Raw genomic sequence first — 70,801 nt, 5'->3', positions numbered from 1 at the left:
GCCTAAGGGCCAAAACAGACATCACTCTGAATATGTATCTAGCAGCTATGCCTCTTTTCTTCCTTAGTTTTACTGTAGAGTAGACACAGGGGGCCTGATCCAGATCAGGACCCTAGTGTGTGGGGTAGTTTTTGTTTTTTTTAAAGATCCTATTCAGGCCCCATGGCCATGTGTCCTCTTTTACAGAGGACCCTCCTCTGTTTGAAGGTGTCTTCTGTTTGAAGGGCTGCCCAGTTCAATTCCAATTTAAAGATAAAGACCCATGAGAACTGTTGTCCAGCCGCAGTCAGCATCTGAGCAGCAGACTGAACTGGAAGGCACACAGGTTACCTGGTCACAGGTTACCCGGCTGAACATCAGGAAAAACTTCCTGACTGTTAGAGCAATACGACAATGGAACCGATGACCTAGGGAGGCGGTGGGCTCCCTCACGCTGGAGGCGTTCAAGATGAGGCTGGACAGCCACCTGTCAGGGATGCTCTGACTTGGATTCCTGCATTGAGCAGGGGGTTGGACTTGATGGCCTTGTAGGCCCCTTCCAACCCTACTATTCTATGATTCTATGATCACAGGCATCCACACTACAGTAAGACGGACTGTATTTCTATTGAAATTATCATAATTGTTTCTAAATGTGCATCTATACATGTACATTAGCATATGCATGTGTCATGCAAATCAGTATCCTCTTTTTTGGTGATGCATTTCCTCTTTCTTGGAAATTAATAAGTGGCTACCCTAATGCCTACTCTAGAGTAAAAAGGAAGAAAAGACGCAGCTGCTAGATAGAGACTTACAGTAATGTCTGTTTTGGCTCTAAGGCTGGGCAGAGCTACATGTTATGTTAAATATGTCTTCATATTTGTGTGTGTGTGTTTAAAAGATAGTAGCTATGGAGAGGTAAATCAGGATTGGGAAATCAGCAAGCAGGGAGGGAGGGGTTTAACCCCCGCCCCCAGCAACAGTCCTGACAAAAATTGCCCTCCTCCCATGCCGAAGCTGCTATTTGCCCTGGGAGGGAAGCAGCTGCTGTTGCCAAAAACAGATTCCCTCCTCTGGCAATAGCAACTTTGAAGGTGTGTCTGATTTTTGTCAGGACTGCGGCACAGGGAGAAAGAGCTACATTCTACCTCCATGAGCACCAAGGTCCTAATGCAGATTCTCTCCGGTTGATACCTCAACACACACACACACACACACACACACACACACATGGATGCATTTGACGTAATGTTTTATGTGGGGCTCAGTCCTGTGGGATCTGCCCTGGGTACTCATATGCTTCCAGACTCAGAAGCTGATGAGTATCCTATACAGAGGGGGAGGTGCGTTGTGCCTCCCGCTCTGCATTTTAGCTAGATGGGCAATTTCACCCATCTAGCGGAGGCTTGCGGGAGGGAAGGAGGCTGGGGCAGCCATAGGATTCGTTGTATGGCTGACGCCCTGGTCTCCTCCTCTCCCCACCCTCAGGAACCCCTCCCCCTGTCTCCGCGCTCTGTTTTCCAGTGCAGAGAGGGAGCTGGCGCAGTTCTGTCCACACCAGCTACAAGGGGGAGGGAACGGGGAGTGCGGTTTACCTGGCTCTGAGCTTGGGGCCAGGAAACCAAAATATCCTATGTCCCCCAGTTGCTGTGCAGGGGACACAGGATTGCTCCCTCCATTAGTTAACTAGTTATTATTAAATTTATATCCCACCCAACTTGCAGATGCTCTCGGGGCAGTTTACAGTTGAAAAACCCAGAACGATGAAAATATCAAAATATTAACGAGCCAGCAGTAATGTTAATAATCATTGTAACAGATTAAAGATGAAATGCCTGCTGGAAGAGGAAGGTCTTAACCTGGCATCTAAATATATACAGTGAAGACAGCAGGTGGATCTCCCTGGGAAGGGCATTCCAAGACAGGGGGCCACGACAGAGAAGGCTCTTTCCCTGGTAGCTGCCCGTCACACTGCTGTGGGTGGTGGCACCTAGAGAACAGCCTCCAAAGACGATCTTAGCAATCGGACCAGAACATATAGGAGAAGGCGCACCTGCAGGGAGACTGGTCCGAAGCTGTTTAGGTCTTTGAAGGTCAGCACCAACGCTTTGAATCGGGCCTGGAAACTGACTGGCAACCAGTGCAATTGACACTGAGCTGGAGCACTATGTTTGAAATGGCCAGACCCAGTAAGCAGCCTTGCTGCTGTGTTCTGCACTAACTGAAGTTTCCATAATGTGTAGTTCAGCCCTTATATGTCAGCATGTGCCATTTAATGTTTTTTCCCATTGCCATGGGGCAAGTAAAGAAGCCAGTGTTGGGGCTGACCAAGGGCAGGGAAAGTTGGTGAGTGGGAGGCTGGTATTCCTGTCTGGAGACCAAGGTTTGGAGCACTAGTCTGCTTTGGGGTCGCTGCATACAACGTTATGATGATGGTACAGAAGGTGGGTGCCAGTCCGTGACCATGCTGCCCATCTCCCTCCACACAGCCACAGGGCACGTGGGTGACGGCCTCCACAAGAAGAAACACACGCGGCCAACCTTCACAGGCCACCAGATCTTTGCACTGGAGAAAACCTTTGAGCAGACCAAATACTTGGCCGGGCCTGAGCGGGCACGATTGGCATATTCCCTGGGCATGAGCGAATCCCAAGTGAAGGTGAGTTTCCCATACCCATGCACCCATACCCAGACTTGGGACTTGAGCATAGGAAAGTCAGGGAATCAGCAGCGGCACCCCTTGGCCCCAGGCTCCCTGATCGACAGGGTAGGGGGTCAGCAACTAGCACTCTTTGGTCACCAAGTTGCCAAAGTAGAGGCAGAAGATCCATCTGGAGAAGTGGCATCTGTGGCAAAGATCTAAGTGGCAGGACACTTTAAGGTAGGGGTAGGTAACATGTGGCCCACAGGCTGCACGCAGGCTCCCCGGCCTCTAGTGCGGCCCCCACCGCTGCTCTGCCGAAATTACGTACAATGGCGGTAAAAAAACCAGCAAAAAAATTGACCGTTTGATGCCAAATGACAGCAGCAGGCCACTATGAAGGCTTCCAAGTGACAATTTTAGCTTGATAACAAGCTACGTTTGTCACAGCTCAGCCTTCGTAGTGGTTCACTGCTGAATTTGAGCAGCAAACCACTGATTTTTGCATTATTTGTTTGTGTGTTTTGCCACCGCCACTGAATTTCTGTGGTGCAGCAGCATAAACAGGGGACCCAGGGGGAAAGTGGCCGCATGGACCCCCTGAATTTGCCCACCCCAGGCCCACTGGCTTCTTAAACCCATCTCAAAGCCCCCTGTCCCACCCGCTGCAAAAAACCACCAAACAACCCTAGCTTCTGCTCGAGATGAGAGATGTGATGGGGATTGTTGTCTGTATCTCTTTACTAACAGGGACAATGTAGGATACACCCACAGAACTGCTGAGAAATATACCACAAGGGTAGCTAACCTGTAGCATAGATGGTGCCATGCCGTCAGTGGCACGGGAAGGGACGTGGGTGGCACCTGAGACAGGAGCAGGGAGGGCCTCCTGGGAGGGCCCCCTGCTCCCCTGTACACCTGGCTCAAGGTAGAACCACTCCAAAGCACAAAGGGGGCTGGCCTGTACCCATGCATTAAAGGCACCCAAATCAAGGCACCTTTCATGTTTTTAGGGTTGCGCAATTACTAAGAAAAGAAACCTGGCCTGGCCGGTGCTCTTGACAGCTTTAATAGGAGCTGCATAGGTAGAAATCGTCAGCTGAAGCTTTTCACAGCCTGGAGAGAAACTCTCTTGCCTCCTAATGTTTGCATGTCAAGTTCCTGTTAAAAGCACAGGACATCAGAGCCAGAGCAACCAATAGACTTCCGACTTGACTTTGCAGCAGCACACTTGCCTAAAAGTTGCCCACCTCTGATCTAGCTGGTCTCAACTGCAAGTGACCTCCTGTTTTAAGTTTCCTGTCTGTTTCCAAAGCTCACTCTACATGTTCAGCATCATCCATTTCAAATTTATTAGCACACATCAGAATAAATGTAGTGGCAGGTTTACTTTGGTTTTGAATTATGATAATAATTGCCTGTCTAGAAGTTCAGCAATTAATAGCACTGTATCGATTTGTTATTACTTTTAGGACATTGTTCTTTTTTTAAAAATTGTGATTATGGATAGCATCTGAAGCATTTAAAAAAAAACAAGTGCAGATCTAAACAAACTAATGAAAGCTGCTACCCAATTAGAGAACTCTTACTCAATTAATCCTGTGACTTTTGGTCAATTGATTAATTACATGATCAAATCTGCATATTATTATAACAATAGTTCTGGGGGGTGGGGGGAAGAGCTATATGGTGCTTTTAGATAATGCCCAAACATATGACAGCAGGCACAGTCTTAGAAGAAGCACCCTTTTGTGTACGAGACAAAAGAAGGGGTGCCACTTCTAGGATGGGATCTGCAACCCATAGGTTTTGTATGAAAAATAATTAACTTTTTAAAAATAGTCTGCTGCCCAGTTAATTGTGGAGGGACACCATTTTAGCTATCAAAATGGTTTTGATTGATTGATCTAACCAATTAATAATTTAAATCAGGGGTGTAAAACCTCAGGCCCGGGGGACACATCTGGCCCTCCTGGAGTTTCAATCCAGCCCTCTGGGATGCCCTAGGTGGCTGTCCCCTTTACCCTAGTAGCTTCCTGGATTTTCTGCAGTTTCCTCCCGTTCTCAAAGGCTGAAATGCCTCTCCTAAGGCTCACTTACTGGCAGTAAGGGCTTTAAGCTAAAATCCGCTGGTATTTCGGCCCCACCCCTTTTCCTGTGGCCCCACCCACAACTGAAATGCACACGCACCTGAGCTTCTCTGAACTGCAATTCGGCACTTGGGCTGCAAAAGGTTCAACACCCCTGGTTTCAGTGTTGCAGCCATAACATCAATATGGACAAAAACTTGTCAGCATTTTCACCTCTGGGCTGCAGTGACATCCCCTAATCAGAAGTAAGGTTGCCAACTTTTTCCCCCTGCCAGGGCGCCTTTGCCTTAAACAACTGTGCATCACACAGACATTCAGCTGGTGAAGTTCTTCTGGAGTGCAGATACAGTGATGCAGACAAGCCTCCCCAGCTGAAACGTTTCTGCTCGTCTCGCAGCTGTTTAAGGCACAGGAGCCTTGTCAGGGAAAAAAAGTTGGTGACCTTAATTGGAAGGCACAGTTTTGCACGGGCATCCCTGACCAACTGCATCCTCCCCCGTCGTTCTCAGGTGTGGTTCCAGAACCGACGCACCAAATGGAGGAAGAAGAGCGCCCTGGAGCCTTCTTCATCCTCTCCCCGAGCAGGGACTGGACCGGGGGAGCGCTCCATCTCTGACGAGGATGATGAGTACAACAAACCCCTGGACCCGGACTCGGACGATGAGAAGATCCGCCTCCTTTTGCGCAAACATCGGGCAGCCTTCTCCGTTCTAGGCCTGGGATCTCACAGTGGCTGAGCGGGGTGGGGGTCCTTGCTAGTAGGGCAGATGCCTGCAGCCCAGAGTGGGTGGAGACTGGATCCAGCGAACCGGACTTGAGGGGTTCATGATGAGGGGGGGTGGGGAAAGGACTACGGCAGCAGTTGGGCCCCTCCCTAAAAGAGGAGGAGCTAAATGAAGAGGGATTAGAGTTGTCAACTCCAGACTCAAACCAGATTGTGTACAACAGTCTGGTTTGAGTCTGGAGTCGACAACTCTATAAAGGGCACCTTCATAGCTGCATGCAAATCTTAGGCTGGACCTGGAGACAGATGGAACATTTTATCTGTGGTCCTGGCTTTCAGCTGTCAGTATTCTTGTCTCACCTCTTAAGCTTGCAGCTGGGCCATAGCCTTATTTTCAATTGCCAAAAATACGTTTAAAACTATATGCTTTCTTTCACCCTTCACTGTATTTTTAAAACCCCAAACGCACATGTTTTAAAAGCACTTGTAAAATGGGTCCAGGAATTGCAAGAGAAGCATGTTCAAGGGGTCACAAGCACTAGCCAATAGGTACTGCCGCAGCCCCGCCTCCATGGTTCCAATGAAATCAAGGTGAAAATGTGCAAAACTGTTCTTTTCATCTCTTGCCCTGGAAGAGAAAAGATGCGCTTGTATTGATGGCACTAACCTGCTCTTAAAATGTCATGCCTGTTGAAGTTTGTCCTTAATTTGAGGCAAAGCTCATGAGGGCTGTGCCCCAGCAACCTGTCTTCAATTCTAGGATTCAGCTTGGGAAGCCGTGAAGCAATCATAAAGAAGAGTGCCTCTGAATATGTGCAGAGTACACTCCCTTGCCACTAAGTAATCACAGCCCACCCATCCCCAGTCTGGGATAAATGGATGGGAGATTAGAGCTCCAAGTTGTTGTTGTTTTTAAAGTGTGATTTCCCCTTGGTCTAGATCCTAACAACACTTTGGGTTTACCTACACTGAAGACTCATCCTTCTATTTCCCCATGGGAGGCAGAATGGATCTCCAATTCTAAGCAACTTCACCAAACTCAAATTCCCATGATTAGTTGGGGAAGTCATGACAGTTAAACTGATATAAAGTTGATATATGCTTATAGTTTAGATATACCTAAAAGTTAGCCATTGGCAGTCTAGCAGGGAGAAGTTTGGCACATGCAGCTTCTCCTATCTCAGGGCTGCAGTGACAGGAGAAGCTACACCTCAGGCAATGCTAAAATTAAACCTTGTTTTCTTTTTTAATACCAGGGCTCAGTCCTGGTGCATACAGAAAGGGGTATAAATGAAGCTCTCATAAGGGAAGGACAGATTCCAATTGTTGTTAGATGCCTCTCCAATATCAGCTGTGACTGTTTTCCTGCTCATATTAAAAAAAAGACCCAGAAAGAAAAGGGAAAAGAAGGAGGAGGATGCAATATATATAGTTAGAAAAGAAAAGAAAAGACCAGGGGTGCTTCCAAAAGAGGCTGTTATGGTTCAATCACCCAGCTCCATTCATGGAATTTTATGGAGGATCCAGATGTTGTCTTCAATTTGTAGCCCTCCCATGTTTTTCTTCCACTTCTGTCAATTTTCTTACCAGGAAAAAAAAATACGTCAAGGAAAAAAAGCCAGGATAGCTGCACAATGTCTTTTGCGATAGGAGACCTCTGTCTGGAAGCACACCAGCTTTTCCTTTTAATGATAATCGTTGCAGTTACGTGCTGCCAAAGTGGGCAAAATATATGGAACGCTTCAGGAATTTGCATGTCATTCTTGCGCAGGGGCCATGCTACTTTTCTCTGTATTGTTCCTTTCAATGATGCCATTAACACAAGTTTTAAAATGGTTCCAACAAAGAAAATGCTCCCCGTGGCCTTTTTTCTGTGTGTAACATTTATCAGTGCTTTCAGACGCAGGGTTGGATCCAGATTTTGTCAGAATAGACCCATTGAAATCATTGTTAGTCAATGGCTAACTAAATCTGGATCCAACCCAAGGCTTTTATTGTGCAATTGCTGTGCCCCATTCACAGAATTTTATGGGGGATCCAGACAAGTGTCTTCAATTTGTAACCCTCCCATGTTTTCCCACCGCTTCTTACATCTTTTTTCTTATCAGAAAAATAAACCAGTTAAGGAAGATGGAATAGGAACAGTGGCGGCTGGTGGCTCTGATGTCAGTGGGGTGGTGAATCCACCCTGAGTTTCATTCAGAACCAGTCAGAACTCTAAAGGAGCTATCCAAGGTTCTTTGCACCTTGGCTAGCTCCTTTAGAGTTCTGACTGGTTCTGACTGAAACCCAGAGTGGATTTACCTCCCCTTTGACATCAGAGCCACCAGCCGCCACTGAATAGGAACATAGGAACCTTCTGGTTACTGAAGGCCTAGGAGATCGTTCATAGCTAGGTGTTGGCATCCTTAAGGGGTGGTGGGGTGATGCCCGTGGGATGATGAGCGTCTTTGTTGCGTGTGCTGTACATACAGATCACAGACAATTTCCTCAATAAAGGTTGTTGTAACCTTGGTGTGCCTCAGGCCCAGTTCTTTCTCTTTCTCTGAGGCGGGATTGGATAGGTGATTCTCACCAAGTCAGGGGTGAGGTGTTTTTTGGCTGAAGAGGAGGACTGCAAACCAACAAGGGGTGGGTGGGAAATGCCTTCACCTTGGCCAGATTTTTCGGCATTCCAACCCATTTCCAGAAAACCAAACAGCAAGGGTGGGTTTTGTCCCCCCAGCCTTTTTAAAAAATAGCCTGCACACCAGAGGTGAAAGACAGCTTTTGTGTGAGGCTCTGCCTCTGGACACAGCAAAAACAGGTGGCGGGTCTCAGACCTGGGCCCACCAAAACAACAACTCTGAGCTCTTTCCCCCACCCTCAGCAGGCCCCAGAATTGTGGATGTCAAGAGTTGGCCATCGCCCTGCTGAAGAGGGGACCGGATTCTGTCAAGTTTTGAAGGGGGAGGAAGGAAGAAGGGAAGAGCTTTCCGAAGGTGGGGCGCGCTTCTCAGCAAAGTTCAGTGGCCTGCTCGAAATTAAATTGCAGAACTCGCACACGCAAAAGCAGCGTGTGTAATTTGTCGGGGGCCCTCTTGAGACCGCATAATAACCAAATGGAAGTATCAGTGCTCCTGAGGAATACTCACGCGTGGTATGAGAAACGGTCTGTGAGCTGAGCAGAGAGACATGACTACCATCCCTCTGCATTCTGTGAATGGCACGCGGATTCCTCCTGACGGTGGCTTGGCAACTCAAAGGGCATTTCAATCCGACCCAGCCAGCTGTCAGTGGAAAAGTGGCTGCTCCTATGGAAAGGTTCCCAGGTCGAAAGCACTTCCCTGAGCGGTCTCCTCTGGCAACAGTCAGAAGGGAGAGAGAGAAAAGGACACTCATTGTGCATGTTAGATTGCAATTGCATGCGCACTTACCTGGGAGTACGCCCCATTGAACTCTATGAGACTTGCCTCCCAGTAGACTAGTACTCTTCCATGTCTTTAAATACAAACAGTTTTTCAACTGTCTATATAGTAGCACAAAGAATCTTTAGGGCACAATCCTATGCATGTTTAGACAGAAAAAAGTCCTACAAGTAGGACTTTTTTTCTGTCCAAACATGCATAGAATTGTGCCCTTAAAGGATCAAAACAATAAAAATAAAATATAAATCCATTTCTAGCAAATTAAAAAAAAAAAACACTTGCTGTGAGGTCCGTCTGCAGACAATATTGTCATCTTTTCAGTGCCAGGTTAAGATTTTCCTCTACTTCCAGGCATTTGACAGCATATGATGGAACATTTTAATTTTTTTTTAACAGGCCCTAGTGGTTTTATTGTTGTTTTTAACTTACTTTAAACTGTTTTAAATTCTTGAATGTTAAAGGTTTTATGTTGTTTCATTGTGCTGTGAATCACCCAGAGAGCTTTGGCCACTGGGCGGTATAGAAACGTAATAAATGAATGAGTGACTGAATGAATTAATGAATGCATGAAACCCTTGACAAGTTTTCAGCTAGCCTGTTTTTTCTTCTTTTGTGCTTGCTTAGTGGTTTACTTTCTCCTTCCCCCCCTTTCCTTTTCTTTCTGTCACAAAGCAAAGCTGCTTTGTTTTGTTTAGAGCCCCCCCCCCCCCGCTTTATTCACTCCAGTGCCAAGGAAAATGTTGCATCTGGAAATATCCGACTTAAAATGAACATATGCAAAATTAAGGGTGGCCTGTGTTTTTTCCCTTCTCTCCTAAAAACCTCCACATTCAACCCCCTCCACACACACACACACACACACACACACACCCTGCTCTAGAAAGAGGGATTCTTTCTTTGAGGAAGAGGAGAAATTTGCACTTTTTGCTTTCAAACGAACAGAAAAACAAACAATAATTGAAAACAGAAGCGAAGGAAACTTCCAGGTGGGCACTGAGTTCTTCCATCCCTTGTTGTTGTTGTTGTTGTTCAGTCGTTAAGTCGTGTCCGACTCTTCATGACCCCATGGACCGCAGTATGCCAGGCCTTCCTGTCCTGCGCTCTCTCCTGGAGCGTGCTCAAGTCCATATTCATTGCATTGGTGATGCTATCTAGCCATCTCCTCCTCTGCCATCCCCTTCTCCTTTTGCCTTCAGTCTTTCCCAGCATCAGGGTCTTTTCCAGAGTGTTTTCTCTTCGCATTAGGTGGCCAAAATATTTGAGCTACAGCTTCAGTATCTGTCCTTCCAATGAGCACTCAGGGTTGATTTCCTTTAGGATTGACTGATTTGACCTCCTTGCAGTCCAGGGGACTCGTAAGAGTCTTCTCCAGCACCACAGTTCGAAAGCATCAATTCTTCGGCGCTCAGCCTTCCTTATAGTCCAGCTCTCACAGCCATACGTTGCTACTGGGAAAACCATAGCTTTGATTAGACGGACCTTTGTCGGCAAGGTGATGTCTCTGCTTCTTATTATGCTGTCTAGGTTTGCCATAGCTTTCCTCCCAAGGAGCAAGCGTCTTTTAATTTCAGGGCTACAGTCACCGTCTGCAGTGATCTTGGAGCACAAGAAAATAAAATCTGTCACTGCTTCCATTTCTTCCCCTTCTATATGCCAGGAAGTGATGGGGCCAGATGCCATGATCTTAGTTTTTTTAATGTTGAGTTTGGATTAAATTCAACCTTGTAGGGCAAAAGCAAAGAAAGGCATATCTCTGTGTGTCACAGGGCAGTTTGAGTGGGGGAATTTTCATACTTGTGAATGGCTAACTGTAAGCTGGTTCTGAAAAACAGCAGGTAACTTAAATGTGGTTTGGATATTAGGGGTGCTTCCAGATGAGGCTTTTCTCATGCCATAACCCAGCCATATTCACAGACTTTTACAGGGGTCCAGATGATGATGCCTTCCACTTGTAGTCCTCCCATGTTTTGCCACAGCAATTTCCGTCTTTTCTCTTACCTCAGAAACTCTGTTAAGAAACAAAAGATGGAATAGCTGTACAATGGCTTCTAAAGGTTAGCGCTAGGACCCCCCCCCCCCCCCGGAAGGTCGCAACAAAATTATAACTGGAGCTGCATCGCTTGAGGTTGAAAAGATGAAACTGGTGGTTTGTTGGGAGTGTTTTGTGAATTTGGAATGGGTGAGTTCTACTACCTTCATGCCTGAAGGCTGATTCCTATGTGCCTAAAATAACTCGATAATAACTCGCAGCTGCCTGTGTGAACTGACTCCATGGAGAAGCTGTGAAGCTGACTTTATGGGAGGTGACATGACCGTTCTGCCTGTGGTGTTCCTCAGATTTGCAATGCGCCGTTCACACACATGCAAGTCAGCAGCTGTTATTACAGCAATCTAGCGATTAAACATACATGTGTGAAAGTGAACCAGCCCTAGAATTCTACGATGCTCAGTATGACTCTGGGTATTTGTTAATGTACTTCTGCTAGCAAAATTCCTGCCCACCCCACTACAAACTGAATGCCACGTGTAACTACCTATAAAGTAAAATGGCACTTTTCTTGGCCTGCATGCTGTTTGCTGGGGGAATATTGAATTCATACCTAATTATCAGAGCTTTCTAGCCCGTTACACTAGTTTGGCTGGCACATTGTGGATTGGTATTGGCAATATTGCTGGCGTGAACTTGAATTCTGAAAGTTTTTTTTTTTTAAATATAATGTCGAGGGTTACACGGAAATCGGTATGCGTAAGGTTGTGCCACCTAAATGGGAAAACATGCTTACTAGCCGGTGACGAAATGCATATGTTAGAAATATCATAGGAAAGCTGTTGTTGTCATTGCAGGACTAGGGACATTTTAAATCTTGGACTTGGTGGCACATCCTAGTTGTTTTTATCTCAGTTTAACAGTTATGCTTTCCTCACCAAGGTACCCTGCAGTTTTATACAGTTGAGGAGACTTGTCTCTAAGATCTCAAGCCCCCTTGTAGAGAGCTACATTTTGCGGGTGACTTTGAAAGATGCCATGGAAGCTGAACGACCTTAAAGTTGTAGAGGATGCTGTGCCGGCTACTGGTTTTGAGGCCCTCGGGCCAGGCACCCTCAGTGAGTCTGCCTTGCTCCTCCTCCTCTTTCTCATCCTTGCCACCACTTGCTGGCTTGTCAGGCAGAGAGCCAGGGGGCAAGGAGGCTGTGGCCCCTCCGGCTCCTTCTCATCATCGCCGTTGCCTGGGCCAGAGCGAGAGGCAGGGGAACGAGCAGGGTGCAGTGGTGAAGAGGAGGAGCAACTCCAGGGGGCTCTTGTCAGGGCACCCCTGCTGGGGTGTGGGCCCTTGGTGGGTGCCCCACCTTGCCTGCCCTTGACACGTGCCCCGAATGGATGGGTTCAACCTTCGCCACCCCAGCCCACCCACACAGCCATGCCTGGAGTTACCATCCGGCATCCTCCGCCAGGCCCTAGCCAGTCCACCACCGCTAAGGCCTGCCCAGGCCCCCTTCCCCAGCAGCGGGCATACTTGGGAGTAGGAGCAGAGGGGCTGAGAAGCTGCCGTTTTAAATTTCCCACAATGCCCCAGGGTGCCCATGGCCTGGGAGCCCCACTGAGGTAGGAGGGAGCCCTCCAGAGGTCACTTTGCCAAGGCCCCCCGCAACCCTGGGCCTGGCTCTTCTCACAGCCTTAAGGCCAAGATTTTGGTCCGTCTACCACGCTCTTGCACAACTCCTGTTCGTTTTAATGGGGCCTCTTGCAGGAGAACATCCCAGGGGTTTGTGCCCCGTGATAATTAGGAGGAGGGGGCGCAACTGGTTTTTCACTGTGGGCACTAAAGTGGGCCAGTCCAAGCCTCCCTTTGTTTTGGCTCAGCCCTTTGGGATGGTTTGGTCTGCCCTTGTCCACGTAGCACGGGTGGAGCAGAGTGATTTAGGCTTCCGGAAAACAGCTGAAGATAGGATCCCTCCAGCTGGTAATGCTGCCCCCACCCTGCCCCCCATAGCCAGAAGAAAAGGGCTGTTGCTTTGTCCCTGGCAATGAACTCTTGTGATTTTTCCCGTGGAGGCTGGAGGCTCTGATTTCGGTGGGGCTGTAAATCCATTCTGGATTTCAGTCAGAACTAGCCAGGACTCTAAAAGAGCTAAGGTGCTGAACCCATTTTGGGGATAGGTTTTAGCATTTTGGATAGCTCCTGTAGAATTCTGGCTGGTTCTGACTGAAACCCAGAATGGATTCACAGCCCGACCGAAATCAGAGCCTCCAGCCTCCACCGGATTTTTCTTGGGCCTTGCAGGAGGCACCCAAGGTGTCAGTTCAAAAGTCGCTCATTAGGCCTCTTGCGGGAACATATTAGCACACAATCAATCTCAATTTATCTTGGGCCGAGGAGGAAAAGCCCATTCAGCTGTCAAGGCTGCAGGATTGATGCTGTGTCAATAGCAGTGGAGTGTTTGCTCACACATCTCCCCTGCCTGTGGAGCTGTGTGTGCATGTGCGGGTGTGCGTGTGCACAGACGGTCATGTACTTATGTCCAGATAGCCCTGCGCTGAGCCAGTTTGTGGTAGCATACGTGGGGCAGGGCAATTATGGACTCAACCTGGACATCAAAGATCATACAGCTCATTTACCCTGACTAACATAATGTTAGACGACATCACGTTCATTTCCTCAGAGGCTTAGTGAGGGCAGTGGGCCAGGCAGGGTAGCACTGTTGCGAGGAAGCACATTCACCCATTGAATGCTGCGGATGCTGGAAGAGAATATTAGAGACATCCAACACTGGGAAACAGTAGAGTTGTCGTTGTCTTGATGGTTTTTACAACAGCTTCAGTGGAATTTCAGCAGCAGTACATTTAAAAGTCCACAACCATTTTTAACTTGTTCTGGGGCCAGTCCCTGGGTGGAGGGGTGTAGAACTGAGTGCCTGATCCGCTCAGTACTTGAACGATAAGGGAAGAGGTAGAAGGGGCATTCATGAAATCCAAAGGTCCCACTGCCGCCGCCCCCCCCCCCAATTTTAGCAAAATCATGCCCTTCCTCATAGCCTGCTAAAAATAGCAACTGAAGGGGCTGACACAAAAGGTAAGGGGGCTGGGGGCGGGGGCACTGGCCGCCTGTCAGTCATGTACTGGCCTGATCTGGGCATAGAAATTCCACACATATAGGTGAACATAACACACCCTTCCAAATGTGTCTGTATTCTCACTACATGCGCAGGTTGTTGGCAGTTCAGGCCTCGTTCTCACGGAGACAGTAAACTTGGTTCTGGGTCATAGGGCTTAAAATGGAGGCTCACTGACTGCTTCCTCCTTACAAAATATTTCTCGGCACACTGAAAAGGGGGTAATGTCTGGGAGAATGCACTGCAAGAAGAACCCTCCTCACTGTACTGCTAGTTTTCTATGATGAAGGGAATTATTTTGTGGGGAGGAGCATTCTGACATGTACCCCCCCCCCCAAGCCTGAAATGGTACAGCCTAGGCTAGAGTGTCAGATTAGCACTAGGGAGAGCCAGGTTCAAATCCCCACACAGCAGTTAAGCTCACTGTGAGACCCACGGCCAGTCACGATCTCTCAACCTAACCTACCTCACAGGGTTGTTATGAGGAAGGATAAGAGAATCACGTACACCACTTTGAGCTTCCTGGAAGAAAGGCAGGATATAAATGTAGCAAAGTCATAAAAACTCAGTGAGGATGAACGGAGCGATCCTAAGCGGGAGCTGGGGTGGGGGACGGGCGAAGATGATTCAGGAATACTGCTGGATTGCACCAGATAGTGTGAAGGGTTGCAGAGGCAGGGATCTGCTTTTCCCTAGCACTCTCGGGGTTTCCCTAACCTGGCATGGGAATGATGGGAGTTGTAATCCAACACATCTGAGGCGCCAGTTTGGGTAAGGGTGTTCTATGGAAATGGACCTCCTATAAAGGGCTGTTCCCTGCCTCATTTGGGAACAAGAAAAACGCAAGAGGATCGTAGGAAGCTGCCTTATAATTAATCAGACTTCTGTTCCATCTGGCATATTGTTGATACTGACTGGCAGCTGCTTTCCAGGGTCTCAGGCAGGAGTTTTTCCTGCCGTACCTAGAGAGGCCGGAAATCGAACCTGGGACGCAAATGCACGCAAAGCATTTGCTCTACCCCTGAGCTGCAGCCCCTCCCTGCAAGAGGGCATGCAAATGAACACAAGCAATTAATATAATAAAATCTCTGTAAATATCATTCATTTGGGAACATAAGAGCAACTAGATTTGCCTGAGAAATATAGGCACTCATCAGTCATTTGTTCTTCTCCCAAATCCTTCCATGTGGCTTATCCGAAAAATCCCCTGAAAAGGAACAGTCCCCAATCGAAATCCTAAACCCTGTGGAAGTCATAGAGCTGGTCTGGTACAGAAGAAATGAAAAGTAGCTCCGTCTGAGGGACAATTCAATGGCAGCTGGCCGGAAGTAGACACAGCAGTGGAGTCATAGCCAGGAAAATCAATGGCAGATAAAGTGCATCATAGGACAATTAGTAAAGGGTCTGAGCACGGGGGTGCGGGTGTATTGGGCCAGTTGCCCACACCCAGCCTAACCAGACCTTTATAGCCTCCTCCTAATGTTGCCCCCCCCAGTCACATGCCCTTGTTTGTTTATTTGTTCAAAGTATTTTTTATCCTGCTCCTCAGTCAAAAAGGCTCCCGGAGGAGCTTACATGCAATCAGTAAAACGAACAACCAGTCCCTGCCCACAGGCTTACAATCTAAAAAGATACGACAGACAAGGAAAAGGCGATGGGGAGGGAAGAGGAAAAAATTAAGTCTTATGAAAACTGTCTTGGAGGAAATGGTAGAAATTCTAATAAATAAGCACAGCTTGCATCTTGCAAGTATAGACATATTCCTAGCTGCCCTCCCTCAGCCTGAAGTCAGTTTGGTAGTTTCTCCAGAACAGCTTCGTTTTGCTCACTCGCTTTTTACGGGGCAACTACATGATGTCATCATCCAATCATTGCTCCATGCTTTCTCCATGGTTCTTTCGTCTTTTCTTAGGGATGGAAAAAGAGATGGTAAACATGGGAGGGTTACGAGTGGAAGACAACGTCATCTGAACACCCTGTAAAATTCTGCAGCTGGGGCAGGGAAGTGCAATCCTATGGGATAGATGGCCAGAGGATGGAAGGCTTCGATCTCGGAGCCCTCCGTTCATCCTGAGCCTGGCAGGGAAAGAGGAACTATAGAGGATTTTAAGCCTCTCCATACGCCGAAAACACATTTTGCATTAGATGGGCCTCTGAGTCTGTCTAACTCATCTTGCTGGGGTGGGGACAGGAGGTGAGAGGCATTTGGATTCGGCAGATCCCCATCCTCTCCCCTCCCTGCCCACCGGACCACCTCCAGTACACCCATTTCCTCCCCTCCAGAGGTTGCAACGCCAACATTGGGAGAGGGAGCAACCACGGTGCTTTCCATGACAGCTCGGAGGTGTGTGTGTGTGAGATCCACAGTCAGATCTCCTCCTCCAAGGTGGGAGCTCTGTCTCTGGCCTTGGAGGAGGAGATCTGGCACATCCACATTATCTACGGCCAATAGAGGATTGCAAAAAATCTGACATTTGGGGAAAGAATAGTAAAGTAAATCATCTCCACAAGCTGAGGTTGCCTTAGTGCTGTCTTTTTTCAGAGGTGTGTTTCTGATGTGTGCCATGCTGTCTTCGCTGACTGATCCTATTGCCACACATTACTTCAGGGCACCTTCACTGCTATGTTTCCCACCAGTGGCCTTTTATCAGGAGTGTGTGTGTGTGTGTTTGTTTAAATCAGTCTTTTAATTTGCACTAAACATACCTTCTTACTAATTAATTTTTGAAAATATATTTGTGAAATAGCACTTAAAGGAAACTGTGCTAAGCTAGTACAAATTTAAAAATTGATTTAAAAAAACCAAAGAAAACCATGCTGCCTTTCCCGTCTGTGCCATTTTAGCGGCCATATTCTTTCCCCAAGCTTTGCTGTAAACTTCCGTTTTCATTGTGCAAACAGCGTTCCAGTAAATCCCCTCCTCTGGGCTGAGGGTTGTTAAAATAGTTGAAGTGAAAATTCCACATCTTTATCTTTTAAATACATTGTATTAATTATCCAAATGCAAAGGCGAACATGCATCCAATTTACGTCTAGTAATTGACAGAGAATACTAACATTTAACATATCTCCCCCTTTTACGTTACAGACAAGGATGGAGGTGGAATCCACTAGCTATTTGGAGATTTTCTTTATGGTTCTTCATAATAACAAATTATATTTAAGTCTCTTTTCCATCATCTGAGGAGAGGCTTTGACAAATATTGCTGTGTATGTGCCTGATTCACATATGAAATAAAATCACTTGTCCTTTTAGGCTTGTGTTCCTGGCCATCCTTGCAAATCCCCTTTCTTCCCAATCCAAGAGTGATTTAAAATGGTGAAAAGGGAATAGAACTTCCACAGCCATACATTCTGTTCTGTCTGTGGCTTGGCTTGCTCTGTGTTTACTCTGTTATCAGGTAAAATTCATGTGCCACCTTTTGGCCATTAGACATACACACGTCAGCCCTTTCAGAATTTGCTAGTAATCTGGGTGTCTTGGACAACGTGCATGGCAAAGGTCAGCTTTCTGGCTGGTGCAAAAGAACCGTTCACATGCTGGAGGTACATTTTAACACAGTCTAGCAAGAGTGAGAAGGAGAAGGGAATTCCAGTCTTTTACCTGCCTAGCTAGTCAAACTGCGCTCAGTTGTGTGGACAACAGAGAGGTTAAAAAACATGTTAGGGGGGAAGGAAGGAGCGGATCTATAAAAATCTATTTTAAGAGTGGAATGCAGATCAGAAATGGCTTTAAAGTAGAGTCCATGAGGTGCTAGTTTCTGAGGTCTAATATGGGGGAGAGAGAGATTTAAACTTTAATTGAGAGGGTTGTTAGAGATGGATAGGTTTCCAGTCTCACCTTTTCGCTTTTGCTGAAAGGGTCAGAATGCTTGTCGTTTCAGGTGACCAGGAAAACAGCTGGACACTCTGGAGGACTTTGATCCTGAATCTGCTTAACCTGCTCATTGTCAGGGGCAGGGAACCTGCTGCCTTCCAGGTGTTTCAAATGACAATGCCCAAGATTCCCAGCCAGCATAGCCCATGGTCAGGGGTTATGGGAGCCATAGTCCAAAACGTCTGGAGGGCACTGGGTTGCCTACCCCTGCTCACCGTAATGGATGCCTGGGCGAGGCCTGACCCCAGCCAAATCTTCCTCCTCCTCTTCCAGTTGCCACGGCTGAGCAGGCCTCTGCCCGGCTGTGGCTCCTTCTGCCTCTGGAATATGTTTTTGACATTTTCTAAGCTGTTCGGCGTAGCTGACAATTTTTAATGTACTAACTGCCTGGTCCAGTGAGCTGATTAATTGGTGCTGGAGAGATCAATACAAAACAGAAAATTAAAACAATTTTAAAGTGATTAAGTAGTTTAACACCTGTCTGCCATACCGTCAGCACAGGAAGAAAAATACAGCAGGTGGCAAAAGGGCCTCGCGCCGCTGGGGAGAATGACAAATGGCATGTAGAGGGCTGGCTGGCCCACTTTGGCCCCTGGGTTCCTGTGCCACAGGGAAAAAACTGGCTTTAGCCAAACTGCCCTCCCTAGTCGGTATACACCTCATCCCTGGGTCCTTATTGTGAGGGACCTCACAGGGCATGACCATCCCTGTGCTATTTGGTCTCCCTGCACCTTTTCCTCCTGCCTTGGAGGTCACAAACAGTCTGCAAAGAAGCTCCTTCATTGCCCCTCTTGCCACCAGATCAGGGCTCAAATTTGGGGGGCCGTGCATCCAGTTTTGCCGTCCTTTATTTGAAGGGATGTCCAAGGACAGCTGTCTATCCTGGACTCATCCTCTATTTGAAGGACAGTGTCCAATCCCAGTCCAGCTTAAAGATAAAGAACCGAAGGGAGAACAGCAGGGGCCTTGGAGTTGCCTGGTGGAGGCTGGTGCCTCTGATGTCAGTAGGGTGGTAAATCCGCTCCGGGTTTCAGTCAGAACTAGTCAGAATTCTAAAGGAGCTATCTGAGGTGCTTCTCAGGTGGGTGTTCCACACCTCCGACAGCTTCTTTAGAGTTCTGACTGGTTCTGACTGAAACCTGGAGCGGATTTACCACCCCACTGACATCGGAGCCACCAGCCTCCACTGGAGTTGCCCATCACATGTAGCACCTGGTCAGCAGGCCAAGAATCAAGCACACAGGTCACCTGGCCACCGCCTCCCCCACTAGGGTAAGACATATTGCATCTCTATTTGAAGCGATAGAGAAGTTTGCATCTCTATCAACCTTCCGCCTCTTGGCACGCCCCAGATGTGTTGTACTACAACTCCCATGTGCTGGACTACAACTGGGAGTGATAGGAGTTGTAGTCCAACAAATCTGGGGAGGTGCTGGGATGGCGCTCTACATCAATTAGCACGTGTGCATTTTATGCAAACCTGTGTCCTCTGTTTCTGGTGTTGCAATTCCTCTTTTTTGGCCGACACATTACGTGGCCACCCAATTCAAATCACAATGGCACACACCTAAAAATTTGACGGGAGAATGCATCGCGTTGGCAAGCACATGCATCATACAGGTGCATTTGTCAAACCGCCAGGTCCTGATTAATCATGGCCCCAGTCCAGGTTGCCTGCCACATAATGGGCAGGATCCAGTGTTAGTCCTACATAGAGTAGAATCGTTGAAATGAATGAGACAAGTTAGTCACAACTAAAGTCCAATTCATTTCAATGGGTCAATGGGTTAGTCTATGTAGGACTAACATTGGATACTACCCAATGTGTGAAATGGCCCTCAGAGCTATCTGTTCAAAACAACATTCCATACACTTCTATCTCACACATTTCAGGCCCAAAGCTGTTTCCACCAGAGTGTCTCACTAACAGAAAAAGTTAAAAATGTACAGCAAAACCATAGGTTCAATAAATAATAATCAAAGAGCAAAGCAGTAAAAAACAAAACAAGCAAAAAGAAAAAAACATAGCAAGACCGGAGTCAGACAAAATTAAAAACCACTTATTCAAAAAAGAATCTAAAAAGTCTGGGCAAAGAAATGAGTCTTCCTGACACCAAACGGATAACAAAGTCAGTGCCAGACAAACCTCGCTGGCTTTGTCATTCTGAAGAGCTATTTTATTTATTTCTATACCTATTTTCATTTGTTTGTTTTTAAGCATTTATAGCCCCCCTTTGAGGACACAAGTTCTCCCACAGTGGCTTGCAAGAGTATAAAAACACAAAATTACAAATCAAATAGTGTAATAGAACGTACAACTACAAATGACAATATCAAACAGTTAAAAAGCCAGCAACAGTTTAAAATACCATTCAAGCCCATAAAACTGATCATGCAGAAACTCAAAACACAGAAACCTACTAGCGGCATGTTAGATAAAATATTTCAATTTAAAGCCATTTGCAACAAATGATTTCTGTCCCACCTGCTTGGAGTAGGGTTGTCACTTTCCAAACAGAACCCTGTATCTATGCCATTAGCAATGGTTTAATTTGCGGAAATAAGTGGAGGAAGTCTTTTCATGGTAGGGAGAGGACGGAGACCACCAGCTAATGACTGCTGATCGAACTGCTCTTAAAGGGATGACCGGCATAGGCCTTTTTTGTTCATACTGGTTAGCGCATTTGTCAGTGGTTACATCCTGCTTTATATATTCTGCACTGAGCAGGAGGGGTTGGACTAGATGCCCTCTAAGGATACATCCAACTCTCTAATGCTATAACCTTTGCTTGGGGTGAAATCTTTTTTTCTCCAGCTCCAAGCTCAGTAGGGTAACTGGGATTACATCTCCCTCCCTCTGTCTCTGGACTTTAAAATGGGAAGCAGTTCTCAAAATCAGTAATGTCTTTGAAATAATGGCACAACAGGGGGCATGAAACTTCTGATAAAATTAAATGGACAAATTGTTGCAAAGTGTTGCGGTGGGTATTTGCACGTTTGCAAAAACCCATGGGTTTGTTGCCCTTTTCAGAACCAGGTTGGTAGCCATGACCAGGCTAATCCTGAATCCCAGCAACTAGGTTTTGCTGTGAAAAAGTGGGATTTGATGTTGGGACTCGGCATTGTGACTAGCCACACCTCCCGTGGCAACCATTCTGTGGTGATGCCCAGGACAGTTTCTCAAATTGCCAGAGGTGTCCCCAGGCCCAATAAGTTTGCCTAAACTTGATTCACAGTTACTTCTTGTTCCTGGGCTGGCAACAGGTTTGTTGGGCCCAAGGGCTACCAGGATCTGATCCCTAAAGGAGGGGTGGGCAACATTATTTTAACCCCGGGGGCTGCATTTCCCCATAGGCAAGCTCCTGACGCTTTCATTCCTGTGGTTGGTGGGGATTCCTGGGGGCAAAAGTCATTAACACATTCTCTTTCTCCCTCTCCCTCTCCCTCTCCCTCACACACACACACACACACACACACACACACACACGGATGCTGGAGAAATTCGAGACACACTAAAATGAGCTCAGATTTCTAAGAATCCAACCTGTGGAATGCACTGTGGAGTGACCCCACCCCACCCCACCCCAGGCCGCACAGAGTTTGTGGACTTCTGGATCTTTTTTTTTTTTTTTTTTACTTCCCCGAAAATTACACATATTCATTCATAGGAAAACATGGAAGTTTCTGCTGAGACTGGTATATGCAGGGAAAAGTTGAATAGAATGGGGGATAATAGGGGAAATGTTATGTACTGATGCAAATTGTTGCGAACCCTCTTACGGAGTAATTTTTGTATTTTTCCGCATAATGAAAAAAAATCAAATCCATTTGTGAATGGACAATGGAAGAAAAGATGCTGACAATCCGCAAAAGACAGATGGAACAGATTTCACATAGTCCGTACATCCCTACACACACACACACACACACACACACACAGCCCACTCCATCCGCTGAATAGCGAACGGGCAGAGGTGAAGATTGCTAGAAAACAGCTGAGCGGTACAGAAAAGCAAGTTGCAGGGTCAGTTCCAGGTTTTGGGGGCCCTCGGGCAAGAGACCCTCCATGCCCCTCCCCCGTGAGTCCGCCTTCTCACCTCCACGGTCACCAGCTGCTCTTCCTCCTCATCCTCTTTCTCATCTCTCGCTTGCTGACGGACAGAGAGCCAGGGAGCAAGTCAGCAATGGCATCCCCCGCTCCTCCTCCTCACCACCAGCACTGTTGTCTGGGCCAGAGCGAGAGGCAAGTAAACAAGCAGATTGGTGAAGGGGGGGAGCGACTCCAGGGGCTCTTCTCAGTGGGCCCCCGCTGGGGTGTGGGCCCTTAGCAGGTGCTGGACTACGCCTACCCTTGACACTCACCCTGCCAAGTAAACAAATCTGGAAATCTTTAAATTTCAACCAGAGGGGGTACGGTGAAATGTGCATGCTCGGTGGGTGGTAGTCATATCATATTTTCAGTCTTTTGCATCTGATTTTATTATTTACTCTTCTGCTACACATTCTGGGCCTATGGGCTGGATTTGTTTTCACACATAAAGAGACAAAAGCAAAGCGTGAGCAACTGTTTCATGGCATCTGCTGAAGACCTCTGTGGGACTCAAAAGCTCGCATCCTCCTATTTCATCCCAATTTTTTGTATTCAAGCTTTCGAGTGATACAAAACTCTTCACACAGTGTATTAAGTATTACCTACTTCGCCTACGGTGTCGTAACTTGAGGCAAAAGTCCAGCCAGGCCTTGACTCCACTAGACTCCGCGTTCGGATCACGTTGCGGGTGGCGAGAGCTGAGCGGATGGCAAAAGGGGAGGTGAGGGGGGGAAGGAAGGTGGCAGCCGGATGGATGGTGGCTCCACTTCAATTCCGCATCCCTTTTCTCCCAGACAAACCCCGTCGGATTTTCATAAATCAAAGCACCACACTCTTTAATAAAAATTTATTGACTTACAAGTGATTATTTATCAAAAGGCCATTAATAGCGGATCCTGGAATGATGTGCTATTGGGTGGTGCAGGGAGACTAATAGGAAATCAATGCCTGCAGCAGGGCAGAATGCAGATGAGGGCCCCCCCTTCCCCCCGCCAGCCCTGTGGCAGCTCCAGCCGGCCCTTGCCTCACTTGCCGCCCATGGAGCCCCCTATTTATATATCATTTACAAATGAAATGATCGATACTTTTAATCTAGAGCTAAATTTATTAACTTTCCCATTGGAGAGAGAGATGTATTGACTGTGGGCGGGGGGGGGGGAGAACGGTGGGCAGGAGAAGAGGACAACGTCCAGGCGGAGATGGATGCTTCTGCAGTCACCTGTGTGGCCTTGCAGGGCGGATGCCTCTTCCCAAGACTTGCCGGCCTTCTGCTTGTTTATTCAGCGGGGGCCCTGCAGAGATCACGCAATGCCAAAGCTAGGCAGGCGTGGGGAGGAATGTCCAACAGAGCAGCCTTCCCCAACCTCAGGCCCTCCAGATGCACTGGACTACACTTCCTGTGCTGGACTACACTTCCTAGCAGCCCCAGCCAACCACTGGGATGATGATGGGAGCTCTAGATGTGTTCAGCTACAAGGCACCAGGTTGGAGAAGGCCGCAGTAGAGTGAGCCGGCCAGGGTGGCCACTTCTGCGTGGCTAAAAAAGAGGCCACTAATCTCCATACCCTTTGCATGTGCCAATTGATACGTACAGGCGGTGGAGGCTGGTGGCTCCGGTTTCCTTTAGCGTTCTGACTGAAACCCAGAATGGATTCACACACACACCCGAAATTGGAGCCAGCAGCCTCCACAGTGTACAGATACAAATGTAGAGATATGTAATTTAAATGCAAAGACAATACATCCCACCCTGGTGGGGAACATGGTGACCCGGTGACCTCCGGTGTGCTTGGCTGTGCAGTTGCCTGTCTGGGTGGTGCATGTGGACGGGTAACTTCACAGCCCCTGCTGCTCTCGGTCCTGGTGGTCCTGTACCTTTTAATTGGATCTGGACTTCACAGCACCTGCTGCTCTCTGTCCTGGTGGTCCTGTACCTTTTAACTGGATCTGGACTTCACAGCACCTGCTGCTCTCCGTCCTGGTGGTCCTGTACCTTTTAACTGGATCTGGACTTCACAGCCCCTGCTGCTCTCCGTCCTGGTGGTCCTGTACCTTTTAACTGGATCTGGACTTCACAGCCCCTGGTGCTCTCCGTCCTGGTGGTCCTGTACCTTTTAACTGGATCTGGACTTCACAGCACCTGGTGCTCTCCGTCCTGGTGGTCCTGTACTTTTTAATCGGATTTGGACTGGCCAGCCTTTCAAACAGAGGACACCCTCAAATAGAACATTCTCCTCCAGGAGCCCTTCAAATGGAGGACCATCCCCTGTAAAGTAGGAGACATGGCCACCCTCGAGGGCTGGTCTCTTATCAGGGGAGGTGGCGGAAGGAGTGGTGTGCTGGGCTGCCCAACCCCCAAACAACGGCTGGAAAAAATGCAGGATAGGTTACGGGCCTTTAAGGGCTGCAACATTTATGCCACCGTAGTAATTGTTGGGTGGCAAAGGACAGAAAGGGGGTGTGAATCTCCACAGGGTTGTTCACAGGGAGGGCAGGGCAGGGCAGGGCAGTGAGGCTCTGCTTTTCACACCGACCGGGTGGGTGAGTGAAGGGAGCTGAGCCCTGTCCCTCCTCCACCTCCTCTCCCCACATGCTGTCACTTCTGGTGCTTTTCACCTAGCTCCCTTCCAGTCATGGAGTCAGGCTAGGAGAAAAAGGCCCAAGGGAGAAGCAGACCACAGCCAGGATGGGAAAGAGGGGGAAGGGCCCCACTCCCTCCACCCAGATGGAATTCCTCAAGGAAAAGGAATCTTGGGCATCGGCTGGGCGCTAAAAGACGGCCTTACTAGGCACCACTTGTGCTCACATGAGCATTCGAGTGGGACAGACAAGGAAGAGTTCTGTGTATCTGTCAAGATTAAGAATGCAAGAAGCGCCCTGTGGATCAGGCCAAGTGCCCAGCTAGTCCAGTGTTCTGTTCACATTCTGTTCAAGGTTAAAAGTGTGGAGAGAGACGCTTTGGAGTGAAGGCTCTTTGCCAAGGCGTGCCAGGAAAAGTCCTTTTCAACAACGCAAAGCAAAACAAGAGAAGAGCATCACGGGCTAAATGGGAGGGGAGGGGAGGGGAGCGGAGGGGAGGGCCTCTCTGTGTGCTGCACCCCCAAGCACTTTCCCCCCCAGCCTGGTTCTCAGAGCAGAAGTGAGGTGGGAGAAAAATGCCAGGCCTGACGGAGCATGGGTGGCCGAGGGGGAGGGTCCAGCACCCCTCACCCACACGCTCCTGCTGATGTTACATGCAGAGCCTCCCACTCCCTGCTTCCTACCTGAGCAGAGACGTGAAGAACAAACCTGGCGGTCCTGGCCACGTCCGCGTTTAGGCTCTGCTGTCAGGGCCCTCTAAGAACGGACCGAGGAATCAAGCCAGGAGTCGGCAACCTGCAGTCTGTCGGCTACATGGGGCTCTTGGCCCTCCGCCATTCCCTGTGCGGCCTGCCGAGCCCTGGGAAGCGCCACCCACTTTCCCCCACAGCCAGGGTGCTCAGTGAATGATGGCAGGGAAAGTGGTCCTGAGCAGGGTCACGGGGGGTGGGGGGTGGGGGAGGCTTTAATCTCTCCCCCCGCCCCCAAGAGTGATCCCAGCATTGCTGAAATCATTGGTTCCCTAATAGCATAGGGTGGCCATGTGTCCTCTTTTACAGCGAACAGGCTGTATTGGGAACCTACCAGAAGATGAATTGTACTTCGAGGAGTCAGGTGTGACCTGTCACAGCGTCCCTTCATGCCTTTAAAGCTTGGATACAGCAGCTCCTAGAAGCTGCCAAGCGGTAGGGCTGCTTGCTATGAGCAACCATGGGAATATCCCGTTAAGCAGAGACTGTTAGGACTGGGTGGTGAGGCTGCCATTTCCCACAATCAGCACAGGTGGGATGGATTCAGCCTACGGGGCAGACTGCTGCAAGGCCCTGCTCGTGGACTAGGAAAGACAGCTGGAGAACCAGGAAGGGAGGTTGCCAGCGGAGGCCTGGTGCGAGAGTCCACCACCAAAAGCTGCTGGCTTCACTGCTGCCTCTCTCCTTCTTGCCTCTGGGATTCCAGACCACTGAAGCCGGAGAGGTGCTGTGACTACAACCTGGAAAGAGACCCAGTCCACCAAGGGAAAGAAGGTGTCATGCCTTTGCCCGAGGGACACACCATAATTTGGGACCAGTTGAATGATTTGCTGGTGTTCATATATGCCATGGATAAAACCCAATGGGTCTATTTCGTAATATTTATGTTGGCCAATAAAGCTTTAGGACAGCTGCCTGCCTTGATCTGCCTTATGTTAGGTAAAATCAAGACCCAAATCACTTTGGCAATACACAGGCCTCTTCTTTTTTGAAGGCATCCTCTGTTTGATGGGCTGACCACTCATTCTGTGGCAAGTTCAGGGTAAACAGAAGAATGAACTTGCTACGATTGACTTGCAGACTCCAGCTGCGGTGACGGCCGCTAGCACAGATGGCTTGAAAGAAGAGTTAGCCAAATTCATGGAGGGGTCTCCCAAGGGCGATGACCAAAGGTTGCGCAGTGAAGCCGCCATGTGCAGAGGTCACGTATCTCGGAGTACCTTGCGACCCAGCAGCTGGCAGGAGCAAAATGGAGGACTGGACAGGCCCCTGGCCTGAGTTAGGAAGGGCTTGTCACATTTGCAAACAATCCTGAGTGACGTGCCTACCGCTGTTGCCCTTTGTTCACGCGAACACAGCACCGGGGCTCGTCTCCTTCCCCAAGGGCCCAGAAGAAGAGGCTTACCTGGTCATGGGCACCCATGGCTAGAGCTGTGTGCAAAGGGCCGCTCAAAATTCTCCAGCCTATTTGTGGGCAGAGAAATTGGGGAGTGGGGGGGGGGGAGACGGACAATTTCACTGAATTTCTCCTAGGGGAAATTCTCACAGAGAACGTGAGAATTCCCACGTTTCTCACAGAGAGGGCTCACTATTGGCAGGGTTTCTTTCTTGGCAGGGTTTCTTTCCGTTTTCCTAAGGGGTTTTGGTTTATTGCACTGCTTCTGCAGGTGGCAATAGCATCGATTGTGTTGAGGCTTCCACTTTGAGGCAGAATGTTGCATTTCTTTGGGCAGTGTCAAGGATAACGCCTGCTTTCCTGACTGGGTCAGGCTGTCACGGCGGATGTGACCACCTGGAATTGTCTGTGATCTGGAGGCTCCTCAGCCCTTTGCCCCATGCCAGGGGCAGCCCCTGCCACCTAGAAAGTGCCAACAGCTGGAGGTGGGGGGGGCTCCCAGCCTCTGGGACACCAGGCTCAGCCACCCAGGGGCTGAGCCAGTGATTGGCTGAAGCAAAGTCTGCCCTGGGTTGCCAGGGCTGGGCTTTAAAAGTGGGCTGAGGTCAAGGCGTGGGGTCTCCCTTCATCCTGGTGGACCTGCACCTGCAGACGGCTGGTTGCTATCCAGGGAGATCCATGCTTAGGTACGCAAGGATAGGCCAGGTAGATGTATTATTTTGGCTTGGGTGTGCGTTCATGAAGCTCTGTTTATAGTTAAGTGATTTAGCTTTGTGCCCTCTGTGTAACTTGCTACTTCCATTCTTCCCTTTCCCTCTACCCCTTAATTTTGATCTTAATAAACCTTTATCCAACCTTTAGTTGGTGTGATCTCTCTGCATAACCTCAGTGCTAATTTCAGTGCCTCTCGGCTTAGAAGGGTGGCTACTGGGTATTTTGGGGGACTGAAAGGCCGGGTTTGGCCAGTCCTGTTTTTGGGAAAGGGACTCTGCGATCAGGTCATGGGCGGTTCTCCCTCACAGGGAGGTTGGGCCTGGTCCCAGCGGCTGGGATCCTCCTTCCCTCTCCTTCCTTGACAGGTGGTCTTTGTGAGCTCACCTAATCCCTGCAAGGTGGCTGAGGGTGTTGTGTGTGTTTTCTCTCTCTATTCCACATCTTTCCATTGCTCTGCAGCCTCTCAGCCCACCTGCACTTCCTGAACTGAAAAAGCCCCATGGGAGGAATTGCCTCAGAATGCCTGCCACAGAGATTATCATACAATGAGAAGACAGGATGCTCATGCACACTCCTCAGCCACCCCATAAGTAAGGTAAGCCCAAGGACCCCCAACCCAACCCAACCCATGGGGATTGCTCTAAAATTTCTCCTCCACTGAATTTCTTTTCCAAAGCCATTTGTTTTGTATCCAATTGAATGAGAATGGTTAAAAAAAAATGGAAGAAATTCCCGGCACAGCATTACCTGCGGCTGTACAACCTTGGCCTCTTGATCCCAAAAGTCAGCAGTAGATTGGGCAAGTACCTCCACCCCCCCTCCACCCCAAGCCATGGGGTGTTTCCATTTGTGGCCCAACGGGGAGACTGTGAGCAAAGCATCCACTAAGCTGCCCATTTGCAGGATCAGGACCCTCATCACACCTGGGCAAAGTTCAGGGTTGAACACACACAAGGAAGAATGGGCCGTTCCTCGGGGGAGGTTTCTTGCACGCTGTTCTCTGCCTCCGTCCAGGGAGTGGAAAGCAAGCGTTGGAGGGCCAGAGGCTGGCAGAGGCATGGGTGACATCTGCTACATCACTTTTTAGGGGCAGCATCTCTATAAGGCCCAGACCAATCCTCATGGAGATGAAACGGTGGCCGGTGTTAGGCCCTGAACCAGGATAGTGGGAGGAACAGGGGCTCACTGTCGTCCTTGAAGAAGAAAGCAGAGCCCTGTTCACTGTCATGGCTGGTGCCCCTGCAGAAAGGGGAAATAGGTGTGGCTGCAGCACCAGCTTCAGGATTTGGGAAGGTCAGGCCAGCCTCATAAAGCATCCTCCTTGGAAAAGGTAAGGCATGCGAAAATGGAGGATTCTCTCAACCTGCTTCTGACCTCCTTCGGTACTCCATGCAAAGCGAGGAGTATTGTTGGGGTACTGGTGGGGCCTTCGCCAGTTTTGGGGGCCTGGAGAAGGCTTGCCCCTTCACCAGCTGGCCCTCCACGGTTGAAGCATGATTCTTTTGCCACAGAAACGAACTGAAACCTGGCTGGCTGGAAGCCCAGAGACGCTGCTGGAATGGAGTATGAAGCTCGGCGCACCAAACAACTGGCCATGGAGTGAGGTAAGGCAAAGCTATTCCTTGTTTCTCAGTCGTTCAGTCGTGTCCGACTCTTCGTGACCCCACGGACCACAGCACGCCAGGCCTTCCTGTCCTGCGCTCTCTCCCGGAGCGTGCTCAAGTCCATATTCATTGCATCGGTGATGCTATCTAGCCATCTCATCCTCTGCCATCCCCTTCTTCTTTTGCCTTCAGTCTTTCCCAGCATCAGCGTCTTTTCCAGGGAGTTTTCTCTTTGCATTAGGTGGCCAAAATATTTGAGCTTCAGCTATTCCTTCCTGACCCCCAAAGCCTAGGGAGTCACCGGGCATCTGGGGGATTTTGGCTGCAGTGCTCCCGCTCCAGCTCTGCACTGGCACATGAAACCGTTCCCTAAGCAGAAAGGCAACTGAATCTGCCAGCAAACATTCAGCACAAGATCTTAGAACCGCAACTAGTCAACAGTAAAACTAGGCAAGACTTGATCCAAAAATCCGCCTGTCAGCAACCACAGAATCTAGCAGCTACCGCAGATTTTTGCTTCCAGTACATTGGGGGTGGGGCTTCTGTATGGGGGGGGACACTGTCACCATTGCCTTTGCTTAAGATCAGCGCTGGTCTGTGGCAAAATGTTCTGAACAATAAAATTCAGTACAGAATTTGGGTCCCTGCTATTGCAGGGTTGATACTTGGTGCCGTTGCAATTTTGCCAGCTAGTAGGGAAGCCGTCCCAGGTGGCACAAGGGACCCTGCAAAGCTCTTTGCAGAGGGCAGGCCAGGCGTAGAGATGAGCCTTGGTGCTCCTAGAGACAGCAGGTCCTGTCACATAGCAATACAGTGGCGAGCCTGGGTGTGATCACATACGAGAGCTGCTGTTCAAGAAACACAAAATGGATCACTCTTTCCAAGGGCGGGCTTGTTTCTGGCAGGAGCTGTGGATATGCTTATGCAATTGGACACGCTACAGCTCAGTGGCAGAGCCCCTGCTTTGCATGCAGAAAGTCCAAGGTTCAATCCCTGATATCTCCAGGTAGACTCCTGTGAAAGACTCCTGTCTGAAAACCTGGAGAGCCACTGCCAGTCAATATAGACAATGCGAAGCTAGATGGACCAATGGTTTGAGTTGGCACAGGGCAGCTTCCATGTTCTTAATGCAGGCAACTTGTGGCCCTCCAGATGTTTTGGCCTACATCAGCCCTAGCCAGCATAACCAATGGTGAGGCATGACGGGAGTTGTAGGCTGAAACGTCTGGAGGGCCACAAGTTGTCCACCCTTATCACAGTGGACATGTGATAAGTCCCCCATGTGGACATGTGATCACAGTGGACATGTGATAAGACCCCCACCCCCCAACCTTATGTATGTGCAGGAGAAAGTTATGGTGAAATACTGCGGGGTCAGGGGGCAATATAGCAGGGAGGGAGTGGAAGACCAGCCTACTGCAATCAGCAAGCCGCGCTTTCAAAATACAGCCCAATGAGATGTGGCATATGTATGTGGCTGGAGAAAGGGCAGGGCACATGGCTTTACTTTTAACATCAAGTGTCCCTGGAGTGCCTTAGAAGCGCTCTCAGTGATGGGGGGGGGAGTGTGTGTATGGGGCAGGGAAGCAACTTCTGTTGCAACAGAGAATACTGCTCAAAACAGCAGGTTTAAAAAAACAGTTTGTGCCGCATCTCACACTTCCTGTGCTCTTCTGATTCAGGGCCACCGACTTCAGCAATGGAGATGCCCGCCTGCATCAGCAGATGCTAAAAACCTCTTTTGAGCCAAAATTAGCAGGGATCAGTCTGGAAGCTAGGTGTGTGTGTGTGTGTGTGTGTGTGCGCGCGCATGCGCGCGCGCATAATTCGGGCCACGGTTATTTATGGCCTTTCCCTGTAATAGGCAAAGTGGAGTTCCCAAGCCACAGAGGCCCACATATGTCACATCTGTCACTCCTATGGCGGTGGCACTGACTGTACCCCAAAGCCACTGTGTCCGCACCTGGCGTCATGGTCAGGCCAGCTCTGTACCCAACCATTTGTGGCAAACTATGCTCCGCCCTCCCCCCAAAAGAAAAATGGGACCAGGAAGAGGAGGGGAAAGCGCTTGCACCCTCCCTATCCTGGTACCTATTTTTAGCCAGCCCCTTACCAATTTTAAGAGCCAAAATTGCACACCATTTTTGAGCCGTGTGGTTCCATTTCAAAGGTAGTGAGGGAATACCCAACACAAGACCTCCATCTATATCATTTAATTATAAAATGCAAAGTGAACCCATGCAGCTGCAGTCAGTTCTTTTTTTGTGGGGGAGAAGGAGAGAGAGAAGAAAGGTCTGTGCCTGTCCCCTGGGATTGCAACAGGGCTTAAGCTGCAGGAGGCACCTGTCACTGGCAGGATAGGCTTGAGATGCCCAGTTCTGCTCAAACCGTGCTAGAGCATCCTACACAGGCACACATTCATGCGCACTTGCATGCACACACTCACACGTGCATGCACACACACAGGCATCCTCCTGCACACTCACGCAGACACACAACCAGGGGCGGGCCCATACCACCACCCCTACCATGGCAAGAGTCTTCAGCTACTGCTGTTCGGGCAATGGGCTGAGCCAGAAAGATTAAGACAAGGCCTCCTTCTTGTTAGCCCCTTGGCCACTCCATTGAGGGGCTGCTGAATGAGGAACATCCAGAGGCTGAAAAAAAGCTGCCGCTCCAGGTGGACCTGCAGCCAGAAGGCTGGAAGGAGTTCTGAGGAGGTCAGTTCTGTAGCAGGCCCCGGCACAGGAAGCTCAGGAACGGCTTCGGTCTTTGTGGTTGCCCATAATCGTCTTGCTGTAGAGCTTCTGCTGCTCCTCTTTGAAGGTGTCCTTCACCTTTTCCCTCTTGAGGCCTCCGTCCCTAGGGAAAGAGAAAGAGAAAGTTGGCAGCCAGTACAGAAATAACTAAGAGCAGGGGCACGTGGGGGAAAGCACAGGCCTGGCAAGCAGGGAACAATGAGGACTGAATAAATGCTACACTGTGCAAATTCCACCCACACTTAGTCTACTTGTACGTAACCCCAACATGTGGGTTTTCCATGTGGCACGAGCCTTGGGCTTGTGTGACTTTCCCACAGCACACAGAACCTCAAGGTGTATGTCACTGGGCCCTCTGCTGTGGGAAAGGAACAAACTGATCATGCTGACGTTTGCGTGTGTGCATGCGGGGGGAGCGGGGGGGGCTCAGGGCTTGCCTGCACACTGCAGCAAGCGTACGCCCTACACACCGGAGGCATGCTGGAGGCTCTTCCCGACTGCACCCTCTGGGGAGACGGGGGACAGAGAGAGCTGCCTTACACAAGAGTCAGGCCGTTAGTCCATCTACCTCAGTACTGTCTACAGTGACGGACAGCTGCTCTCCAGGGTCTCAGGCGGGGGTCTCTTCCAGCCCTACCTAGAGATGCCTGCATGCAAAGCATGTGCTCCAACTCTGACCTACGGCCCTTTCACAAGGGGGCTGGGAATGGGAGGCTTTGGTTCTTGGGTTTGGAATGAACGTGGTGCCCGCTTGCCACCTCCAGTTTGTGGTCCCTGCCTATGTTTTGATAACAGTCTGCCTAACGTTTGCACATTTCATGGTGGTGGGTTAGTCAGCTAGTATCACGGACTTGGGGTATCATTTTCTCATCATCAGGCAGTAACAAGGAGACAATTCATCCTTCCTACTCCTTTGTTTGGGTTGTCCGCCCAGGGACTCGGACAGGGATCTTCCGTGCCAAGGGCTGAACTTCAGGCCTTCTGCATGCGAAGCAGTTGCTCTCTAGGGCTGAGCAACGCCTTCGTCCCCAAATTCTAGTTTGTAGAACTAGAAGTTATTAGGGAACAACTGTGAACTGGGGGAGGGGGCACCTGTGATGATCATGCACACAGGATTTTTTGTGCCATGTACATGAGCTAGGAAGCTGCAACCAGAGAAAGCATAAATGATTGTGGAGTTGGGATGGGGAAGCCTGCCCATGCAACAGTGTGCAGGTTTTATTTAGCAAATTAATTAAAATCATTTATATCTCACTCTTCCTCCCTAAGGCGATCAGAGCCGTGAACACTAAAACCAGGACTATAAACAAGCAATAGCAAACAACAGAACTCACGGCAGCCTAGATGTCTAGGAGGGCTCAAAAAACTGATTAAAATGAAAAGCTTAAACAGCCCTCTTAAATGCCAGCTGTGAGGGGAATTCTAGAGGCCAGCAAAGGGGGTGGGGGTGGGACAGAAAAGGCCCTCTCATGCACAGCAAGAAGAGCTACTGTGGAAGATCTCCATACTCGGCCAGGTTTATATGGAGGAAGGTAACCCGGTCCAACGTTTATGGCTTTATTGGTTAAAACCAGCACTAGCTTTCTTGTTTTCACCCACCCAAAGTGCTTTCGGTGTAGGGAAGGTGCTAACATATGAAGCAGCCCTCAGCCTGTGGCAGATCCTGCCCATTTTCAAGCTCCAAAGGTATAAATGATGAAGCTGAGAAACCTCCCACAGAGCTTTTGCTCCCATTCATGTGAGAGCCGAGTTCCAGCTACCAGGAGCCACAGACTTAGCCATGGCTGACCTCCACAAAGATCTTCAGACTCAGGGAAGGTTGCTGCAAGCTACAGGCGGCTCTCATGCCTTTCTGAGGCTCAAACTGCATCTCAGCTGGGATTCCATGGCTTTTTTTTTAATTGAGGAGCCCTTCGCTTACTGAGATGCAGCTCAAGAGTTTTTTTTAAAAAGGCAGAGGACAGAATCACAGAACATGTAATTTGAAGCTGAGGAAGCCAGCTGAAGAGTTCAAAATGATTCCCTCCACCCAAGATATGGGGAGGGGCCACTGCCCTGAGCATGTGTTTCCCAAGCAGAAGCTGTCGTGCTCCACAGGCTGGATGGACCTATCACCTGACTCAGGCAAGTTGCTTTCTCTTCACGCTGTTCAGCCCGCAGCTGACCTTTCCCCTGCTGAGTGGTGGCAAAAAAGTATCTGCTCCAGGACTCACCACAGGAGATCCACAAGGCCCCCCTGTCTAGCAATGGCAGACTTCACCCGATTGGCAAACTGCACGGCCCCCTCCTCGGGCTAGAAGGGAGAACAGAGACGGTCACTGCAGAAAGGGCCTGGCAGGGATGTCAGCCGCTCACCTGGCATCAGTTGGGTTCAGGCCCAGCTCACTCACCTTTCTGGTCATTGGAGGCAGGTACCAGACACTGCAGACAATTGCCCAGCTGGTCATCATCCTGAGCAGATAGGTCACCATGCCGTGTTTGCTGCTGTTAAAAAAGGCATCTCCAAACTGGGGGTCATACTGAATGACAAAGAGAGGTGGGGCGGGAGGGAAGGGTAAGATCATGAGAGGGTGCTACACTGAGCACACTACAAGCAAGAGCATCCCAAAAGTCAGAAGTTTTCAACACCTCCACTTCTCTGTGGCCAAGATTCAATAGGTGCCAACTGCATTAAAGGATGCATTTCAAATCAGCGTATTCTAACTATGATATATGTATCCAGTTCTGCCTTCAAGGAGCTTACATGGGGTTATCCCTTCTATCCTCACAGTAACCCTATGAGGTGGGTAAGTTAGGCAGAATGACTTGTTCAATGACTCTCTACCGACAAGACCATTGTGGCATAGACCAATGCAGCTGAAACTGCCTCATCTGTGCCATCATTCAAAGACACAAGGGACTGGCCAGCATGGAATCTGGCCAGCATGGAATCTGGCAACCACCGTGGTCCAGGCTTTTCATGCATTCCAGCCTTCCCCCAACTCCAAATCCTGCACCCAAGGCAAATTAAGTCCATTAACATTCCCATATATTTGTTCACTTTGCATAAAGCCACAGGGTTCACTCTGTACCACATGTGAAAACTACACATTTTTCAAGCATCCACATATCCAGAAAGGGGTAGCAATGTGCTTGGCTTTTAAAATGGAAGCTAAGAATCCAGACAAAAACACAATCAGATCATAACCCTGCCCTCTAGGAATCTGTACAGCCACCATCACAGGAGACAGACTGGATAGAGTCACATGGTACAGAATACAGGGGTGGTGGTGATGTGTAGGATTGTGGGACTTGCATTGTCTTCCAGAACCTCTCGGCATAAAACGCCGAGACTTCTAAACTCATCACTGCCCTTGGCCCGCATGGGCATCATCTTCCAGTCCCTGAGGCCTACCCAACCATCTTTACTGCGCTTTGCCGAAAATGCAACGGCTCTCACCTTGATGGCAACAGGATAAACCGTGGCACCGATCTCAAAGCTCCCTTTCTTGAACATCATCACAGAAGTGTTGTTGATGCAAGTGCCTGTCAAAAGAATGGCAGCTTCTGAAGGAGCAGTTATTGCTATCGATGAGAGTGAGGGGTGTTTAACTCCAAGAGCCTAATTCCTGATGTGGCCTGACTGGCAGAACTGGGTTAAAACAGAATGCAGTCATTTGCTTCACCATAGAGATACAGAGGTAGGGTGACCTCCCCTTCCTGTATCACAGTCCTCTCACCCAAGTGGCCGCTGTCTATTAAGTACTGGAAACTTGGGGCTGTGGGTCCCGCTCTATTTTCCGAGCTCTATGGTTTGACGCCTCTCCTTCCATTTCCATCCAGAGACTGGGACACCACGGTCCTATGGAGCCATGGGACGTGCTTTGTTCCCTTCATTCTTGCTTACCTTCAGGGAAAATTAGGATAGGCAGTTTATTTTTATCTTGAGCATGCTCCGATAGCCTGAGAGAGAAAGAGAGAGAATGCACACGTCACCGACAGGCCCATCCTTGCTGCCCCTGAAGCAAAATCCAGCAACCCCAAACAGCACCAGCCCACGTGGCTCAGTTTTATTCAGAAGACTGGCACCAACCAGGGCTGCACCTCCCCTGTCCGTTCCCTGACACATATGTACAGCAAACCTTTGCGAACGCTTCCCTCTGACTACAGAGCACGGTATGGACTGCGTACCAACCTTCTAGCCACTAGATGGCGATCCTTAACCTCAGAGCGTTCAAACCAGACATGGGGACAAGCCTTCACCATGGCCCTCTGGATGACCCCCATGAGGCCACCCTGGATCTGGCCCACCTGAGCAAGAGAGAGGGTGAAGGGGTGAAAGGTTACTCTCCTGGGAGAGCTTTGGCTTAGCAGCCCCCAAGTGAGACAGCTATGCCCAAACATCATAGAATCATAGAATAGTAGGGTTGGAAGGGGCCTACAAGGCCATCGAGTCCAACCCCCTGCTCAATGCAGGAATCCAAGTCAGAGCATCCCTGACAGATGGCTGTCCAGCCTCGTCTTGAACGCTCCAGTGTGGGGGAGCCCACCACCTCCCTAGGTAATGGGTTCCATTGTCGTATTGCTCTAACAGTCAGGAAGTTGTTCAGCTGGAATCTGGCTTCCTGTCACTTGAGCCCATTATTCCATGTCCTGCACTCTGGGATGATCAAGAAGAGATCCTGGCCTTCCTCTCTGTGACACCCTTTCAAGTACTTGAAGAGCGCTATCATATCTCCCCTCAGTCTTCTCTTCTCAAGGCTAAACATGCCCAGTTCTTTGAGTCTCTCTTCATAGGGCTTTGTTTCCAGTCCCCTGATCATCTTTGTTGCCCTCCTCTGAACCCTCTCCAGTTTGTCTGCATCCTTCTTAAAGTGTGGTGCCCAGAGCTGGACACAGTACTCCAGATGAGGCCTTACCAGTGCTGAGTAGAGGGGAACTACTACTTCCTGGGATTTGGAAGCTATGCTTCTATTAATGCAGCCCAAAAGAGCATTGGCCTTTTTTTTACAGCCACATCACATTGTTGGCTCATATTCTGCTTGTGATCGACAACAATTCCAAGACCCTTCTCACTTGTAGTGTTGTTGAGCCACGTATCCCCCATCTTGTAACTGTGCATTTGGTTTCTTTTTCCTAGGTGCAGAACTTGGCATTTATCCCTATTAAATGTCATTGTGCTGTTTTCTGCCCAGCGCTTGTGTCTATCCAGATCACTTTGAATTTTGTTTGTCTTCCAAAGTATTAGCTATTCCACCCAATTTTGTGTCATCTGCAAATTTGATCAGCATTCCCTGCACCTCCTCCTCCAAGTCATTCATAAAAATGTTGAAGAGCACTGGGCCCAGGACTGAGCCCTGCGGTACCCCACTCGTTACCTCTCCCCAGTTTGAGAAGGTCCCATTGATAAGCACTCTTTGAGTCCAATTCTATAGCCAAGCAGCTACAAGAAGCCAAGATAGCTACAAGCTATCAAGCAGCTCAACTTGTAGAGGACGATGCCTTTGGCTGCATAAAACTCTCCGGCCTACAGGAACTCCACATGGTGGGGAGCTTGAGAAGGTCATAATGTGCCGTTACTTCCTGAGTGGTTGGGGGCATCTCTCCCATGTCACCATGGAAAGAAGGAGGGACTTGTCCCTTCTTCATCCGGAGGTGCAGGGATCTCAGGCAGTGCGGTGAAGGAAGGGAGTCTTACTTTGGCCATGGTGTCAAGGACAGGCATCAGAAGCACTTACAAGTGGCCACAGCAAACTACCCAAGCACAGGTCATTCTTGAGGGGCAGAAAGGGGACTGCAGAGCTGCTCCTCAACCATCCCAAGCTTCAGGGGATGGGAGTAGCAGCAAGGACACCCAACGGCCACTTCAATCTTATGTCCACCACCCAAATGAACAGGTGGTACTCCAGTGGATGGGCCGCATCTGCTTCCTCTCCATGGAGGCCAGGAGGGGCATGTTTAGAGTCTAAGAAACAACAAACAAATACCACCAATGCTATCTGATGGAACTGAACAATAGCATGTATTTTGGAATTTTGAAGGAAGGACGTGCTGGAGAATTTTCCGCTGATATACATGGACCCCCAACACACATGCGCATCCTGAGCTGGTGGGGTTCACCATCCTCACCATAGCATAGTAGCCATCGCTGGCCAGAATTATGACATCGATTGGGGATGTGTGGTTAGCCACACAGATTCCTCCGCTGCGGGGCCTGTTTTCCCTGAAGTTGGGAAAGGAAAAGAGATTAGCACGAACAGCTGAAGCACAAACTCAGTCTGCCCAAGAAGAGCATTTGGCACTGGCTGACTTGTGCACGGCACTCCTCCCCCAACATACAGCTTTCAGGACAAGGAATTTCAGTGCTCTGCTCCACAGATGATGGCACTTCTAACTTTCCACGCTCAAGCTTTGCATACCCTCAACTTAAAAACAACCACCACCACCCTGAAATTCAAGCTTAGTTTAATTAGCATTTTCCGCTTCATTCTGCCTTTCTAAACATGGGAGAGAGCAAGGAACTATGCATAGCACTGACTTCCCACCCTCTGACCACCAGGAATCTCACTCAGCCATCTTCCTGTTTTCTGAGATTTCACCGGGCTTTGCCCACACTTTCAAGCATACCTTGGCCGTCATAAGACCTAGAAACTTGCTCTTTAAAAAATAGAGAAGTCAAGATGCTCAAGAAGTTGAAATCTGTGTTCAACAGCACATTCTGCAAATCTTCTGTGCTCCCACAAGATTGCAACATACACACAAGCTCAGAGCCAACTTTCCCTTCCCTGGGCAAATGTACCACGGGCTCCCATCCAGTCTCCTCCATACCGGTGGTGGTAGGTGATGATCGCGGTGAGAGCTCGCACACAGATCCGATAGCACATCAGGTGTACATGCCTGCTCAAGAAGTCCTTGCACCTAAAGAGGCAGAGTAAACACCTTATTAAACTTCAATTTATAGCCATGCTGACATTTTATTATCATGGTGCCCCTCCTCCCCACAAGTAACGCTTATAAACCTGAAGAGGGAAAAAACACTCCAAATGGCCACACAGCAGACAATCTTTAGTGCCACCCACTGGCAGTAGTCTGCATGGCAGCTGGCCTCTAAAATCACTGTTGGGAGTCCCTGAATAACAAGCTGCCCCATATGGAGTCAGACCATGAGTCCATCCCGCCCAGTAATGTCGACGCTGACTGGCAGCAGCTCTCTAGGGTTTCAGGGAAGAGTTTTTCCGGTCCTACCTGGAGATGCCACGGATCAACCTGGGGCCTTCTGCATGCAGAACAGGGGCTGTACCACTGAGCTACAGCCCTTCCCTGGCAAGGCCACATTAGAGAACAGGTGGCAGCATGGCTTTTAAACAGAAAGCAGCAGCTGCTGTTTTCTTCAGATGACACACAGATGGGGAACGGCTCCAGGTCTTTCCTCCTCGCAGGGGAGGGCAACTTGCGGCTCTCCAGCTGTTTTGGCCTACAGCTTCAGTCATCCCTCACCATTGGCTTTTCTGGCTAGGGCTGATGGGAATTGTAGACATAAACACCTGGAGGGTCACAAGTTGCCCAGCCCTGTGATAAGGGCAGGCAGGAGCATTCTGCCCAATGCTGAACTGGAGGCTTCTGCCAGTGGATCCATTGCTGTCTGCAGCCCTTTCTCAACAGCAGGTCTGTATCGGAGTAAGCTGTGCAGTGGGGTGCTTCCCCACAAGTTGTTCCTTGCACCTTGGAACTGCACATGTGCAAAAAGCAGGAGAAGAACTTACAAGCACAAGGAGGAGCAAGTTCAAGGGACCCCCTTTCCAGGCAAGCAGTTGGCTGATGGGCACGGCACTTCAAGGCACCATGCTAAAGCCTCGGATGGCCTGCTCCCTGTCCCATCAGCCAGGACAGCTAGACTGGTGGGGACGAGGGAGAGGGCCTTTTCTGTGGTGGCCCCCACTCTGTGGAACTCCCTCCCTAGGGAACTCCACCATGCCCCCTCTTTAACGAGCTTCCGCTGTGCATTAAAAACGTGGTTGTTCAGGCAGGCATTTGGGGTGGGTTAGGGTATTTTAGAAAACGTTTTTATTGTAGAATGTTATTTTTTTTAACTGTTTTATTATATACTTCGTACATCGCCCAGAGTGGCTGGGTGACCAGCCAGATGGCCGATTAATAAATTTAATAATAATAAAAAAAGGCAGGAACGCCAGTTTCCAGAGTATACACTGATAGCTCTGACCTTTTAGCTAGGGTTCTATTTCCTTTTTGCATGATTCTCTTTTTCAACTGCCGCTCTATTGTTTAGGATTCTTATTTGGTTGCCCAGGTTTTCTTGAGAAGCTGAAGACAACTCCCCAATGAACAGGAGGAATACTAAAGAAAGTGTCCAGTTGCCTTTAGTTCCTTGCTTAATTGCCAGAAAGCACTACCATGGAGATAAAGGCTGAAATAAAGGAACAGTAGGGCCTGAGCACAGACATGAGAGCAGAAACAGGGACCCACAGGAGGCCATCTACCATTTCTTCCCTCCAACGCTGGCTTCTTTAAACCCAACTACCGAAGCTACTTTAAGTCTTTTCAGTGCCTGTTCTCAGGTGGTGATTTTGCAGTAGTCAATTGATGAGAACTCACCTTCCATTTGGCAAATAGCCCACCAACGTTGTGCCAGTCACCAAGAGGCTAATGCCAGTGAAAGCCAGGGCTACCCTGCACAAGGAAGGGAGAGAGAGAGAGATGAAGCATAACCTCATACTGGTTATTAAGATCCATTCCAATCAACTTTCAGACCTGGTTATGGGACAGAAACAGCCTTGGTCGCCCTGGCTGACTTATGCTGGGGAATGGATAGTGAGAGGGCAATCCTGCTGGTCTTTCTGGACCCCTCAGTGGCTTCTGATACCATCCATCATGGTATCCTTCTGGATTATTTATGTGGACTGGGCTTGGGAGGCACTGTTTTAAAGTGGTTCCGGTCTTTCCTGGAGGAGTGGTCTCAGAAGGTGGTGCTGTGGGACTTTTGTTCCACCACATGGCTGTTATGTCTGTGCCAGGCCACAATGTTCCATCGTGTCCCCTGTGCTTTTTTAACAATTACATGAAACCACTGGGAAGTCATCAGGAGGTTTGGGCTGAAGTGTCATAAGTATGAAGATGATATTCAGCTCTCCCTCTCATTTCCATCTACACATCCCAGGGAGCCTGTTGAACTCATGAACCAGCGTTGGGAGGCTGTTTTGGGGTGGATGAGGGTAGAATCATAGAATAGTAGGGTTGGAAGGGGCCCACAAGGCCATCGAGTCCAACCCCCTGCTCAATGCAGGAATCCAAGTCAGAGCATCCCTGACAGGTGGCTGTCCAGCCTCCTCTTGAATGCCTCCAGTGTTGGAGAGCCCACCACCGCCCTAGGGAATTGGTTCCATTGTCGTATTGCTCTAACAATCAGGACGTTTTTCCTGATGTTCTGCTGGAATCTGGCTCCCTGTAACTTGAGCCCGTTATTCTGTGTCCTGCACTCTGGGATGATCGAGAAGAGATCCTGGCCTTCCTCCCTGGGACAACCTTTCAAGGACTTGAAGAGCGCTATCACATCTCCCCTCAGTCTTCTCTTCTCAAGGCTAAACATGCCCAGTTCTTTCAGTCTCTCTTCATAGGGCTTTGTTTCCAGTCCCCTGATCATCTCTGCTGCCCTCCTCTGAACCCTCTCCAGTTTGTCTGCATCCTTCTTAAAATGTGGTGCCCAGAACTGGACACTGTACTCCAGATGAGGCCTGATGAGTAGAGGGGAACTAGTAATTCCTGGGGTTTGGAAGCTATGCTTCTATGAATGCAGCCCAAAAGGGCATTGGCCTTTTTTGCAGCTGCATCACAGTGTTGGCTCAAATTCAGCTTGTGATCTACAACAATTCCAAGATCCTTCTCGCTTGTAGTGTTGTTGAGCCACGTATCCCCCATCTTGTAACGGTGCATTTGGTTTCTTTTTCCTAGGTGCAGAACTTGGCATTTATCCCTATTAAATGTCATTGTGTTGTTTTCTGCCCAGCGCTTGTGTCTATCCAGATCACCTTGAATTTTGTTTCGGTCTTCCAAAGTATTAGCTATTCCACCCAATGTTGTGTCATCTGCAAATCTGATCAGCATTCCCTGCACCTCCTCCTCCAGGTCATTCATAAAAATGTTGAAGAGCACTGGGCCCAGGACTGAGCCCTGCGGTACCCCATTCATTACCTCTCCCCAGTTTGAGAAGATCCCATTGATAAGCACTCTTTGAGTCCGATTCTGTAGCCAACTGTGGATCCACCGGATCGTTGTTTCATCTAGCCCACTTTGAGCTAGTTTGCTCATCAGGATATCATGGGGCACTTTGTCGAAAGCTTTGCTGAAGTTGAGGTGTATTATGTCTATAGCATTCCCACAGTCCACAAGGGAGGTTACTTGATCAAAAAATGAGATCAGATTCATCTGGCAGGATTTGTTCTTGACAAGCTGAAACTTAATCCAGACAAGATGGAGGTACTGTGGGTTGGGAAACCAACTACCCTGGACAGAGGTTTACAACTGGTCTTACATGGGGTTGCACTTCCCCTAAAAGACCACGTGCACAGTCTGGGAGTCTTCCTGGACTCTGCGCTAATTGGGGAAGCCCAGGTGGCTGCGGTGTCCAGGGATGTGTTTTACCAGCTTAGGCTGGTATGCCAGCAGTGGCCTATTTAGAGAGGATGGACCTTGCCACAGTTACTCCGGCACTAGTGACATCCAGGCTGGACAACTGTAATGCACTGTATGCAGGGCTGCCTTTGAAAACAGTTCAAAAACTTTAGCTGGTGCAGAATGCAGATGCCTGAGTGCTGATGGGGGTGAGGCGATTTGATCATATAATGCCTATACTGTGCCAGCTGCACTAGTTATTGGTGTTTCCAGGCCCAACGTGGAAGGTTTTGACTTTTAAAGCCTTAAAACAGTTTGGGACCAAGTTACTTGAAGGACAGCCTTCACCCATGTCCGCCTGCCTGCACTTTAAGATCAGCAAGACAGGCCCTTCTCATTTGCCCACCTGTAAGAGCAGTCAGATGGGCGACCACACAAGAGAGGGCCTTTTCTGTAGGGGCCCCACACCTCCAGAATAAGTTGCCATCAGGGGTCCGCCAGGCCCCATTATTGCAGGCTTTTAAGAAGGCCCTGAAAACATACTACTTTACTCTGGCCTTCCCCTAATATGTTTGCTGTCGTTGCTGTTTTTATTGTTTTTAATACCAGACTGGTTTTTATTATGTGTTTACTATTGTATGTCACCCTGGGAGGGCTCCTGCCCTGAAAGGTGGCCAAGAAATATTTAAAATAAACGAACAAACCTGCAAAGGACCTGGAAGAGGCAGGATCACCAACCACACTGGTCCTCAGCCTCAAACAGGGAGCCTTCCCTAAGGTTGGCCAACGAAATTATTCCTACCAGAGAATACTGATAGCATTCACCTCCAAGGTTATATCTGAGGGAATGGGCCAGAGGAAACACCAGAAATGACAGATCTGGGCTTTCTACTGTCTGGTTTCAGTCTCCCCAATGAAAGCCCCCAATCAATGCGGAGCCTAACCTGAGTGGCAGCAAGAAGCAGTAGCGGATGAGGACGCCCAGCCCCCAGAGCACTGTGAGGCGCAGGCTGATGTAGTGGAAATTGTAGTTGGTCCTGCTCAGCAAGTTCCAGGACTCCAGCTCTTCAGCTGAGAAGCGCTTGGTCACCTCGTCATCCATGATGGTCTCAACGCCCTTTCGGCAGAAATAGAAGATGTCAGAGAGCTCAAACTCATGGGCATCTAGGGCCTTGTTGCTACCACTCCGCCGGATCTCCTTGATCTCCTCCTCCAGTGAAGTGGGCTCCTTTGCTATGATACCTGTAAGAGACACACAACCCTCCAGTCACACAGTGAGAAGAGGTGAACCCAACATAGACCCCTCTTCACCCCCAAGAGAGGGCAGGATGTCTTACCATTGACATAGGGCTTATAAAGGGGATGGTTCTTCTCTTTGGCACCACGTTCGATCCTCAATGTCGCCCACTGCAAGACATGAAGGAAACTACTAGAATCCTAGATCTTATATATAACTGACATGGAATTCACTGTCGCGAGATGTGGTGATGAACATTCACTTGGATGGCTTTAATATGGACTAGGCATGTTCAAGGAAGAGGACAGGGGTATCAACTAACCGTAACACTACCTACCCATATACCACATTCATCATCTGAGGCCCTGCTCCACATGCCTCCTCTGAGGGAGGTTCGGATAACAAGGGGGAGGGCCTTTTTGGTGGTGGTTCCCCAATTGTGGAGCACTCTCCCCAGTGAGGTTTGTTTGGCTCCAACAGTTATCCTTTCAGTGCCAAGTTAAGACTTTCCTCTATTCCCAGGCATTTGACAGGATACAATAAGGTTTTAACCGGCCTGGGATTTCTACTGTGGATTGTTTTTAATTGTTTTTGTATGTAAATGATTTTTATATTATGTTTTATATTGTGTTTTTAAGGTTTTAATCTTTTGTAAACTGGTCAGAGAGCTTTGGATATTGGGCAGTATAGAAATGCAATAAATAATAAATAACAACAACAATCAGAGCTAAACAGAACGCCCATTTAGCAGCTCATCGCAGAACACCAGTTCCTAGAGATAGCAGGGAGAGACGCTGCCTTCAGCTTCCTGGAGACATGTGGCTAACTGCTGTTGGAGCAAGAACGCTGAACTAGATGAACCCTTGGTCTGCTCCAGGAAGGCAGCTCTTACATGCACCCTCAGATCTGCAGGGCAAGCTGGGCCTATGCTCCTTTTCTGGCGGCGAGGAATGCGAGGGCACAGACAGAGCAGGGCTTTACCTGGGAGGCACTTTACCTAGTGACATTGTTTATGACAAGGTGAAATCTTTCAAAAGGCCACCCCCACTGGCAAATAGGATGGCTTCAACTGATGTTGTTTTAACCTGGTTGTGAATTCTTTTATCTGGCTGAATTTTACTGACTGATTTAGTGATGACAACTGAAATTGTACTGTTGCTTATTGATAGTCACATTTTATTTTTTGCACCCCACTTTGAATGTTTTCCTCCCAGCAGAAACACAGTCTATAAAACGTTCACAATAAATAATAAATAGAGGCATCCCAATCAAATCCCAGGAAAGACTTGGAATTTGACTGGGAAAACAACCTCCAGACGGGAATTAAGAACAGCAACTTGAAGTGCATTCCTGGCCACTAGGCAACAGATCTCAAAAACAGGAAAGGGCTGACCCAGAGTCAGAGAACAGTCTTTCAGAAGGCTTCGTATAACAGTGCTGCAAATCCCTGGAGGCTTAGGTGAGGACCCAATCCTCCCCAAGACGCGCACGCATGTGCGTGCACACACACACACATGCATGCTTTCTCAAACTGCCCTCCAAACTACACAAGAACCAGCAGGAAGCCCATCAATTCAGACAGGGGTCAAAGCTCTGTTCTTTGCCTAAAGCTGCTACAGGCTTTTGCCTGCCTAACCTCTGTATCTGGCATCAGGTAGGCAGCACTCCCCTGAGCAGAGGGGGCACTGTGGCTGCCAGTTGCAGCGGAGGACACATTTCTACATGGCTGATACAACCTTGCCAGGCAAAGGTCCCTGCTGCCTTGCCCTCGGATGAGTAGCTGCTGCTGCTTCCTGTCTCAACTATTGCCACCAGCACCCAAACAATATGCCACCCCGGCATCTTCATGGCAGCGACTGCCAGAACCTAGCATGTCTCTACATTATCCTAAGGTCAGTCACTCCTCCCAAGGGCACTGTACATGCACATGCTCTCATTTGCTCACTTTCAGTTCACTTGGCTGTCCTCCATCTGACCGTCTCAATGCCGGTTGCTTAAGCAACAACCTCATAAGCAGGGCTGTATCTATGCTGCAATCCCATAGTAGCAAAGAATTCAACTCCCTGACCATTTCTCCTTTCACATTAAAAAGAAGAAAACAAGTTTCTAGCCCTTAAAACTATGAAGTCAGGCTTGAACGAGTCCAAGGAATGCTTGATAAAATCTCAGAAGCCAGAGAGATGCCTGGATAAGATTTCCATAGGCGGGCACTACAGTTCCCTGTATAGCTTCTCCCCCCCCCCCCCCGAATTAATTCTGCAAAGAGTATGCAAAAATAAGATTTGCTCAAGTGGCACAATTTATATAAAGGTCACAGAATTTGGATTACCAGGGGAGTACAAACAGCTCTGTTTGTCAGGACAATGCCAGATCAGTCCCAACCCCCCATCAAGGAATCTTGTGCATATATCAATCAACGTATTAGTTAGGGGGAGCAACCAGAAGGGAAAAAAAGCTTTGCATGGAGGACTGGATCTGGAGTTTTGCTCCTTCCTTTAAATTATTTCCAGCCCTTGCAGAACCTAAAACTCTGTGGGAGTTCCTGGTCTGAAAAGCTGCCACGGAGAAACCAGTTTTTGCTAACAGTCAGAGAAACTGGCTCACTCCAAGCTAGAAAATTCCACTGGTCAGCAGGATGGAGGTACAGACTGGACTCCTGGTAGCTACTCCTACCTGTTAGCCTCATGCTGGTTCTTTACCCTCACTGCATTAGCACATGGCCAGGGAACCCTCACCAAAGGCTTCTGAGCAAACTTAGCAGTTCTCTTACAGATCCTCTTATGGTTAGGTAACTGGTTAAAGAACAGGGCTGTGTTTCCACCAGTGATTTACTCCAACCTGACTGTGTGGTGAGGTCTCTGTGTTTCCATGATGTCACGGCCATTCAGCACCAGCCCCTCATTTTATCGTGGGAAAACCGCTTCTTCTGAGACTGGTTATAGCCTGACTTTTCCAGCTTACTTCGGCTCCATTACTGACCTGTTTCCACAACCGCACTGGTTTTGGTATCATAGTCCTGCCTATGGGGCGTGTCACCTCAGTGACCCAACCCTTCCCCCCTGCCTGTTTTCCAGACATTCCATCGCCATTTTGAAGCAGGATGCCAGGGGACCAACTTTTGAAACATCATTGAAAATAAGCGCTAGAACAATAGTGCGTATAAGCCTGCTATCGTGGGCAAGCAAGTACTCCCTCTACAGCCTGAAAATAAGGTTTATCTCAGGTCGTCTTCCATCAATATGCATACCCTCTATGTCAGTATCTTCCTATGCAATAGCACTAACATGCACTTGTGCTATCGCGCAATAGCGCATTTTCTGGAACAAGCCTCCTTGACCTCAGCAGGAGTCAGCAGGCACCCCTGGACTAATGCACTAGTGTGCAATAGCGCCATTGTGCAAATGCGTGTTAGTGCTATTTTGCGATAGAGTCATAGCAAGATACTGATGTGGAGGGTAAGCGTATTAGAGGGAAAGGAAAAAAATGGGTGGAATCGGGTATACGTCCGGGAAATCTACTCAGAGGTAACGCCCGTTGCGATCATTGAGGCTAGTTCCTGAGATTGCCATTAAGGAGAGTAGAGCCTGGAGGGGGGGAGCCTCTCTGACTGGTTGAACAGCCCCTGCCAGTCTGATGACGTTCACTTCCAATCCCCCCACCCCACCTGGAAGTATGTTTCTGTCAGAGACTTATAATGGTGTGGAGAAGTTGTAACTGGAATGGCACACTATGGGAACAATGGGTAGGTTTGCAGTGCCTCTTAACATGCAACTGCAGCTTTGCTTTTTCACTCCTCATCGTTACAGTGCAATTGTGCTTTAAAACTCCCCCCCCGCCACTTTAAAGGGGGGGGGAGGGCTCGGAAGGCAGGGAAGAGACTGGCCAGAGCAGAACTGGAGTGGAGCAGAAGTAGGGACTCAGCAACAGGAGGAGGCGGGAACGCAGATGAGATAATCAGATCCAACCCTGACTCCACCCAGCCGTCAAGAAAATAATTTGATTAGAGCTCAGTGGAAACACCGCAGAGCCCCAGGCTACACCGATGATAAGCTGGGACTTTAAGCACTGTGGAACCTGGAAACTGAGCAGATGTGATTGGGGAAACATTGCAACAAAGTTGCAAGCCAGGTGAAGCTGATAACATGGAAATACACCCGAGGAGGCAGAGAGCAGGAATAAATGGACAGCTCACAATGGAGAGATGTAAAAAGTGGGGTCCCCCAAAGATCTGTATTGGGACCACTGCTTTTAAAATTGTTCATAAATGATCTGGTGTTAGGGGTGAACAGCAAGGTAGCCAAGTTTGCTGATGACATCAAATTATTCAGGGTGACCATGAAGCTCCAAAAGGATCTCTCCAAATTGGACATTAAAATGGTAAAAATCTATTTACTGATTATTACATTTTTATCCTGCCTTCTTCCTCTTGCAAGGATCCCAAGGCAGCTTACCTCCTCTCCCTTTTATTCTCACAACAACCCTGTGGAGTAGGTTAGGCTCAGAGGCAGTGACTGGCCCAAAGTCACCTGGTGAGATTCATGGCTGAGTGGGGACTAGAACCTGGATCCCTCAAGTTCCTGTCCAACTACCACACTGGCGGTTCAAATGTAAGCAGATGTAAGGTAATGCACATTGGGGTAAATAAGAGGTGTATAAAGTTATACATGGTTTGGAGAGTAGGGCCGAAGTTGATAGGGATGGGGGTCATCCAATGAAACTGAATGCTGGGAGATTGAGGTCAGACAAAGCAAAGTACTTCTCCACACAGCACATAGTTAAAACTAAGGAATGCACTACAAAAAGATGTAGTGATGGTCTCCAATGTGGGCAGCTTTAAAAGGAGATCAAATTCTTGGAGGAGGAGGCAGCTATCGATGGCTACTAACCATGACGGTTAGATGTATCCTCCATGGTGTCATAGTCAGCTTGCCTGTGAATACCAGTTGCTGGGGAATACTGCAGGAGAGGCTGCTGGCCTCAGGCCCTGCTTGTGGGCTTCCCAGAGGCATCTGGTTGGCCACTGTGGGAGACTGGATGCTGGACTAGGTAGGCCTTGGGTCTGATCCCAGCAGGGCTCTTCTTAGGGCACCAAGTTGGGGAAGGCTGGTAACACACACTCTTAGCACTGGGCTAGTGTAGGCATACAATTAACCAGGGTTTAGGAATTGGGAGCAGGGTAATGAATTGTGCCTACCTTCCTCCCTGTCCCTTAACCTCACTTCAACATTCAGTTTTTTAAAAAATATTTAAGATCAATGTTGTGTGTTCCTGTCACCAGCTCTGTTTAAAATGAGCCCCAGGGGGCTCTCCTAAATCCACGCTGAGAACCCCATTTTAATACTAGCAATTTAAATTTTCTTTTACATCCCTTCCCTATTTTCTAGACTGCAAGTCTGCAAGCAGGACCAGCACTTTGACATTATCCGCTGTACAACACTTGGATGCGAAGACAGTTTCAAAATAAAATATGCTATTATTTTAACCTAGGTTGATAATGGTCACATGCAATGCAGAAATGCGCTGAAAGGAGGGCTGAGGAGAAGCAAGAAGGAAAGGAAAAGTTAACTGTATGCCTGCTCCAGTCCCCTCAAGAGCCTGGCAGAATTAATGAACAGAGGGAGAACTAACTCACACAGGACCATGGTGTGCATTCAGGTACCAACGGAGGTAGGCCTCAGGAAAATGAAAACCCGAGGAAGAGTAGAGGCACTTCTACCCAGCTGCCCCATTGTCACTCTCAACGTGATACGTGATTTGCGTATGTGAGCACAGATACTCTTGTATCACACGGTTACTAACACAGTTGCATTCTACCTCCCAGCCCTATCAAAACCAGGTACAAAAACTCACCTGGGAGGTATCAGAGGGCAGCTTGTGTCCACTAAAATGCAGGGAGGCCTGCCCTGTTCCTTTTATGAAGGACTGCACACAAAACCCCCAGGACTTGACTTCCAGAAGATATAGCAGCGGTACAATCCATCTGCCAACACTACCCTCTGACTTGGAAGCTTGCCCCAATGCCTGATGTATGGGGTAACTTTGCAATCACTTATTCAGTGGCACTTTGCACTTGCTCAGGGTCATCTTTGTCAACTCTTACTTCACATGTTCCAAGGTAAAGCCCTGACATTGGCAATAGATGCTAGAGCTGAGCTGTGGCACAAAGCCTTGCCTGAAATTCTCAGCTTACTCAATCAGCACGCAAGGCCTACCACTGAAAAGCTCTGATTCACCACACCACCCCCTGGCTGCTGACATATCCCACAACCCAGAGTACACAATTCCCCCACAGGAATGTCAAGTAGCCTGACTCACCTGGAAGATCTGCAGCAGGGTTTTCATGTAAAGCCGGCGGATGCCAAAGGAAACCCCAAAGATGGCTGGCACAATGATGAAAACCAAAAGCAGGGTGAAGAGAACGGTTAGGGAAATGCCCAGCAGGTTAACCACCAGGCTGTCAAAGGGCAGCAGTAGAAACATGATGAGGGGGAAGGGGCAGTGCCCTGAGAGTTCCTGAGGCAGGCAGAAAGAGGCTGCCTGGGGCAATCAGCCAGTTCTCCTATCAACCAGCAGCAACCTTGTGCATGAAGCAGGTCCCTGACCTGTCACAGACGCCATTTCTAAGTTCACACCCTTCCTCCCATGGGTTTGAGGTTGCAAAGAGCCCCCATGATCCAGCCTGGAAATAGGCCACAGCACAAACAGAAACTGCAAAGATTGGCCAGATATGTGATGGTTGCACAAGGGAAAGCTGAACAATCTGCACGGAAGGCAAGGAGGGATGTGCTTGGCAGCAGCTCCTGGAAAGCCGAGAAGATGAGGGCCCCTTGAGTTCTTAAGGGTGCAAAACGTCTCTTTGCAAGGCTGAGGTGGGCTCCTTCGCTTGCCCCGCATTGGAAGAAAACACAGTGGCCTGCAGAGCTAGAGTCCTTGCCTCTGGAATGCAAGGACCAGCTCCGAGTCTCTCATGTAGCCTGTAGCAAGCATCATTCCAAGGACCTCTGGCTTCAATCCACAGCAGAAAGTTGAAAGAGGGATGTTTCCTTCTCCCTTGGAAGATGCCCCCGAAAGTAAAGCATTCACAGGTTCCAAACACTAGGGGAGGAAAGAGAAAGAATCAGGCATACTAGATCAGTGGAATATCAGAACACTGGGGGGGGGGGGGGGAACGGGACTGGAGACCAGGGAGAAGTAGCCACCTGTTCTAGGACAGCAGATGGGAGAACTCAGCCTCTCATTAAAATGGCAGCAGCAAAGAGAAAACTTGGGAGAGAACAGCTCGTCCTGCTAGGAGGGCTACTTCCTGTTAAAGAACTGAAGTTAGTAGCCCTGCCTACAAATATTGTTCTAAGCTTGCCTGCTCATGCTTACCTATGCTAATCTTTTGTGGTCTGAAAAAGAAAAGAACCAAACTTTTGGAAAGCTTCTGTGACTAGATGGCTTGAGGAGATTCTGACTTGCCAAAGGTGACCAAGTGAGAGGCTGTTTGCAAGCTTGGCACGCTGGCAATGGTAAAAAATAAATAAAAAAGTAATCAGTAGTCCATTATGAAAGACTTTTACGAATACTTCTGTAATGGAAAATTTTCCACTGCTGTATTATCCGGTGGGTGGGTGGGTGGGATTTCCTTCTCTAAAAATGCATTGTTGCATAAAATTAAGTTAGTGCCATAATGAATGGAGAAAATGCTTAGTTATTTTTTTAATCTATTGTGCTTTCCCAAACATAGGCGCCTGAAGTGGCTAAGAATGGGAACTTTGAAACAAAACAACCATTAATAAAAGCAATAAAACAATATTATACAGCACACAGCATCAACATAATCACTATTGATCACGATAGCACAGGCGTCTTAAACAACCATTAATCTCCCCAAAGACTTCCTGAAGAGCCAGGGTTCAACTAGGTGACGAAATGGATGCAGCAAGGGGTGAGGGCATTTCAAAGCATCGAGGCCATGGCTGAACAGGCTCTACTTCTCATACCCAATCACTGCCCCCCTACCAGCGGGGAGACATGGAGCACGACCTTGGATGTTGATCATAGTATATCTGGGAGCATATGAAAGAATGTGGCCCTTAAAGCAATTTAAGGGTTTAAAGGTGAGTGATTTGAGCCAGGAACACCATAACATGGGTATTTTCAAAGTTGCAATTAACTTTTTCCAGGTGACTATCCCTAAGAGGCATGCAGGTAGGTAGGAAGGCAGGTAAATAGGTATCACATACACACAAACTTTATTTGCAAAAGGGGTGGGGGGAGAAGGAGAAGAGGTAAATTAAAACCCAAAGTGCACATAATCCAAGCATGCTAAACCAGATCCCGGTCAAAAAAGGGCATCAGAAAATGTCTAATTCGAAATGTTCTGGAAAGCCCACATTGCTGACTGTAATGTAAAAGAACAAGCATGCATTTAAAAGACAAGCTATCCTGAGTCTGTGGGATGAGACAGCATGGACATTTGGGCCTAGCGAACCCGTGGGAAGCACCTGATGATATTGCCCCAGCTGCCTGAAGGGGACAGCTGGGCAAGCCCCATCAAGCTCTCTTTAAAAGGCAGGGTACAATAAATATGAATTTAAATACATACCTCCCAGACACCCAGGCCTCTGCGCTTCCAGCTCCTACAACTCCAGCCACACCTGGATGCATGACTTAGCTACTACTTCTCTCTTCCCTTGTTTTAGATCGGAACCCCTCACCAACCCTCCAACCTGTCTAGGATCCTATCTTGGCAGGAGCCAAGGGTGCAAAAGTGGAAACCTGGTGGCAATTTTTACCCATGAAGTCCAGCATATGACCATAAAGCCCCAACCAACAGCACAAACTGTCTTCTCAGAATTTTGACTTGACTCACAGTTGTTGCTCACCCTGCATTTTACTCACAGTAAATGGAAGCTGACTAGAAGTCACACAGGGCTGGAGCGAAGAACTGGAACCATAACTCAAGAAGTGTTTCCTCATGGAAGGGAAAAGGCAGGAACAAAAGGTTCCAGAGAGAAACTCACCCCAACAGTACTCAGACAGATCTCAACTGCAACAGCACTTGGCCTTGCAGTGCACTGGACTGGAGCAGCAGACAGATGTATGTAACCCAGTTGAGATGTGCAATCACTGCAAAATGTTCTCAGAGATTCCAGAGTTCATGCTGGGGATGATGAACAGGATTTCCCCATGAGGGAAGCAACGTACCGCAGTCATGAGAAGCCATTACCTGAGGGTACTAAGGAATTGGCAATGTGAAAAAACAGTTGCCTCATTCTGCAAACTGGCTGATGGACTAGAAATGTGCACCTGATATAAGTAAGCAGGGAAGTCTAGAAAGACCCAAATAACATATTTCAGTTATAGAATCACAAGTCAGCTGAGCATCATGGTCCTAAAGCCAGGCTTATTCATTTCAATCATAATTTGGGTTTTCTCTTTGCACAACTGGCAGTGTTTCCTTAGCTTGCAATTGCAGACTTCAATAGCAAAGCTTGTTATAGGCAGAGGGATCAGAAGGTAGGTCTCTCAGTGATTTGCAGTAGATTAGCAAGGATTTCTGACTCCCAATGGCTTAACAATAGCAGCAACAAAACAACCTTCCCACACACATATCATACCCTGAATTATACTGCTCTAATGAAGAAAGCTTGGGGTAGCCAGGCCTGGATTTTTGGGTGGAAGGTCTATGACCTCCATTCAGTTCTGGTACACACAACAAAGTCCTATATTCAGAGTTCTTCAGTTCTAAGTGTCTGCCACCAAGTTCCCCTCCCTGCTCCGATTGGAACCCCGATCACATTCCCCAACTTTAAAGAAAAAAAAAATTGGGCCCTGACATTTGCACAAATGGGATTAATTTTTTTTATTTATTTATAGCCCCAGGAATTTGCACAGATGTCTTCATTATTTTATTATTCCCCCCTCTCCGTTTCCACAGTTGCAAAATTTGCAAACTTAGGGCTGTGGAACTATATATAGCCTTGCCTATTGCTTTGTATTTTTCATCTGTCAAATGAAAGGAAGTGTACTAGGAAACATACAAGATAATTGACAAGATGGGACTTCATATAAGCTAGTCTGACATTGATTGACAGTTGACAGGTAGGTCAGGGGGGAGGGGAAAGGGGACCAGATCGGCCCCTTAGCAAGTTGATCCTGAGGGTTGAAGTGTGAACTGAACCTTGGGGGTCCACGTTTCCACTGCACATCTCCCCGAGTATCCAGCAAGCTGGTCCTAAGAGTGATCTAGGGTCCACCCGATTTTCAGGGTTGCTATTCACAGTAACAGGGGAGCCAGGAAAAGGGGGTGGACCCCAGACCAGTCTTAAAACCACTTCCTGGAGACTCAAGGAACTGTGAAATGGAAGGGGGACCCCCAAGGGTCAGTTCCACACTTCAAACCCTGAGGAACACCATGCTAAGGGGCCAATCTGGTCCCCTCCCCCCCGTCAATGGCTGTCAAACTAGCCTATATGCAGTCCTATCTTGTCAATTTCCTTGTATGTTTTCTAGTACATTTGGTTTCCTTTGACAGATGAACCATACAAGGCAATAGACAAAGCAAGGCCATATTTAGTTTGACAGCCCTAAGTGCACACTTTCACAACTGTGAAAAACCAGGGAAGAAATAATCATAATCATAATAATAATAATTTGTGCAAATTCCTGGGGCCAATTTTTTAAAAAGATATACTTTCCAGCCTTATTTGCACAAATGTTAGCCCTCCCACCCAAAAGGGGTTGGTAAACAGGCGACAGCCCCTCCAAAGCACTGTTTGGGCATCGGAGGGGCCGACACTGTGGCATGGGCAAGATTGCTCAAGAAGAGCGGCAGGGGTTTTTGCTGCTCTTGCTGAACAGCTCACTCGCCGCTTTCCTCAAAGCACAACAGGTTTGCTGCTTCAGGTTCAAACGACATGCCAACCCATCGTGGATTTAAAAACCCCAAGAACAAGCCATGGGTTATCAGGGTGGTTTTTTGGCCACAAACCAGCCACCCTGTGGGAAGTGGCCCAGGTTTGGGCAAGACAACAACCCACCATGGCTTGTTACCTGTGATGGGTTGTTGTTTGTATGAACCCAGTCTATGTCTTATTTATACCTAGGCTCTGGTTGATGCATCTTGGAGTCCTAGTAAAAGCAAAGCACACCCGGCTGCAAGCCTGAAGTCTGCCTATCTCTGCTAGAGAGGTTACTGCTGTTGTTTTATGTCACTGTTGGAAGGATGCATTGCTATAATAATAGATTCCATTTCACGGTATCTTCCTTCCAGGATGCATTACTCAGGACTCATTAAAGTAATGACATGTATCAGAAAATAACCACAATTCTCATTGCTGTGTTACGTGACTGCAGTAGATAAGGTATCACCTACAGAATTCTTCTCATCATACCCATCAAGGCAGACAAGCTTCTTAAGTGACAAGTTTATTACTTGCCAGAGAAAACATCAACTGATCATATTAACTGGCTTCAATATGAACAAAGTAGAACTGATGTTATATCAATATATTCACTGGCAAAAGGTTCAGAACAGACAAAAGGAAGCACTTTGTCATACAACAAATAATTATAGGACAGTATATGGTCATGGACACTGTCTTTAAGAGGGGATTAGACAAATTCTTGGAGAAGGACAGATTTATCAGTGGCCGTTAACTGTGATAGCTAAATTCAAGCAGTATACCCCTGAACATCAGATACTGGGGATATGCAACAGGGAGAAAACCATCAGATTCCCACCCTGCACGTGAGCACCCAGAATAGGTGGTTGACTACTTCTGGAAACGGACTGCTGGATCAGATGGACCTCTGGTCTGATCTAGTAAGGTAGTTCTTATGTCCACTTCCTGCTCAATTATGCTGATTGTTGTTGTTTTTTGAAGCCAAAAATCAGTTAGAGCAGCATCATTGTTTGAAAGCGCCTTCATCTGAATTTTTGATCTGTTCAGCTGGTCACAAATGCTGCTTTTTCTAGCATGTCCTTTATTAATAACAATGCTTAACATTTATATACTGCTTTTAGATTGTTCAATGCTACTCACATTTCAGTAATCCTCAGTCAGCAGGAGACCTAAAGCAGGACCTCAGAACTTGAACAGGGTGTACGGGAGGGCACATAGGGAAGAAGGTACCCAAGGTCCTAATTAAAGGGGAGAACTCGATGACACTATTTGGGTACAGGCTATATCTGTTCCCAGCCCCTTGTGACCGATGTCATTAAAAATCAAGTCTGCTCCTGCACAGCCCAATTCTGGATCATGTCTCTTTATCAGGCTCAAGATCAAGGCACTGTAGAAAACTGGCTTTTTTAAAAGAGAATTTTATGCATGTTTTGAGTCTGTAGGCTTTTTATTGTTGCTGTTGTTACTATTTTTAAATTGCAAGACTGTAACCAGGGTTGCAGAGGAAGAAACGGAAAATATGTGAGACAGGATTCTCCAAGGCCAGATGGGTCAGGCAAGAATCCTTGATACCTACAAATTTGGCTGCTTGCACCTAGGAATTTGAAATATTGCATCAGCTCTAGGCAGGACTAGTTCCAAAAAATCTTTATGTTGGTGTCTTAAGAACTTGAAATATTTTTCCGAGTCCCTTTTTGTATGGAGCTGCCAATGAACTGAAGCCAGGTAGTTCACATTCTGTCTGCTTCCATAGGCCTTTCTTCCACTGCACATATCAGCACCTCTTTACTGCTTGTTTATCCCCTTTGTCCTTCATCTCTCCATTCCCTTAATATCAAATTTGAGCTTCACTGTCAGAAAATAAGATGCTGACTTGGATAAGTTTTCTCTTTCCCTACTTCAGAAGCAGCATCTGACTGTGATGGCTTGCTCATAAAACTTCAAGCTTAGCAATAGCAAAGTAGGATAACGTAACTCCTTAACCTTCAAAAAGAAATACCAAAACGTTCCCGTCTAAAAAATAAATAAATCAATATTCAAGTTTGCCTCACTAGAATTCCTTAAAATTCTGGAGTTGAAAGTTAAGAGTTCCTGTAGCACAGAGGCCTACAGACCCCTTGATGATAGAGAGCAGATGTGTTTCTGGGCTCTTCTGCTTCAGTCAGTTTTTCTGGGCTGAGGCTCAGTTGTATTCACATGGTCAGAGAACCTGATGCTCAGCGCAATCCTATGCATGTTTATTCAGAAATATATCCCACTAAGTTCAATGGGATTTACTTCCTAGTGAGCAAGTTTAGGATTGCAGGCTTAAATAATTGCCCCAACCTCTAGAGTTCCTTGGATCCAGCTTGGGAAATCTGCACCTGCTATTTCCTGTCTTGATTTCCACCAGCAATTAATGTTCAACTGCTGCACTGACCTAAACTTTGACCAGAGGAAGTCCTTGCTTGAGGAACTGTCAGTTCTAGTACATTGCAAAGTCCAAATTCTGGTAAAAGCACACAAAGCCTGCTACCTCCTTTTAAGCGACCTCAAAGGTGCCAGGATTGTCCCACTAATCCACATACAGGGCACAGTATGTTGCTCTCATATTCCCCAAGTAAGACAAGGGGCAAATGGTTGGTCACTATGTGGAACAGGATGCTGGACTAGATAAGTCTTTGGTCTGATCCAGCAGGCTCTCCTGGTTTGATTCAACTGACACTGATTTAGGCCCCAAGAGTTAATTTAAGCCAGTGGTTCCCAAACTCTCCATCTTGAAGGATGCCTTTCCACGTCAATGTGCCTGCTAAGGAAGCCTTACACATCTGCCATAGAACATGTATATATTTCAGAGGATCAGGGTGCATAAAAATCAATTATTTAAACAATAATTAAAAATCAGTTAAATTTTTTTAATCAGATTTAAAAAAAATTAAGAAAATACTAATGTTCTTTCTTATTTAAAAATAACACAGTTGCAGTTAAGTCTCATCATAAATATGCTAAATGTACACTTACCATCTCATAAAAATGAATTAATGGTTCTGTCACACTCACACACACTGGGGCTGTTCAATGAGAAACTTGATTTCAATCAGTGATTTCTATCAACCCATTTCTTGATTTCAATCAATCCACCTTGCATAGGATTCTATGGAATGTTCATGTGGGGCACTTTAAGCCTCCCGATTGCCCATCTAAATTGTCAGTGTGCCTGTTCTACAACCGCACATTGCAAGAGATCAGCAGAAGCAGACAAGCTGTCATCCAAGAAAGAAGATGAACTTGTTCCTTGGAACACAGTTTGAAAACCACTGACTTATACAATAAATATACAATAAATCTGGCTCACCCAAGTGACTAAACTTGGACTACAGCTTCTTTTGTACAGTGGTTGCAACACTGACACACAGAGATGCATCAGGTATGGGAAAATCGTACAGGGTTTGTTTTTAATCCAAAGAACAAAGAACATGCGCCCTCTCTCTGGTGTAAGCCTGACTGTAACCCAGCAGCCATTCTTCAAATGCTGCAAACACCAGCAACAAGCTACTTCAACCCAGTCCATAAATGTTTCCGGTGTGAAAACAACCACTGTTTGCAGTTCTACACAGTGCATGAAAGACAGGGACTCTTCCCACCTGACACTGCCACCCCCACCCCCCAAGCTAAAATAAAAATAACTTCTCTTAAAAAGAGGGGCAGTGCACCCCGTTGATTATGAGATCTACAGCCCTATATATTTTAGAAACAGACTAATTAGCCGGTTTGGAGCACCCAGACTCGATATGCTACAGTGCAGCAAGTTTGCTCTGGCAATTTCTAAGTGTAAGAACTCACCATACTCAAGCTGCAACATGAGAAAAAGGTCACCTGTAAAATAAAGCTTGATCCATTCCATGCCTTAATTTTTCCCTATATTAATAGATCTTCCTTGCCTTTTTCTAGTGTACCTCAGTGTGAAGTTGGAAGAGTCAAGAGAATTCAAATGCAAAACAACCCCAAGACCACCATAACCCATAACTATAACTTTTTCTATGTGGCCTACAGTTAGTTCCTTCCATTGTGCCCTTTCCTGTGGACACTCTTACCCAGTTTGGATGATCAAACAGCCCACAGTTAACAACCCATGCATTGTTTGTGTGCGCATGCCCACAAGCTGGTTCCTGCCCATTTACCTGCTTCTAATTAACAACCCAGGAACTTGGTTGTTTTGTGATCTCTGAACCCAGAACCAGGTTGTTTAATCCCTAAACAATCATCCATGGTTTGTTGTTGGGTTAACTCTGGGTGGGTTAACTCTGGGTTGTTTAACCCATAAACAACCCAGAGTTTCAAAGTCTGGACATCACGAAATAACCAGGAATGTTATAAGCCTCATAAAGAGGCTTCCACCATCCCTGCCTCCCTCTGGGAACGCCCCCTTTTGCCCTGCTCCACACTGCTCTTATGGGGCCAGAGCCCAGGGATATTCCGTGCCGCCTATGACGGGGTGGGGGAGGGAACGGGGGGGGCGGTTCTCCAGGAACTGACCTCAGAGTGCGGGCTGTGAGGTTGGTTCCCGGAAACTGACCAATCCTATGGCCATCTAGCCACCATCTAGCAGACGTAAGATTGCGCCCTAAGTTGATGATAGTGAAGATTCAAGGAGGCCATTGCTGTCTGCTCTAACTGGGAGTGGTTCTCCAACGCCTGAAGAGAAGGTCTTTCGCAGCCCTACTATTGAGACCCTTTAACCCAAAATGTCAGAAATTGAACCTTGGATGTTCTGCATGCAAAGCATGTGTTTTCCCGCTATCTCCATGCCAAAACTTGAGTCCAACTGAAATGAAAGTAATCTCCACTGGAAGACAGTACAATTGCCCCTTTCAGTTATTTTACATATATGTCTCACTTTTCCTTTTCCTTACATGGAGCCCCCACAGGTCTTTTATCTTGATTTAGAAACTTGTAGTTAAGACTTTTAGGGAAGGGTAGAGTTAAAAAAATGAGTAAAATTTTTACATGGAGCCTCCCCATACTTCACTGCAAACCTCAATCCCTCCCTCAATAGATAGTTACATTGTTTTTATTTATTTTTAGATACAAACGTGTATGTATTATCATATATCGGTTACTGATCTTCTATGATTTCCTTTCCTTTTTTTTTTTTTTTTAAGAAGGATAAAGATAGGGAGAGAGGGAAAGAAGGAAAGAGACCCAGAGAGGGAAACAGAAAAATTATACTTATATGGTAAAAAATTAAAAGTAACTCTTATATTGAAGGTTGAGGTAAAAGTCCAGTATTTGAAGAGGCTGAAGACTACAGATATACAGACCAGGGATGTGTATATGTGCACACGTTCAAATTAAGCACTTGCAATACATTTATTATTTTACTTACAACACTTGTATGTTGCTCCATAACATGTTCTCTGCGTAGCTTACAAGCGGCCAACTGTTGTCCTCATTTCCATTCTTTATAGGCAGAGGCCATTTACCATGGTGTATGTGCAAATACCCCCCCCCCAAAAAAAAATAAGAAGTAGAAACTATGACAGAAGGTGTCCTTGACATTACTTGCTGGGTCTCATATAATTTTAAACGTACCAGTACGTGCCTTCATTCAACATGTTTCTGACATCTAATGTAACAGATTCTATAGATAAGCACACATATATATTAAGGCTGTCACCTAATTAAACAGCTGTTCTGAAGGAAACAAGCATTCCCATCCTGTATTTAGATGATGCACATATATATCACTGCAAATATCACCTTAGAAGACGTATTTAGCAGCATCTTTTTAACAGATCAAAAGATTTAAAAATCAATTAATCTAGCCAGTTAATTGATGAAATGGTCCAGCCCTAGTTATATCTATCCATCAAGATACAGATACCCACACACAGTCCAGCTAAAGCTAAACACTTTAGAGAAAGCACTTGGGAGAAGCTTAAACCTGCAACCCTATACATTTTCCTGGAGGAGGGGGGAGTCCCACTGAACTCAACGGGGCTTACTTATTAGAAAACATACACAGGATTGCACTGTAAGGCTACAAGCCTATGCATACTTCCTTGGGAGGAAGACTCTTTGAACATAATGGGAATTTGGGTGCTTCCAGGAGAGGCTTTATCAAGCCATCACAGACTTGTGTTTCTAGACAACAATGTCTTCTACAAGTAACCCTTCCACGTTTCCCCCACTCATACACACACACTATTTCCATCTTCCTTCTTGATGAAGAAGACCCACTGAAGAAGAAAAGATGGAACAAGTATCCACGACCTTCTGATCAGTAGTGCTCCAGAAGCTTCCTTACTTTTCAGTAAACATTATCTCATTAGAACAATTTATATTCTGCCTTTCTGGCCCAAACTTCGAACTGCCCAACATGGCTAACAAACTACATTTAAATACCCAACCATAAAACACAAACGACACAACACATGTTTTTAACTAGTCCTAGGATTTCTATTGCTGATAGTTTTAAATTGTTTTTGTATGTAAACGATTCTTACTATTATGTTTACTGCGTGTGTGTGTGTGTGTGTGTGTGTGTGTGTTTAAAGTCATTTCTATAACGCCGAACAGCCGAAGCTGTCTGGGCGGTTCACAAACATTTTTTTGTGTTGTATTTTTGAGGTTGGCATCTTTCGCGAACCACCCAGAGAGCTTCGGCAATTGGGCGGTACAGAAATACAATACGTCAACGATAATAATATGTACATGATTATGAACCTCGCGAATATCATTCTTAAGAAGTTATTAACAGCAGTAAGAGCAGAGCCCCTGTTTATTAAGAGCGCGCCTGTCCTTTTAAGCAGCAGAGTTACCGAGTAGCAGTAATGGCACTGATACTGCTACTGACAGTACCACAATTAATATTGATGATTAATATTAATAACTGATTGACGCCGCACGTGCCCCCCCGCTCCCGAGGCCCTCTCCTCGCCCTCGCGTGGAGGTGGGCGCAGGAGCCCAGCCAGCGCCCCCGGCTCCGCACGGCGGGGGCTTCCCGCCGGCCCCCGAGGCCGGCCGCCCCTCACGACCCCCGCGAGGAACGGGGCGTGTCCGCGGGGCGGGACGCTCACCTGTCGCCGCACCGCTTCTCTCGCTCGCCGCCCCTCCCGCGCCCGGGTCCGGCTGAGGGAAAGCCGTAGCGCGACAGTCCGGTGGGGTTGTGCGCACGCGTGCGCCGCAGCGGCCACAGCTTCCCGACTGCGGACGTCACCACCGCGGCGACAGGTCCTCGCGCGGGGGGGGCGCGCGAGCGGCCGGCAGCTCCGCCCACACACGCTTTCTTTCCTTCGAGTCCCGCCTTCTCGCCCTCGCGCTCGCTCGCTCTCTCAGCAGCCAATCGGCGGCCACTTTTCGGAGCTCGGAAAGTGGCCAATCGAAACGGCGCTGCTCGGGGCGACGGCCGTGGCGCGTGCGCACTGGGTCTTTTTCTCACCCCCTCCAACTCCCAGAGAGAGACACGCGGCTCTTTCGTCGCGTCTTTCGCAGCTGCAAGAGGGAGGCGGGTACGCGGGCGGGGCGTGTTCACGCGTGCGCGGTTCAGCAGCGTCGTGCGTCGTGGAAGCCCCGCCCCTGCCTGTTGATGGGCGGTACTTGCCCGTTCAGGAGGACAAAATACTCCGCACATGGTCAGGGGCACTCTCCCTCCTTCACATCTTGAGCGATGGCACTCCAGACCTTTTCATGAAATACTCGTTTAGAAATAAGTGCTATTATTTGCCTGGGCATTTTTAGTTGGGCTGTTTTGTCTGATTGTATTGGCTGCCTCTCGATTGCTTTGATAATTGTATTTTTTAATATTTTTATCGTATGTGGTATTTATATGCTTACTTATAGTCATACTTATGACTATAAGTATAAGTCTTATACTTATACTATAAGTATAAGACATACTTACATATAGTCATGAGCTCTACCTCTCATTCAAATCTTCACCAAAGTTGGCCGTAGAATCCCTGTCCAAATGTCTGGAGACGGTGAGTGGCTGGATGGGGAGGAATAAGCTGAAGCTGAACCCTGACAAGACCGAGGTACTTTTGGTGGGAGACAAGAGGAGGCTGGGGGATGTTGACCTGGTGTTGAATGGGGTACGGCTACCCTTGAAAGACCAGGTCTGCAGCCTGGGGGTCATTTTGGACTCCCAGCTGTCCACGGAGGCTCAGCTGTCAGCTGTAAGCCGGACAGCGCTGTATCAACTCCATCTGATACGGCCGCTGCACCCCTTCCTTCCCGACCATCTGCTCCCATCGGTAGTACATGCCCTGGTCTCCTCTCGTTTAGACTACTGTAATGCGCTCTATGTGGGGTTACCCTTGAAGACGGTTCGGAAGCTGCAGCTGGTACAGAACGCGGCGGCTCGCCTGATTAAAGGCAGCCGCCGGCGAGATCACATCACTCCAGTGCTGAAGGAGTTGCACTGGTTACCAGTTGTTTTCCGGGCCAAATTCAAGGTGTTGGTTTTGACCTTTAAAACCCTATATGGTTCCGGCCCAGCCTATCTTAAGGAGCGCCTCCAGCAACACCAGACAGGCCGCTTAACAAGATTAGCCTCGGATGGCCTTCTCTCTGTCCCATCAGCCAGGACAGCTAGACTGGTGGGGACGAGGGAGAGGGCCTTCTCTGTGGTGGCCCCCACTCTGTGGAACTCCCTCCCTAGGGAACTCCGTCATGCCCCCTCTTTAATGAGCTTCCATCGTGCATTAAAAACGTGGTTGTTCAGGCAGGCATTTGGGGTGAGTTAGGGTATTTAAAAAAAAAAAAATTATGGTAAAATTTTATTGTTTTAAATTGTTTTATGGTGAGTTGTACATCGCCCAGAGTGGCTGGGTGACCAGTCAGATGGGCGATTAATAAATTTAATAAATAAATAAATACTTCTTGTACAGCACCCCAGTATCCGTAAGCATGAAGGGCGCTTTATTAATATATACTTATTCATTAAAGTTCTTAATCACCCATCTGGCCAGCCACCTGGCCACTCTGGGCGATGTACAATGGCACAATTTAAAACAGTAAAATTATACATTAAAACATTATTTAAAAATACCTTAACCCACCCCAAATGCCTGCCTGAATTATTCTAATTATCCAAATAAATAAATAAATAAATGAGACCAGCGCTTTGAATTGAATCCAGAAATGTGCTGCAGCCCATGCAGCTGGTACAGAATATGTGTCGCGTGTGCTGATCATCTGACTCCCACCATTACCTGAGTTTTCCAAAGAGCCCTCAAAGGCAGCCCCGTGTACCATGCAGAACAATAGTTTGACCGTAACATTACACAGAGTGGGGAGTGCATCCTCACCTCCTGGCTAAGCTTCCTGCCAGTCAGCCAGGCTGTCTTCCAGGATACTATAAATCAGCCTCCCACAACCTGGGGCCATCCAAATGTGTTGGACTACAGCTCCCATGGTCCACAGCAAGCAGTGGCCATGCTGATTTGGGATTACGGAAGTTGTAGTCCAACACATCTGGAGGGTGCTAGGTTGGGGAAGCTATAAGCTGTTAGAGGACCAGTCAGAATATTCTGCCCACCACCCCCATTTACCCCTCCCCTTTTTTTCTTTTCTACTTGGGTCACTATTTTGTGGTTACTGAGCATGCTCAGACCTCAGGAGGGGCGCTGCTAGGTTCTTAAAAGACCTGGGGCACAGGGCCATAACACAAATTTGCACTATATATGTGTGTGTATATATATAGCCGATGAACTTGAGCATACTCCAGGAGAGAGCGGAGGACAGGAAGGCCTGGTGTGCTATGGTCCATGGGGTCACGAAGAGTCGGACACGACTGAACAACTGAACAACAACAATATATAGACAAATCTAAGCGGACCTCTAATATATGTGTGTGGGGTGTGTGTGCATGTGGTGTGCTTACGTGTGTGCATAGATTACATACATATGAAGTGTGCACTGACCGCCCCCCCACTTCAACTCAGACCCCTATTCAGCATTTTGGAAAACATCCCGCTTCTGGTCGGGCCAGTTTGTAGTCACTCCACTTCAGCTCAGCACCAAACCTGAGTCAAGGTTTGGAAAAATGAGTCTTTATGCTTCCTGTTGACTACCATGGGAAATTAGAAAAAAACTGTAACTTGTTCCTCTTGGTCAGAACTGGACGGTAATTTCATGAACAGTAGCCCCCTTAGAAGGGGATTATACCTGCCCAATGTCAGAAAAAATAGGTGCAGGGTTCATATTTTGATTTTCTTTTAAAGGGAACTGCCAATAACATTGTTATTCCTTGGAAGAGCTGGATAAACATTTCAGGATTCATTGCCCCATCAGAGGAGATGATGCCTACCAAATTTCAGAATGATAGCCACAAGGGGTTTTGTGCAAGGGTGGCCTTGACATTTTGAGGTCTCCAAAAGAGGACATATTTCTCTCTATGTTCCTTGTGGACCATTGTTCTGAAAATTACAGACAGCTTAGAAGTGTCCCTAAGTAAGAAACCAGCAAAGTTCCAGAAGATTAGGTGCAGCAGTTCATGTGGGAGGGGAGTTCTCCACTTTGGAGGAAGGAGTGATTTGCTTTCCCTTCCATTCACCCCCTCCCCAATAGTTCTTGGATAGATTTGTATGAAAATGCACATCATCAGAAGTGTCTCCCAGGCAAGAAACCTGCAAAGTTTCTGAAGGATATACAAGCCTGCAAATTTAGAATTACTAGAATTTATTTACATTTCACCAATGTTAGCAGCAGGGGAACATGGGTGGGAAGGTGCTATTGCACTCATGTCCTGCTTGTGGGTCTCAGAGCATCTCTGAGCATATGCAGAATGCTTTGCTTTCATCACTGAGCACTTACATTCTCCCCCTAACAATTCTATTCCCCTTCATGCAACCATCCCTCCTTATCCTCCAGCAACTCTTCATAAAAACAGATGTTTTGTTTTGTGAAACTCTCCTCTACCTCTTCCTTGTTATGCACAAGCTCTCATTGTATCTTTCTCCCCATAATTTCATTTGTGCCAAGACTTCACCAAGACTCAGCCAATGAGTCTGTTTTCAAAACTCAATGAGTCTGTTTTCAAACCTAGGCTAAGTTATGGAGTAACTCTGAGCATGTATGAAGTGCCTTGCCCTCACCACTGAAGGTAGAGTTCATGCAAAACCACCACCACCGCCACCACCCACAAATGTCAAAACATGCATAGGACTGAGCTGAAAGGGTAGTCAATTCATTAGACAGAATTGGGTAGGCACTGTATTAAGCCTGCAGTACCATGCTCACAACTCAGGATTTATTTCTGAGTAAACATGCAGAACATCAAGGTGCAAACCTCCCTGCAAAAGTAACTCGTGCTGGAATCCTATGCACACTTTCCTGAGGATAAGCCTCATTAAACATAATGGGGCTTCTGAGCAGGCATACATAGGATTGCATAAATGAGTAGCATTTATCTCCCCACCACTTAAAAAAACAAACCAAAAACTCATATCTTTTTATTAAAGCTTTCTGTTCATTGGAACATAGGAAGCTGCCTTATGCTGAGTCAGACCCTGGGTCCATCTAGCCCAGTACTGTTGACACTAACTGGCAGCAGCGGCTCCCCAGGGTTTCAGGCAGGATTCTTTCCTAGGTCTACCTGGAGATACTGGGGATTGAACCTGGGACCCTCTGCATGCCGAGCATGTGCTCTACCAGTGAGCTACTGCCCTTCCTATTGCTGGATAATGGCAACTGACAAAACAGCCCCAGATTTGTTTCTCTGCAACCATGTGAACCCACTTTTCTCAAAGGTTTGAGTGAGGAGAAGGAGAAAAACCAACCCTCTTGTCTGTTTGTATAAAGTCAAATACAGTTCAGAACTTCTCTTGCCCACTGAAGAGAATTCTCTTTAAGAATTCCCCAAGCTTTGCTCTGGGTGGAATAAAGAAGAGAAAGAAAGAACAGGATGGGGGAGGGAAGAAGAAAAGAAGAATGGTGATTGGAAATGGGGAGGGGGGGGTGTAGAGAGAATTCCTTAAACCAAGTGGCTCCTTTCAGAGAGGTAGTACTTCTGAGGAATTTAGGAGGCTGTGCAGGTTTTGTAAGGATTTCACATACTTACATTAACTTTATGAGGTGAGGTGGCTGAGGGCTTTTTCTAGCTTTTAAAAAAACCTCTGGAACCTATTTAAAAGCCTCAGCAGTTCCTCGATCATGATGCCGCATAGTCCTAACCCTCCTTTTGGAATAATTTGAGTCCTACAGCTATTTAGGAGAAATTAAAGTGGAGGGGGAGAAAGAAGTTTGTGGAGGCCAATTGGATCCTTTGCTCTACCGAAGCTACTAAACTTCTGCGGAACCCAAAGATTCCAGTTTGGGGCAGTGAAATCAGATGCTGTGTGAAATACCAGTATTTCACGTGGAACTCTTTCTTTCCTTCCATCTCCCTCTTCAAAATTTAATTGCAAGCAAGCTCCCAACAGTGGGCAAGTAAGAGCAGAAAAGTAAAGGGAAAGAGGTTTTTTGCACCTCAAAAACAACTCTGCACCAGAGATTAGGGATAGTGACTTCCTAATGGTCACCTTAAACACTTTCTGATTAAGATCTCTAATCCCCTGTGTGGCTTGACAGTGGCTAGCACAAAAGCCACTGGACCTAACTGTCTGAAATCTGGCAGGTTCAGCCAGCTCCTGAGAGGCTGCCAGGTCCCCAAATTCCTTGCACTTCTGTGGAAGAACAAAGAAATTATAGCTCTTTGCTTGGACAGATTTTCTTGAAAAAAGCAAATTTTACCTGTGGCTGGCACAAAAGCTGCTTGGCCTAACTGTCTGAAATTTGGCAGATTCAGTCAGCTCTATAGGGGCTGCCTGTTCCCCAAACTCCATGCACTTACGTGGAAGTGCAAAAGAATTATAGCTCTTTGCTTGGACAGATTTTCTTGAAAAAAGCAAATTTTACCTGTGACTAGCACAAAAGCCACTTGGCCTAACTGCCTGAAATTTGGCAGGTTTAATCAGCTCCATTGGAGCCACTAGGTCTCCAAATGTCATGTATTTATCATACAAACCAAAAAAGTTATGGCCATTTCTATTTTCCAATGCAAGTCAATGGGAAAATGTAAAAAAATGGCAATTAGGACAGCTCAAAATATCTGGGGGCCATGCCCGGGTGGGCTTACTTTTAACGATGCTCCTGGACCTCAGTAGGGTATTGTATGTTGTTTTTACCCCCATAGTGTTTTTTTTTTAAGGTTTTTTTTTTTTACTTCTGGAAACCTCAGCAGTTCCGTAAACTGATACTTCTCTCCTGTTTATTGGTGGCCCTACAGTTCTGTCAACACTACCATGTGAGTTTGTGGTTAGAGGGCGAGGCAGCAGTTCGGACTGCGTGTGGGTGCGTGGATGGGTGAGAAACGGGTTTCATATATTAGGGGAGGGTATTATTTCATAACCTGAACAAACATGTTTCAGGTATTGCACCCTTATATTGTTGATTCCAATGCAGAATAAAAAAAGTCAATTTTTCTCCAAAATTTGACAAAATTGGTATTGTTTCATTAGCACACTTTGTTCGTTCCAGCTATAGCCAGAACATTTAAAAAACACTCCATGGTTGGTGGGACAGAAGCAAGTTGCCAAGCCCAAGGCCAAAGCGTATCATATATCCCTCACATAAAAGTTCCTTGCATGTAGCCAACTACCACATCAAGAAGTTGCCTATATTAAACATCTCTCATTTTCTCCGATGTGCCACTTGCAGACTGTTTTTATTTGTTTTCTTTTTACATGGAGGAACTTTAAAGAAGTCAGGCAGACGGGACAGGTGGAGACACATTTTATTTATTTTATTTATTTATTGCATTTATACCCTGCCTTTCTTCCTCTCGCAAGGAACCCAAGGCGGCTTACATTATCCTCCTCCTCCTCTCCATTTTATCCTCACAACAACAACCCTGTGAGGTGGGTTGGGCTGAAAGTCTGTGACTGGCCCAAAGTCACCCAGTGAGCTTCCATGGCCGAGTGGGGACTAGAACCCGGATCTCCCCGTTCTTAGTCCAACACTCTTGCCACTACACCACACTGGCTCTTCATGTGGCCACACATGAAGCCTGAACTGATACAGCCCAAAATTCTGCTGCCTCAGTCTACCAATTAATTCTGCACAATGGGTAGATTTGGATCTTTCATGTACCCCTGAAGTGAAAGCGACTGCTTCCAGGGTATGAAAGATCAATGTGCTCTAAAGACTAACTTAGAGGCAGTGGCAGCTGCTGTTAGCGCATGTCCATCTCAGTGACTTGAACTTCACCTGCCAAAGAAGGCACCGTTTGCTCACTTCCAGGATCTGCTGCAGAGACAAAATCTCACACTGAGGTTGATACCAAAGAGGCTTTCCTTCTAAATGGCCTCTCTTGGCTTACAAAACACAGTTGTCAGTTTTTCTTTGCTGCCTTCCCCCATCATGTCACCTGCTAATCACGCTAGCAGAGGTCACAGGGACGAACAGGATTTGAGTTCCATGACGCAAGCACAGGAAATCCGGTTTTTTTGGACCAGATTAATGGCTGGCTAAAGATGGAGGAGCTAAGAAGGGCATATGGAATCAGGAGAGAGACTCTGCCAATGGCACACCAATTTTGAAAAACGGGGAGCGGGGCAATATTACCGTTTTCAAAATACTGTTTTTACTGTTTCAGAAAATACGATTTCATGATCTCCACTGCCTGCACAATTCTGCTTTGTTGTGCAGAAAAACGGTTATGTTCGCTGTTGCCCAGTCATTATCATAAACGTTTGCAAGACTCTGGTAAGATTCTGCCATTACCCACCAGGGCCACCCTGACCTGTCAGATCCTCAGTTGACTCTTGGACTCGATGGTCTTGTAGGCCCCTTCCAACCCTACTATTCTATGACTCTCCCTCTAATCTGCCAAGTTCTGTCCCCTTGTTTTCTTATATGCTATTCCAGTAATTCTTACAACAGTAGATAGGTCAGTATTATTACCACTATATTGCAGGAGGGATAGTGAGGCTGTGGTTGAGCAAATAGCTTGCTGGGATTTGAACCTAGGGTGTTCATCTCACACTCTTGAACTGCAATCCTATGCATGCTGAGACAGAAATAAGTCCTATAACTCCCATCATTCCCTAGCCAGCCTTGCTGGCTGCAGAATGTTGGGAGTTGTAGGACTTTTTTTCTGTCTCAACATGCATACAATTATCCGACTTTTCTTGTCTAAAAAGTTGTAGGACTTTTTTCTGTCTAAACAGGCATAGGATTGTGCCTTTAGTTACTACATTGCTCCAGCTCTCAGCAGATCTGTACTGTTGCCATTTCCACAGTTACCAGTTCTTTAGGCATCCAGGTCTCATTTTGTCCTCATAGCAGGCTGGGGCTAGAAGAGAGTCACCTGTCCTGGTTTAAGGGGAAAGACAAACTCACACAGGCAGTTTTTGCTAAGAGGATTGCCATCCCCCAAACCCCGTCTGCTTAGCCTTTTCCTGGAGGAGAAGGCTATCAGTGGCTACTAGTCCTGATGGCTGTATGCTACCTCCAGTATCAGAGGCAGTATGCCTATGTACACCAGTTGCTGGGGAGCATGGGCGGGAGGGTGTTGTTACACTCATGTCCTGCTTGTGGGTTTCTAGTTGACAGCTGGTTGGCCGCTGTGAGAACAGATGCAGGACTAGATGGACCCAAGGCAAGTAAACCTGGCAGGACATGATACAGGTGTATAAACTTATGTAATTTGTGGAGAAAGTGGATGGGAAGAAGTTTCTCCCCCTCTCATAATACTAGAACCCGGGGTCAACTGAGTGGTGGAGATTCAGAACAGATAAAAGGAAGGACTTCTTCACACAGCACATAGTTAAACTATGGAATTCACTTCCAGAAGAAGTAGTGATGGCCACCAATTTGGACGGCTTTAAAAGGGGATTGCACTGATTCCTGGAGGGGAAGGCTATCAGTGGCTACTAGTCAGGATGGAGATATGCTACCTCCAGCATCAGAAGCAGTTTGTCTCTCATTACAAAGGCCAGCAGCTGCCTGGGTGTGCTGGAATACAAAAGTAATAAATAGCACATATTTTAATTCTAGCTTTTGGAATCTTAGGGTGCAATCCTATGCATGTTGAGACAGAAAAAAGGCCTACAACTCCCAGCATGCCGGTTGGGGCATGCTGGGAGTTGTAGGCCTTTTCTCTGCCTCAATATGCATAGGATTGCGCCCTAAAGAAATTTTCAGAGCTACTAGGTTATGAACTGGGACTGGCTATATGCAGGGTTGGTGCCAGATTTGAGGGAGGTCTCACTCCCCGCTAGTCACTACCCTTGCAAGCTTACCGGACATCAGCAGGTACCTGTACTCATGGCTGTTGTTGTTGTTTATTCGTTCAGTCACTTCCGACTCTTTGTGACTT

The 70,801-nt window shown here is 47.6% G+C and overlaps 2 protein-coding genes and 1 non-coding gene across 7 annotated transcripts in view; 1 reads left to right on the top strand and 2 right to left on the bottom strand.

Moving 5' to 3' along the window:
• NKX6-3 (NK6 homeobox 3) overlaps positions 1-6,873 on the top strand; it is an 11,228-nt gene extending 4,355 nt beyond the window's left edge. The window contains exons 2-4 of one of the 2 annotated variants that reach the window (XR_014783749.1): positions 2,472-2,641; positions 5,223-5,625; positions 5,673-6,873. Coding sequence is in view for 1 of the 2 variants with exons in the window: in XM_084804076.1 (XP_084660202.1) it covers positions 2,472-2,641; positions 5,223-5,450 (398 nt within the window). In the remaining variant the exon portion in view is untranslated. Of the gene's footprint in view, positions 1-2,471; positions 2,642-5,222 lie in introns of both variants that reach the window. The other variant, XM_084804076.1, reaches the window with a different exon arrangement.
• A 290-nt stretch (positions 6,874-7,163) lies between these two features.
• On the bottom strand, positions 7,164-7,273 carry LOC146340703 (U6 spliceosomal RNA). Its single transcript, XR_014784162.1, has one exon. It is a non-coding gene; the product is annotated as a U6 spliceosomal RNA (small nuclear RNA).
• A 23,846-nt stretch (positions 7,274-31,119) lies between these two features.
• GPAT4 (glycerol-3-phosphate acyltransferase 4) lies at positions 31,120-61,646 on the bottom strand. 4 transcript variants are annotated; one of them, XM_084804074.1, is made up of 14 exons: positions 61,518-61,646; positions 52,576-52,790; positions 49,883-50,662; positions 43,668-43,737; positions 43,275-43,572; positions 40,318-40,392; positions 38,533-38,622; positions 37,834-37,927; positions 35,900-36,015; positions 35,612-35,667; positions 35,165-35,250; positions 34,116-34,244; positions 33,939-34,018; positions 31,120-31,828 (listed from the first exon to the last, which is right to left on the bottom strand). In XM_084804074.1, the coding sequence occupies exons 3-14, from the start codon at positions 50,045-50,047 to the stop codon at positions 31,720-31,722; spliced, it is 1,368 nt and encodes a 455-aa protein (XP_084660200.1). In that variant the 5' UTR covers positions 50,048-50,662; positions 52,576-52,790; positions 61,518-61,646; the 3' UTR covers positions 31,120-31,719. The 4 variants fall into 4 exon arrangements, 3 of the variants coding, with proteins under 3 accessions (XP_084660200.1, XP_084660199.1, XP_084660198.1); XM_084804073.1 differs by lacking the exon at positions 52,576-52,790 and adding an exon at positions 50,939-51,069; XR_014783748.1 differs by lacking the exon at positions 52,576-52,790 and having other exon boundaries at positions 31,166-31,296; positions 31,453-31,828.
• Positions 61,647-70,801: the final 9,155 nt, after the last annotated feature.

Source organism: Heloderma suspectum, chromosome 6 (assembly GCF_057233095.1).
Source record: "Heloderma suspectum isolate Gila_16-S chromosome 6, 16-S_ref, whole genome shotgun sequence".
NCBI classification, from domain to species: domain Eukaryota; kingdom Metazoa; phylum Chordata; class Lepidosauria; order Squamata; family Helodermatidae; genus Heloderma; species Heloderma suspectum.
The sequence above is the reverse complement of the archived record's forward strand: the minus strand, read 5'-3'. Positions and strand labels throughout refer to the sequence as shown.

Excerpts from the sequence above, each read along its gene's own strand:
- GPAT4 (XM_084804074.1), bottom strand. The coding sequence starts at position 50,047 with ATGTTTCTACTGCTGCCCTTTGACAGCCTGGTGGTTAACCTGCTGGGC. Across the intron at positions 35,251-35,611 it reads TATCCTAATTTTCCCTGAAG|GCACTTGCATCAACAACACT; the intron begins GTAAGCAAGAAT and ends TTCTTTTGACAG. Across the intron at positions 31,829-33,938 it reads GGCCTTGTGGATCTCCTGTG|GGACGGAGGCCTCAAGAGGG; the intron begins GTGAGTCCTGGA and ends CTCTTTCCCTAG.